Source organism: Pituophis catenifer, unplaced genomic scaffold (assembly GCF_029215685.1).
Source record: "Pituophis catenifer annectens isolate HBS135680 unplaced genomic scaffold, rPitCat1.0.hap2 SCAF_1, whole genome shotgun sequence".
NCBI lineage: Eukaryota > Metazoa > Chordata > Lepidosauria > Squamata > Colubridae > Pituophis > Pituophis catenifer.
Genome location: NW_027256881.1, coordinates 266,167,291 through 266,239,379, shown reverse-complemented (window position 1 = coordinate 266,239,379; position 72,089 = coordinate 266,167,291). Strand labels below are relative to the sequence as shown.

The window sequence follows — 72,089 nt, the reverse complement described above, 5'->3', positions numbered from 1 at the left end:
AGCTGGGGCAGAACAGGGATCAATGAAACCAAAACACTCTGAAGACTTTTTAAAAATTGTTTGAAGACTTCATATTTCAGGAAAACCCTCCACAACAAAGCTCTCATCATAATAGACAACTCCACATCAGTAGGAAGAAGGAAGGAAAACTGCCAAAATGCAATTAAATACCCACTGTCCAAAAGACCATTAGAAAGACTGCAATATGCAAAGAGTTTATTCATATAACTCCTTAACTAAGAAGGGACATCTTCAGATGGAAAGGGGTCTGGAGGCAGAGATAAAAAGGAAGAAAAGGAAGAAAATACACAATATACCAATCAGGACCTCATGGATCCTGGAGTCCTTGTACATATCCTTATTCAGTAGTCAGTTTCTTTCTCCCTCTTGTTTTCAGTTTGACTTTGCTGTAAATTAGAGTGGAAAACTTCTTCTCAGGACAGCTATTGGCAAGAGACACTGGAAGTTATAATAATCAACATCTAAAGGGCAACAGGTTCTTTAATATAAATGAACCACAGAGGAAATCATACATAATTCATAGGTCTTGAATAGACAGGGGATTAACATGAATTGCTGGAATATGCATTCTTTCTCCCCAGGACAGGTAATCCTTGACTTACAACCATTCGTTTAGTGATTGTTCGAAGTTACAAAGGCACTGAAAAAAAGTGACTTGTGACTGTTTTTCACCCTTATGACTGTTGCAGCATACCCAGAGTAATGTGATCAAAATTCAGATACTTGGCCACTGGTTCATATTTATGACGATTGCAATGTCCCAGAGTCATGTGATCACTTTTTGCCATCTTTGGACAAGCAAAATCAATGGGAAAGCCAGATTTACTTTAGAACTGTGTTACTAACTTAACAACTGCAGCGATTTACTTAACAACTGTGGCAAGAAGGGTCATAAAATGAAGCAAAACTCACTTAACAACTGTCATGCTTAGCAATAGAAATTTTGGGCTCAATTGTGGTCATAAGTCAAGAACTACTTCTAACATGGAGAGGACAAGATACAAGTATGGGTTTGTTTCCAGGTAGCAACTATATGTAGTCCTCTCTTAACAACGAATCACTTAGCAACCACTCAAAGTTATGATGGATCTCCCCAGAGCTACTTAACAATCCAGAGTTGCGACAATCACACACACAAACATACACACCGCAGTCATGTGATTGCATTTTGGGTGCTTGGCAACCAGTTATTATAACAATTAGGATTGTAGACTTGGTTACACACAATTGTTTAGAGGACTAACTTTTGCTACTCAGAACAAGTGAAAAAGGATTAGCAGGTATGTTGATTAACTGCTTGATCTGCCCTATAATAAGCGAGCCTGGCAACTGAAGATGATCAGGGCATCCTTCAGTACATTGATTCTAATACCATTCAAGTGGTTATTTTAGAAATAATTGCATTTGTATGTATTTTAAATGTCAAACCTTATTTTTACTATATAGATTACAAAGCACTGTAATCTATATAGGCTATGTCAATAAATAGACTGTGTAATTTATACATGACACCACTCATTCCTTCACTTATTTTAGTTCAGACTATGTATTAATTGAAAGACATGGCTGGCAATTATGTCTTTTCCCCTGTTTTTTAATGCAAAAATTGGAGCTGTCATTGCTATGGAAAACCGTAGGATTTGGGCTATTTGCAATGGATTATCCTTTGGCACCAAGAAGCACTTGTGTGAGTATGTGAGTGGGAGAGACTGTAGTGGAAGTAAAATGACATATTATGATGTACTAATTCTTGATATTAATTGATTTCCTGTAGTTACTTTTGGATTAAAAATGACTTGTTGAGTTATGCCTATATGATTTGAACCTAGGAATTTTAATTTTCCTGAGTTGGGAACAAAGTAGGGAGCTCCAGAAACTCACAGTAGTTTAATACAGCTGTATTAAAGTTTTAGCAAGCTTCCCCCAAAATAATAATAATGAAAAACCTTACAGTGAACTGGGAGGCATGGTGGCTCAGTGGTTAAGATGCTAGGCTTGTCAGCTGGAAAGCTGGCAGCCCAGGTATGAGACCAGAGTGCCCTGTGATGGGGTGTGTTCTGTCCACACCCCAGCTTCTGCCAACCTAGCAGTTCAAAGTAGATAAATAGGTTCCTCTATGGTGGGAACACTGTAACAACACTTCATGATGTCATGCTGGCCACATGACCACGGAAATATCTTTGGACAGCGCTGGCTCAATGGCCTTGAAACAGAACTGAGGTCTAGTCGGCAATGACTAGCAGAGTAAAATCTGCAAGGATTCTTTTACATTTTTTACAATGGACTAAGACAAAATAATGCAAACATGAATAACTGGAATGTGTGAATTGATATTAAATGGGGTAACAACAGAGCTAACCTAAACCTTCTTTAATAAACTTCATGTAAGAAAAACATCATGAAGTTTATTAAAGAAGGTTTAGGTTTAGGTTAGGCTATGGTGTTCCCAGTTGCAATGTATGGCTGTGAAAGTTGGACCATAAGAAAGGCTGAGCACCAAAGAATTGAGGCCTTTGAACTATGGTGCTGGAGAAGACTCCTGCGAGTCCCTTGGACGGCAAGGCGATCAAACCGGTCAGTCCTAGAGGGGATCAACCCTGACTGCTCTTTAGAAGGCCAGATCCTGAAGACGAAACTCAAATACTTTGATCATCTAATGATAAGGAAGGACTCACTGAAGAAGAGCCTAATGCTGGGAAAGATTGAGGGCAAAAGAAGAAGGGGATAACAGAGAACGAGGTGGCTGGATGGAGTCACTGAAGCAGTAGGCATGAGCTTAAATGGACTCCAGAGCAGGGGTCTCCAACTTTGGCAACTTTAAGACCTGTGGACTTCAACTCTCAGAGTTCCTCAGTCAGCAAAGCTGGGAGTTGAAGTCTACAAGTCTTAAAGTTGCCAAGGTTGGAGACCCCTGCTCCAGACGATGGTAGAGGACAGGAAGGCCTGGAGGAATATTGTCCATGGGATCGCGATGGGTTGAACACGATTTCGCAACTAACAACAACAACAAAAGAAAAACACCAGCTATGAAATAGCTCTAGGACATACCACAGTTGATCTAACACACTGACTATAGATTGCTAAGCATAGAGAAAAAACTAGCTCAACCTTTCCCAACCTGGTAGTTTCCAAATTTATTGAACTACACTTGCAATGACCCTTAGCTAGCATGTGCACTGGCACTTCCTGAATCTGTGTGGGTCTTGACTGAGTCTGTGTGGTCCAACACAGATAGAGGGCAGCAGATGAGGAAATATCATCTTAAATGCATCTGAGGATGCTTAATTGTTATCAATGTCTTGGCAAAGAGGAAGGCATGAAGAACCTGCCGTCTCATAACTGATGGCCCTTTCCCAAAGCATTGAAGGGGGGGAGATGGGGATCATTTTCTTTGGTGCACTGGCTTTGCTGGAGTAGCACTGTTATTCTCCCATGCACTTTGATTAAATCAAGCATCTTGTTAGACAAGACTGATGACAAGGCAGAGGCTGGCTGGACAATGGTGAGGTTTACCAATAAAAAAAGGAAGAATCTGCTGATCAGTTAGGAAAAGAGAGGACATGGCTTCTCTTGTGAGCCATTTGTGGTGGGGGGGAGAGGACTCTTTCTTTGTTCTGTCTCTTTCATCTAGGTGAAAACAATCCTTGCTGATAACATTTTGTTTGTCTCTTGAAAAGGGCCAAGAAAGTGATTGACACAACTACTGTGCAGATGTTTCCAATGAATACTTGGTATGTAGGCCTTTCTTTCTAGAAGGATAAGAAGGAATGAAATATTCACAATTGCCTTTGAAAATGCTATCAGCTCTTGCTCTCTAAGCAGTTTTCAAGAGCATTTCCTTGGCCAGAATGATGAATGGTATCCAGTCCCTGAAGAGTTATAGATAACCAGGGTGGGTGTTTTCAGGTGGTAGCTTTAATTTTCTGGAAACCTTGATAAACTTTGATAAACTTGTGGCAAGAAAGTGTGAGCTCCTGAATTATATAAAACTTTTCAATTAACAAGAAGCATAGCTACATAATATTTCCACATGAACAATTCCTAGTATTGCCATTCAGAAGATGGTGTGCTGTGATTCCCTTAATGGTTTGTGTTGTGTAAAGAAAAGACATGGAAGAAGTATGGGATGGATGGAGGATATTTTTGTCTAGTCTACATAATTCAATAAACAAACTGGGCAACCCCCCCTCATCTGAAAGGGTCCCTGGTTCTTAGAGCTGCTTTGAGAATCCAAATACAAAAATGTTTTTTAGCAATGAACCTATTTTTATCACAAGTCTAGCCAGATCTTGACTAATAGTAAAAAATTGGACCTAATTAGTATTTTTTTTAAAAAAAAGACAAAAAAACCCCTATAACTATGAGCTAAACTGAGAAATTAAAGAAGCATCCTGGGAGGCAATGGCAGACCATATAGGTATTATTGCTAAGAAAACTACATGAATATATTCATCCTAATAGCAATTATGCTTATTTTTGGGGGAAAGATTGAAGACCAAATCACTAAAAAATGGCTTTTCCAGATGTAACAAAATTATATTTTTATTCAAAAGCATAATTTCCGACAACTGGTTGCATGGAAATGTCAAATAACTCTATAATTTTTAAAGCGCCTATAAAGCAATTTAAATTGGAGAACTTGAAATTGTGGTGATCTTTTTTTCAGATCTATTCGTTTTCTGACAACAGGAATAGGAAAGGAGGTTTGTTCTCCTTTCCCCTCTTTCTCTTTGACCTCAAGGGTTGGAAAGTAACTATAGCAGCTGAAGTTCCATGTACATATTTTGAGAAAAAGATTGTTTAAGGTTCTTCTGGATTCAGGAGAACTCTTGACATCTCTGGAATACCTTTTAAGGCTACTGCTATCATAGAAAATATTAATGGTCAAAACATGTGGGGTCCTTGGTGCTCTATGAGCTTGGTTGTTTCCTTGCAGACATTTCATTACCTAACTAGGTAACAACATCAGCAGCTAGCAGTGATGTTACCTAGTTGGGTAATGCAACTCCCGCAAGAAAACAATCATGCTCGGAGAGAACTAAGGACCTCTCATTTCAACTCTGAACCAGAAATATTCTCTCCTATGGGCCAAATGTGTTTTGCAATGCCACACGTAAGCATTTATCCAATGATTCCTCAGTTGGTTTTCAGTAGCAGTTTGGATTACCAAGTTAAATTTGATTAAATGGCTAATTAAACAAGATATTTACAACCTTCAATCGGTGATCAGCACTGATTCATTATTTCATTAATTCAGTAACTGCAGAATGTACTTGTGCATTCTGTAATGATGTAATTAATGTTAGATTTATTGTCATAATCTATTTCTGTCCTTATACAATAACATACTGTGGAAAAATAACCTCTTTCTTTTGGCTGTTCTTTTCAGTTAATGTCTTACTTAAACAGTGGAAGTCATTTAAGAAGTAATCACATTCCTTGGAGGGATTTCTTTCTAGTAATCACACAAATCCAGCTCTCTAGCTTCTGACATAGTTTAGCAGGAGGTTTCTGCAGCAGGTTTGTGATTTAATGGAGAGCAGCTGCAGCAGAAAGGATTTTGACTCTCCTTTTAGTGGCATGCACTCAGGGAGATGTTCCAAAGTTGTTTTATATCATGTTACATAGCAACAAAATATAGAAAGGCCTGTCCTTCTCTTTTGGGACTTGGGCAGTTGGGAGACAATAAGAATTAGAATTACTAACAAGGAACTAACAACTAAGAAGGAATGACAACACTGGATACTAAATGATGAAAATCGTATCAATTTGATTGGAAGTGCATTAAGGATATGTTTAGTTAAAGCTAGGAAGAGGTTCAGAGCTCAATTCTCCACTTTCCATTCTCAGAGAAACAGAGAAAATAGCTAACACTTAACAACTACTCCTAAGCAGATTCTATTTATCAGCACTTTTGGAACAAGACATATCCTTTGGGAGGGACAGAAATTAAGAACATTCTACCCACCAGCATGAATTTACACAGCTGTAGAGTTATCCAACTTTTTTCTTTTTTGAAGAAGCAGCTTCTTTCCCTGGTAGAACATCCCTGCTGAGTTGGACAAGAGAATGGCCAGTTGGACCCAAAAGAGTTTCCCAGAGAACAATCCTTCAAATCATCCTGGGCAGGATAGAGTCAGTACAACCACAAGATGGCTCCTCTCTTTGCTGTTCTAGGTTTAAATCCCATGGTTCAGTTGGCTACCTGGTTTGTAGACTTAACTAGGCAGAGCAATAAATCTTGGCTTGCTAAGAAATCTTCTCAGGCATACTAGATCAAGGAGCAGTATTTCAGTATATTACTCAAGGGCAAGAAATCCTGGATGTAACAAAGTTTAGGCAATATAAAGCTATATTATATTCCTAAAAGTAACATTCAAATCCAAGTACCTATGTAAGTTAATGAAAATAGGGTCTGAGAGAGGCTGCTGTCCATCCAATTTTCAGTAAGGCTTCTACTCTGGATAGCTGAAATCTTTAACTCCATTATAGACCTCTAACTTTCCATTATAATAAGGAAATGGGTTTTGCAACTATTTCTATAGTTCCAATTCTGGTTAAAACGCAAAGCAGAGTAGTTAGTATGGAGACACAAGATGGCGCTCCTGTGGCAAAAAAATAAAATAAATCACAATGCTTTATTCAGTTTTCAAGTTTCTTATGATTTGAAGGACTGAATGAAGTTGCACAGAGCACAAGAGTTATATGATTCAGTTTCATAATCAGGATTGACTTATTGTGCTGGTTCTGGATTGTGTATTTATGATAATGCGGCAAAGAAAGAAAGCCTTTGATGTGCAAACTGCATTGAAGACATGACATAACCATTTTGTTGAGAAATGAAATTTAGGATTACGTCAAAATTTTAACAAGTGAATGCACACAGATTTAGAGTTATACAACCTTTTGCTTTTTGAAGAACCAGTTTCTTTCTCTAGTGCTAATTTCCATAAGATAATGGCCAGCCTGAACCTATGACATGTGAACAGATGCATCTAGAAAGCCAGAAGGAAGAGGTGATCCTAAATTCTGATCCCTGGAAAAGAATAGTGGAGTCCTAAAGAGAAATGTCTGCAATTTAAGGAGGCAATCTCAGGACCGATTTTACATAACTAAATATGTGAATAACTCAGGAAGAACCACGTGCAATTGGGAGGTGGAGAATCATAGAAATCAAAAACAAAATTAGGTTATGCTGGAATAAATCCAGCCTACTCTTAGGCAGAAGGAAATGATTGCCCAGGAAGCAACTTCGGGATTTTCTTCTTTGTCATGCAAAGGAGTAAGTTTGTTGTTATTATATTTTTATTTCCAGTATGGAAAGAAAGCACTTGTGAAATGTCAGAATACATTTGAGTGGCTTTGGATACTATTCATCTTGATTGAGGGGGCAGAAATCATTGTTGCTTTGCCTCAGGCAACAAAATCTTGGATTGCCAGGATCCTTAGGGGTAAAAGAAGAATAAGTAGCTTGATTTCCTAAAGCTTAAAGGATTGGGATATTATAGGAACTGTCATTAAGATATCTGACTTGATGTGACCATTTGTAATTTAGAAGGTTAGTAGACGAAGTCAAATATCCCACAGAACATAAGAGGAAATTTAAAATATATTTAAGGTCACATCGCTTTGTCCAATGACTTCTGATATTAGGATTCAGTATATTGTTTGGGATTGTATGAAATACTGTACATTATATATATATATATTTGTCTATGTAAATTTGTCTTTGTCTATGTCAATATATATATATATATATATATATATATATATATATATATATATATATATATATAAACATATATATATATATATATATAAACATATATATATATATATATATATATATATATATATATATATATATATATATATATATATATATATAAAGAATGTATAATAGCAGCTATGTTTGAAACCTGTATAAATAATCCAGCCATCCTTTTATTTCTTTGTTTTAAAAATTAAACACAAATATAAGAATTCTGCAAAGTCTAAGAGCTCATGTGGGCCAGTATTCTGTTTCCAAAGCAACCAAGAAGCCAGCTTGTTAGAAGCCCCTTTAAGTTAGACTTTGTGTTCCTCGGTAACTGCAAATTGTTAGTAACTTTTCATAACTTTCCTGAATTTTTTTAATCTCCTTTCAGGGATGGCTTTGACCCATCATTATAGAAATGAATTTCATTATTTTTATCTGAAGAAAATATAAGCTATTGTTTTTTTTTTTAAAAGATCTCTGCAATAAGTTCAGAATGGAATGTTTGTTTCATCTACAATTATTCATAAAGACTCATAGAATGATAGAATTGGAAAGGACTTTGGAGGACTTCTAATCCAACCTCCTGCTCAGGCAGGAGAGTTTACACCAGGAGTCCTCAAACTTGGCAGCTTTAAGACTTGTGGACTTCAACTCCCAGAATTCTCCAGCCAGCATAGTTTGAAGACCTCTGGTTTACACCATTTCAGAAAAATGGTTATCCAGTTTCTTTTTGAAAGCCTCCAGATGAATCTTATGTTGTTTTCAAGTTATCTGCTTATAATCTTCAGAATGAAGTGATTCATAAGCACACCCAGAGTTATCCTGAGGTAGATGGGTGGCCAATAAATCTTAGAAATAAAAGAAATAAAACATATGCAAATCCCCAATCCCAGCATCTTATATATAACCTTGTTAGAAGCAGGTTTAAGTGTGGTTTACCGACAACGGAAAATGATTCATGCATTTTGTTGTTCTGGATGAAACAATGATATTATTCCTCTACTCCTGAAGACCAAGAATGATGGCTACAGCTGATTTTATTTCAAGAAACGATTCTTTAATTAATTTAGAATAAAATGAGTCAGAGATGGTGAGCCCGATCTTCAAATTAGTTCATTTATTTAAACAGCCAATACTGTACTTTAAGTGAATGGAGTGTTATTCATTGCAATGCCATTTTTTTTGCAGTACAAATTACTTAACTTGCGTATTCCTCAAAGTAACACATAAGAGTAGAATATTGTTTCCATTTTAATATAGTGCTGCGGATCCACTAATTAAGCCCACAATAACTTCTCAGTGCTGCCTAGTGAATGTGGTATAATGTTGCTATTTAAACCCAATTCTTGCAAGTCCACCTTTTTTTCGGATGTATTGCTTCACCTATGCAAGACCAATGAATAGCAAAACTTCAAGGGATTTGTTTCAGTGGTTGTACAATGAGCTTCTATTGATGCTGTTCATTTAATAAACTTTTCAGAACTTTGAATAAACAAGAGATATGCCCACATCAAAGAGAACAAAACCCTGGTCTCTTAAAAGCAATTGACAAAGCAGGATGCTAGGCATTTGAAAACTGAATCACTTGCCTTTACATGTAGAGATAAAGCCTTAACCCCGAAATAAAAATGGAAGACCTATATTGAATGTTCATCTGATAAAATGATTGCAGGACAAAATAAATTATTTATTTGAAAGTATATTCAGTTATTTTGTTGTTATAACTTTTATACCATTTTTCAATTTCTAGAATAGGATACCCAAATAACAAACTGTCAGTACTATCAAAGAATGTCTTCATCAAACTAAAAAATTGATTGGGTATCAACTGGAACAGTAACAGAGTTAGAAGGCATCTTGGAGGTCATCTAGTCCAACCCTGGTCACACAAGAGACCTCTTCTGTTTCTGACAAATGGTGTCCAGTCTCTTCTTTGAAAGCCTCCAGTGATGGGGCATCCACAACTTCTGATGGCAATTTGTTCCACTGGTCAATTTTTCTCACTATTAGGAATTTTCTTCTTAGTTCTAGGTCAGAGGTGTCAAACTCACCAGATGCGTCACACGCTGGCCATGCCTACCCCCAGTTTAGCAAAGAGGAAAAAAGTCGCGATATGTCACGTGATGCCGTGACACCGCGAGTGTGACACCCCTGTTCTAGGTTGCTTCTTTCCTTGATTAATTTCCAACCATTGTTTCTTTCTGCCTTCAGGTGCTTTGGTGAATATGTTGGCCCCCTCTTCTTTGTGTCAGTCCTTCAAACTGCTATCTTTTCACTAGACTAGGTATACCCAGTTCCTGCAATCGTTCTTCATATGTTATAGCTTCTAGGCCTCTAATCATCTTCTCTGAACTCTTTCCAAAATCTCAACATCTTTTTTTTGTATTGGGCTGACTAAAACTGGATGCAGTATTCTAAATATGGTTCTACTAGGGAGTTTCAACCAGTCCATCTGGTTGGTAGCAGCTTTTTCTGCAATATCATTTCCTTTCAACTAAACGTTGATGTCCTCCACAAAACTATATTTCTGTGATATCTCAGTAATCAAATGGCTTGAAACTGGTTGCCTATTCTAACCGCTGCACGTAATATCACTTTAATTCTCAAAAGGATCACAGGAATGAAAAGACCGGGGAATCTTCTAGCTTTCTTGTAATAGTTTGGTTTATAAGGGAATTTAAAGCTGCTATTTTCAGTGGGCGAACATTCGTAAGCCTTTTAAGAACTGCGGCTTTAAACAAGAAATTTAAACAGGCTTTCGCACTGTGGGCAAAAGCAAGGGATGAGAATTATTCAGAGAGCTTTAAATTACACCAAGTTGTGACAGGCTACCTCTAAGTTACATGATTCAAAATACTTTTTCTATTCTGCCTTTTGTTTGGACTCTTTGATTTATTAACATAGGCTTCTTTTTGATCTGGCCATCGCTTGTCAGTCACTGATGTCCCACCCATGGAAGTTTGATTTCTTTTTCATCTCATGACATTGGCAGAGGACTCTTTAAAAGATAGAGGGAAAGGTTGGGGCTGTCATATAAAACCAGCATTGCTCAGCTTTCAATATCTCATTGAGCCTCTCACAGCTTTGATATTTTAAGTAGGTATCAAAATAAAGGAGCAGCAAGTGACTAGAAAGGTAATGCAGCATATTAGGCCTGCTAATGGCTCAGAATGTCCTAGGCAAACCTGTTGAAAGCAGGGGCCCCTTCCCATGAGTGCTATTTAATTTCGGTGTAAGGATTCCACCGGTGAGTTGAACCTGCTGTCTCTCTTCTTGGTTTAGCTTCTTTTGTTCTTGCTCAGTAAGTAAAATTTCATTATAACTTCAGTCACAGGCTGATTTTTTCCCCTTTTTTCATTTGCATCACTAGAGGGTACTATGTATGCATATCGTCTCCCCGTATCTCAGTGCTGTGCTCCCTTCTCCGCCTTCATAAGATGCAAGTGAAATTAAGATAAGGAAGAATGACATATTGTATTGCACAGCTTCTGCGCCCTGATTGTAATGCCCCTCTACATCTGTTGTCTCTTTGGTAATGATATACTAAGCAGGGAAAATCATTTAAAAAGCTAATTTCCTCATTGTAACATGAAACATACTCCACAGCCTGGGCTTCCTATGCAGAACAGGCAAAATTAGGCAATTCCTAGCCTCTACATTCAGCTACATACAAGGGATGTTGTGGTTCAGTTGCTAAGATGCTGAGCTTGTCGATCTAAAGGTCGGCAGTTCAGTGGTTTGAATCCCTAGTGCCGCCTAACGGGGTGAGCTCCCGTTACTTGTCCCAGCTTCTGCCAACCTAGCAGTTCGAAAACACGTAAAAAATGTTAGTAGAAAAATAGAGACCACCTTTGGTGGGGAGGTAACAGTGTTCTGTGCGCCTTTGGCATTAATCATGCTGGCCACATGACCATGGAGATGTCTTCGGACAGCACTGGCTCTTCAGCTTTGAAATGGAGATGAGCACCGCCCCCTAGAGTCGAGAACCACTAGCACATATGTGCGAGGGGAACCTTTACCTTACCTTTACATTCAGCTAAGGGGCCAATTCACCATGATTATACATTTTTTCACTTTATATACAGTATCAAAAAAATCTCAAAGAAAAAAGAGGAGCTTCTCAGCTTGAATGCAGGGCTTCAAGTGCATCAACACTCACCTACTGAAGATTTTTTTTTGAAAAGTTCTTCAAATACCTGCACTCACCACATCTGTCAACAATTTGCCTGTATCATTCAGATGTCCATTGGTGTCCATTTCTTAATAAAATTCACCATCCATGATTACATTTTCCCCCTCCAGGGTGATCTGGGCAGTGGTGGGTTGCTCCTGGTTCTGTCCGGTTCTTTAGAACCGGTAGTAAAAGCGACGGGAGGCTCCGCCCACCCGCCTGGACATCATAAATGATGATCTGTGCATGCGCAGAAGTGTGCGTGTTCCTGTTGTGAACCGGTAGTAAAGGTAAGTAGAACCCACCTTTGGATCTGTGGGTGTGGCTTGGTGGGCATGGCAGGGGAAGGATACTGTAAAATCTCCATTTCCTCCCCACTCCAGGGGAAGGTTATTGCAAAATCCCCATTTTCTCTTGATCAGCTGAGACTTGGGAGACCGAGAATAGATGGGGCGGAGCCAGTCAGAGGTGGTTATTTACCGGTTCTCCGAACTACTCAAAATTTCTGCTACCAGTTCTCCAGAACTGGTCAGAACCTGCTGAAACCCACCTCTGATACAAACAGCAATTGCTTTTTAAAAAATCTACTCCTCTTTAGTCAATCGTAAACTGAACAATTAAGGCATCTGCTAAATTATTGTAAAAATCCAATAAAGCAGAAAAAATTAAAATCTAAAGACACCTCACTGTAGCTCACTTAGAATCATAGGGCTGGAGGCCTTTTAGTCCAAAACCCTGCTCAAGCAGGAGACCCTACACCAACCCAAGCAAATAATTGTCCAGTCTATTTTTCAAAACCTCCACTGATGGAGTACCCCCATCTCCAAGAGGCAAGTTATTCCATGGATTAATTGTTCTCACTGTGAAGCAATTTCTCCTTACTTAGTAGAAGTAATTCTTTTTGACTATCCTCTGACCACATAGGTGAAAATAGGATATCTGGGTGTACTGTGGTGTGGGGAGAGTTTAGGTAGATGGATGTAGGTTTTCACTGGAGGTGCTGAATGCTAGGCAGAAAAGCCCCAGCAGTCAAGACCTGCCAACTTGTTCAGTTTGCTGTGGTCTTTTGATTCAAGCAAGGGAGCCGAGTTGGGGGACATTGTTTTGGAGGGAAGGGCAAGAGGTAACATCCTGATGGTAATAGAAAGAGAAAGGGGAAGCCAGTTCTTGTGTTTTGTACCAATGTACATTCCAGCACACTGTGCTGTATGTACCTCAGTCATCAGAGCTCCAGAGCTCCTCTTTTCTGGCTGTTGCCAGAAAATTAAAAATCATGTTTTTTTAAAAATGCTGAGATCTTGTTGGAATGAGGGGGGGGGGAGGTTCCTCTTTCAGAAATGTGGTCGTCAGAGTTCAGTGTGTGGCATTAGCCATGCATCCAGTGTAGGGGTGGTGGTTTGGTCAATTATCATCTGAGATACTCCAGTGACTTCTGGTGATGCTGCTTTGCAGGTCTGTAAAGCAAAGCAAAGATAAAATAAGATCATAAGCACAGTCATACCTCTCTACTGATCAACCAAATTGCCATTCCCAATTGGGATCACTAAATGAGAACTGCCTGTAGTTGACTGAAGGCTTCTATTTTGGATCAAGAAAGTTCACAAAAACACTTTCATGGTTAAATGCTTTCTGTAACATCTTTCTACATCAGTCCTAATTGAAAAAAGATAAAGCATATGTGATTGTACAAGAGAGTGTTTTTCGGGGTGTTGTGAGGACTGTTCTAGGAATCTGTTGTATAAAGTCACTCAGATTTGCTTTTGCATTAGAGTCTGGATGTTGAATTACTATGGAAGTGACTGAGGCATGGACTTGGTTGGTTATCTGGAAAAGGGTTGAACCTGTTAGTCCTAATGAAATGGACAGAATATTTGGGGTTGTGCATTTGATCACTCATTGTTTATACACATGTCCCTCTTGACTTATCATGTCCTATGTAGTGATGCATGCTTTTTTGAGGAAGAAGATGGCTTCATGGCTCTGAAAGAGGTGTATTCTGATAGCTGCTCAAGAAGCCATCACTAGATGGATGAGAAGATTGTTGGCTTGCAACTGAACAAGGAATTGGAGGAAACATAACATCTGTTATCTTTTTCAGACTGGATTATAGTACAGGCACTGGTTACTCTTGACAATGATCTTTGGTGGAACCAAGACGTGGCTGTAGTTCATTCATACTGGTTCACTTGGGTATCTCAGCAGCTTTTGTTGCTGTCAACCATGATATCATTTTGGAGTGAATTGTTGTTGTTAGTTGCGAAGTCGTGTCTGATCCATCGTGACCCCATGGGCAATGTTCCTCCAGGCCTTCCTGTCCTCTACCATCCTCCGGAGTCCACGCCGCCTGCTTCAGTGACTCCAGCCAGCTACCACATTCTCTGTCATCCCTTTCTACTTTTGCCCTCAATCTTTCCCAACATTAGGCTCTTCTCCAGTGAGTCCTTCCTTATCATTAGGTAGCCAAAGTATTTGAGTTTCATCTTCAGGATCTGGCCTTCTAAAGAGCAGTCAGGGTTGATCTCCTCTAGAACTGACCGGTTTGATCGCCTTGCAGTCCAAGGGACTCGCAGGAGTCTTCTCCAGCACCATAGTTCAAAGGCCTCAATTCTTTGGCGCTCAGCCTTTCTTATGGTCCAACTTTCACAGCCATACATTGCAACTGGGAAAACCATAGCCTTGACTATACACACTTTTGTTGGCAGGGTGATGTCTCTGCTTTTTAGTATGCTGTCTAGATTTGCCATAGCTTTCCTCCCCAGGAGCAAGCGCCTTTTAATTTCTTGGCTGCAGTCCCCATCTGTGGTGATCTTGGAGCCCAGGGAAATAAAATCTGTCACTTTTTGTACCTTTGGAGTGAATAGATAGCTTGAAAATAAAGAGGACTGTTTTGTAGTGATTTTTCTTCCTTTTTCAAGGCTGTTTCAATTGTGTTATGGGAGGCAGGTTTAGCCCAAGTCTTCTGTGTTGTGGAACGCCAAGGTTCTACTCTCTATCTATTCTTTCAAAATCTACATGAAACCCTTGGATGAAATTATCCATTAGCAGAGGGCAAGGTTTCATAAGTATGCTGACAATCTCCAGTTGTACATCACTACCCTGGGCTGACCAAGTACAATGCCAAAATTCTTTGACAGTGTCTGAAGGCTGTAAGGGTCTGGATGGAGAAGACAGGTTGTGTCTTATCTTGGTAAGATGGAATGGCCTCTTTATTTTGGAATGGGATCACACTTCCCAGGAAAGAGTTGGGGCTCACTTTGGGAGTCCTCTTGCAGTCATGGCTCTGCCCTCCAAATGGAACTATCTGACAAGCATTTGGATCTTACAGTTAGTCCAGATTTTAATGGCACAGGATGTTTTGGGCTCACCATTGTACTTCATTGAAACATTTCTTCTCAAATGTAATCCTTCTCAGATAGGATTATTGTAAAATGCTGTTTCCATGGTGGCTCCTATATAATAGTTTTTGAAGATAATCTGGAAATCTGCTAATGCTAGTATTAGTCTCCTTTATTGGTAAAAATGATATATATTTCAAAGGGAAACAGAAACATCTTATTGATGTTTTAAGAGATTTTAAAAATATTCCTTATGGTTATCAAGAGAAGTAAATGCAAACTATGAGCTTACAGAAATAATCATGATTTATCGGTAGTCCATTTCCTATCTGTAAAAGAATATTATCACAAGAGGTTGGTAAATTTATAAACAAGTACCATGACAAGAACATTTGTTTTTACCAAAGTCAAATCACATACTGTCTAATTATGTCTAAGGAGTAATGGCAGTAGAGTAATATCAAAATGATGGGATAGTGATAATCATAATTAATAACTGCTAGTAAGCATGTTCTTAATTCTCTAGGAAATTTACTTGTTGAATAAGAGCAAAATTAATCAGCTGTCAGCTTGCAGATGAACTGTTTGTTTTGTTGCAAACAAAAAATTATTGCTATCTCTCTTGCTCATCACTTTTTAATCTACTTTCTTTTTATAATCTATTAGAGTTTACACATTTATTATCATGTATATTAATTGTATATTAGTGTATCCCACTAGTAAAACATTTACTGGAATTTATTCTAATTGTACAAATCATTAACATGTTCAGTTTTATAGAAATTCAATGGGGAAGATTCAAATGCTCATATCATAAGAAATATAAAACAATTCCCAAAATATTTATTGTGTTCTTGAGCTATTATCCAAGTTAAGAAGATGCAGGTAACTATAGCAACATTAAACAACCCTAAGAAAATATTCAATGTCCCAAACAATCTCTTAATAATCATGCAAAATGTAATTTTGGATTTGAGAATGTTGATATTATAAATAATCTAGCTAAATGCCAATATGATTTAACTTTGAACCAAATGTTGAATGTTACATTATTGATAAAGATCAGATGCCTATATATTATTTTATAGTGTATTAGTTCATGATAGTCCAGAGTAGACCCTATTGAGTTTAATGAGACATATTCACATAATACTATTGAATTATCTAAGATCTTTTTTTCCTTTTTCTTAATTCTTAATGTCATCATACAAGTAGGTTTAAAACTCATATTCTTTTCTGCTTTAAACTTTATAAAACTATATGAAAAGAGAGGAAAAACAACAGTTAGTTTTTCTCCATTAGTTGCCTCAATGGCTAAATCAAGATTAGTTCTTTGCTATATTTGCCTCTGGTTTGTGAGAGAATTCTGCAGTCTTCACAAATCAATTATCTTCAAAGCTCCAAAATGAAAAGGAATGAACAGGGCAGTCTCAAGAGCATCCTTTGCGTTCTGGAGTTAACATTAGTTAAGTACTTTAAATGATCACTAATTAGAGCCTTCAGCAGGCACTTTAAGGACCACCCGTCTAAAACATCTGATTGTGAAAATAACTTATTGGGTGAAATAGCCCAAATTAACTCTTTGATATGGAGTTCTCAAATCCACATTTTTCTTTCTGCCTATGAGAATCTCTACAGCCCTGAGGCCTTTTTTAAAATCATTAATTACTGTTGTATTCTTTTGTGATATCCAAGGCAAGCGGGACTCTTAAAACAACCAATTATTGAATAGCATTTGTATTTAGAGTTCAGAAAAATGTGTGTATAGTATTTGTTCTGTCAGGATAAATTTGTGTAAACACAGGAGAATAAATGGGGTTTTTTAAGACAATATTTTCATTTTTCTTCATGCATTATTTTGATTGTTCATCTCTCAATAGAAGCATTTCAATTGCAATCGAAGGCAATAGGTTATTTTTCCCCATTCATCAAGTGCATTTAAAGAATTAGTCATAGTCCCTTCCTACACTTATGTCAGGTACGCAAATAATGATAAACATAGAGTTCACAGCTCCTTTTTCTGTATTGTTTTTCCTGTTGATCCTTGCCCACAGATGCATAAGAGTATTACTGGTTGTTTATTTTCAGTGAAAGATTCAAGTTTACTCTCCATACACAGCACACCTCTATTCTGTTCCCTGTAGCTACCTGTGATTATGAAAATTGAACTTTAAAAAAGCAAGACAGGAAGAAAATTGACTTGTTGGAGCTATAGTGCTGGAGAAGACTCCTGCATATTCCTTGGACATATGACTAACTAGCAAGTACTGGGGGAAGCATAATACTAGACATGTCACCGGAAGGCAAAATTATGAAACTGTGTTTTATTTATTTTGGCCATGTCGTGCAGGGAATTCACTGGAAAAAGCAATTATGTTTAGAAGTGGTAAAAGGAAAGTAGGCTGCCAAAGAACATGGTGGCTGGACATCATCAAAGCTAACACCAGCCAGAGCATAAAACAACTCAAAGAAGCAGTGCAAGATCTGAAGATGTAGAGAGTCTTGGCCCATAGAATCACCAAGAGTCACACATGACTGAATGGATGTCATCGTCATCATCATCACCACCACCACCATCATCATACATATCATGCTCTGGGTCAAAAATCATGAAGGTTTAAGGCTCTGGAGAAGAGAGGAATGGATAACTGCATAAAACAGAGGTGTTCATTACTAAAAGTAATAACTGTGATGAAGCAGAGCAAGAAAAGCAAAGAGGTTCCACTGAACTATACATTGTCCATATCTTTGTACTTTGAAAGTTGTATATCTACTGATATTCTCAAAAGAATGTATTTATTCATTAAATTTATTTGTCGACTATCTCGTTGTGGGGCTATTCTAGGCAAGTTACAATAATAGAAAGGAAGAAAAATTAAAGGAGTGTAAACAAACAGAAGTAAAATAATAGAACAATAAAATAAACAATCACAAAGTAACACAATGAGAATAAATGTGTCAAGGGCCGGGGAAAGCAGGAGATTCATGACTCATGACAGATGACGCATTTAACCTCTTCCTCAGCCCGGTCATTTCCTACAAAATGCATTAATATGATAACCAAAAAATATGGATGAGTGGAGAAAGTGGGGGAGGAGGAGTCTATCATCAATGTAGCAGCCACTTCCAGTGTGGAACTTCCCCATTTGATCTCTAGGCTAACCGGCAGAGTCAGGTCTTCAGACTTTTGTGGAAAGATAGGAGGGTGGGGGCAGATCTTACTCTAGAGTAGGGGTCAGCAACCTGTGGCTCTGGAGCCACATGTGGCTCTTTCATCCCTCTGCTGCAGCTCCCTATTACTCAAAATATGCATCACAACCACCAATGTGCAACACCCGCCAGCACGCGATTTATTGAACTTTTCAACCCCCGGTAGGCCAACCATGGATAAATCCAAGAAAAGAAAAGTTTCAGAAGAAAACAGACTGTTTAATTCAACTACATATGCTAGTTTTATGGCCGCTCAAGAAATAGTCAGGCACGGGAAGGGTTTTGTGGCTCCCGGTGTTTTCTTTTCTGTGGGAAACGGATCCAAATGGCTTTTTGAGTGTTTAAGGTTGCAGACCCCTGCTCTAGAGAATAGAATATTCCAAAGGGTGGACACTGTGGCAGAGAAGGCTTTTTTTCTAGATCCTGATAATCGGAGTCCTTTCACTGACTGAATCCAAAGTAAATCCCCTGTCGGCAAGAATAAGATGGGCTGGTCCTAGCAGGATGAGGCAATTCATCATAGCCTGGACCTATGCCATTAAGGGCTTTAAAGGTCATAACCAACACCTTGAACTGCCCTCAGAAGGAATGGCCTCAATCTCACTATACTTCAATAATATATTGGCCAATTACTGGTATCAACAAATGTGCATTCAGCTTTAAAAATCAAAATGACAGTGTAAAAGAGGCTGCCTAAAACTAAGGAAATGTCTTTCTTTCCCCTATGGTATTTTGATGATCATTACATGTTTTCTATAATGTCTTGGCTGTCGATATTACACAATCATAAAGCACAGATGAATGTTTATTAAATGCACTAGCCCGGAGAAAATCCTGTTATCAGACTGCAAGTAAATATCCCAAGAGGCTTATATTGTTTTCATTTATTAATATTTTTTACACCTTTAATGGCCATTTTTAAAGGAATAGAGAGAAATATTAAGCAATCAAAAAAAAAAGATTGAAATACTTTAATCTAAAATAAACAGGCAAAGGGGATAACAAAAATAGCTGTGTTAAATTACTAGTATTTATTTATTTATTTATTTATTTATTTATTTATTTATTTATTTATTTGGGATATTTATATGGCCACGTACTTGCTCACAGTGACTCTAGGTGGCTTACAAGCAGTAAGAATACAGTACAAAAAATAAAATAATTATTTAAATTATTATATAATAATATAATAAATTATAATAAAGAATAAAATAAAGAATAATCTAGAAGTTCGAAAGCACGTAAAAAATGCAAGTAGAAAAATAGGGACCACCTTTGGGGGGAATGTAACAGCGTTCCTTGCGCCTTTGGCATTTAGTCATGCCGGCCACATGACCACTGAGACATCTTCAGACAGTGCTGGCTCTTCGGCTTTGAAGCGGAGATGAGCACGGCCCCCTAGAGTCAGAAATGATTAGCACATATGTGTGAGGAGAACCTTTACTTTATTTTTTAGCAGAATAATTTTAACATAGCCAGAATCGTGCTTTTGACATGGTCTAGCACAATAAAATCCAATCATGGAAATATTCCATGTCAATGAATGTTAGAAATGAACATCATTGTGCCCAGAAAATATAAGAAGGGAGGGGAGAGAATCTCTGCAGCCATATTAAGAATGTGGGTTTATTATATGCTAAAATAGCAAGTCTTGAAATGAGTTGACAATCAATTCAAGAAAAAAAATGTGTATTTTCCAGTGCATTGTGCAATTCATGATATGATTCTTCAGTGAGAAAGAAATGCAAATATGTATAAAAGCAGACATGAGAATGCTAAGGTAATTTTTCATCAAGGGAACTCATTTTGGATCCTTTACACATGTTTCTTTACAAGTTTTTTCATTTTGGGATACTAGAATGCCAATCATGATTAATTGTTTCCTACCAAGGGTTGAGATGGAAGTTATAGTTTAAAACAATGAATGATCAAAGAATAGTATTTTTTTTACACAGATGATTCCATACAGATGTCACTTCAAAATGGCAGCAAACCTACAGTAATATACAGAAAATTGTTTTATATATGAAATGCAAAATAACTGATGCTGGGGTTCTTAACAAGGATTTTTAGGTTTTTTTATTTTTCACATATTATGATTTTCATTAAAGAGATCACGCATATAAAGTTAATTTTATCTCATAACAATTAAATAAGTTAATTTGAAAGCATATAAAATTATGTTCAAGCCCAATTAGCAAAATTCATAATTGAAAAATATTTTGAAGATTGATGTATATTTTTCTCCTGCTGTTGTAGGAATATTGTTATAATACTCAGATATTTGGATGCTAAAAACTAAACCCTAGATAAAGTGTATTTGAATATTAAGTAGTAATACTCAGAAGTAGCCAAACAAACAACATCCATACTAATTTGCATCACATAAAAGGTATTTAAAGACCAGTGTTCTGACAGACGAGCACAATTCAAAACACACTGACGATGTGTCCTCGAATGGTGATGAAATGTTTGCAATCAAATTGCCAAGCTTAGAGCTCAGACCACCAGCCTGAATCCTAGGTCTTATATACAGGTAGTCCTTGACTTACAGCCATTCATATAGTGACCATTCAAAGTTACAAAGCACTGAAAAAAGTGATTTATGACCATATTTCACATTTATGACTATAGCAAGGTAATGTGATCAAAATTCTGACACCTGGCAACTGGCGCGCATTTATGATGGCTGCAGTGTCCCGGGGTCATGTGATCATTTTTTGCAAGTTTCTGTCAAGAAAAGTCAATGGGAAAGCCAGATTCACTAACAACCATGTTACTAATTAACAACTGCAGTGATGCATAACAGTGCATATGGCAGGAAAGGTTGTAAAAAGGGGGAAAATTCATTTAATAACTGTCTTGCTTAGCAACAGACATTTTGGGCTTAATTGTGGTTATAAGTTGAGGACTACCTGTATGCAAAGCAGGTAATCTAATACACACATATACAGAAAAACAAGCTCACCTTTTCCAAGGATTTTATTTCAGTGCACAGTTATGGTTTAGGATCTAAGCAGAATCTGTGTCTTTTGGAAAAGAGTTAACACCTTGATCTTAAACATATTTACAAAATATAGAAGACCAAATTCCCACTTAGGTAGCTGAAAATCTCTTGGGAAGGAAATCTTATTTTTACAAATGAACTTTTTGTACTTTAGAACAGAAACAATTAAACCACAGTGTAATATTACTTTTTCCCAATGGGACAGAGCATTATTAACATGTTTCTCAATTAAACATAAGGAAAGTGGGGGGGAAAAGGAGGAGGAGAGAAGGAGGAAAAACAACAATGGATCCATGATCAAGGTTGAATCTTGAAATGAATTCAGCTGCAGTACTAAATCCACCAATGATTATTTACAATGGGATTAATTTCATTCATGTTGAGGAATACCTATTATGTTTCCGTGGTTTATGCCCAATTACCTAGTCACCCAATTAGAAGGAATTTATTTTCTGCTATGCTTACAGCTCCATCAAGTGCCAAAATAGTTTTAATATTTTGAGTTTCTTTGAATCAGCATTGTCTATAAGTTGCTTTCTCTTCTCTCTGTCAAAGGAAGGCTTGATTAATGTCCTTGTTTTAGCACCCATGTTGCTTCCTGGCACTCTGGGTCAAGGGAAGGGTTAACAATTTCTATCTCGATCTTGATCTTTGCTGAAATGGTGTGTATGGGAATGAAATGGTTGCCAATTTGTTTGTAATGCATTCTGACTGTACGGGAGTTCTTTTTTCCCCTGACAGGCAGGTGAGATCAAAGTGGGGCAGGACAAAAGGGGCTCAGCAGTGATTTGTCAGGGGACGAAAGGCAGTCTTGTCTGGGAAAGTGGCTGTAGCCCAGAACGAACCTTCAGATCAGTAACACACCAAAGAAATCGTGGCATGAGAAAAAGTACAGCAGAAAAGGTTCAAAGGTCAGTTTTATTTGGTTTAGATGGTTGGTGCCTCCCTTTTAAACCACGGACCAAGAGGGGAAAAGAACAGGCTAATAATCGTTGTTATTGTCCATGGCAGAGGGGGTAAAAACCCGCTCTTTTGTACATGCTGTTCAGAGATTGTCTATAATTAAAATGCTGTTGTTCAACCAGAGGTCTCCTTCTCTAAATCTTTGTTCCTTTAAATAATACACAATATTGTCAGTTCTTCAGCGGTATAGCTTATACAAATCAGGATTATTTTCAAGCCTCAGATTTGCTGCTCGGTACGTTTGTGTTTCACACAGAAAATTGCTCCTCTTAGTTTATAGAAGTTATTTGGGAAATAACATAGTTCTTTGGTAAATATGCCTTTGAAAGGCTATTAATAACTTGGGAAAAGTGAGGTGAACCTGACTCAAAGTTCTCTTGCAATCTCTACAGCAGCTTCCAAGTTCTGAGCAGCAGAAAACTACATCAATGTAAAACCAACTGTCTCTGTTGATAGTTCCTAACCTGCCCCTTTTTTGCTTCTGTTCTTTCTCCCAGACAATAATCTGACTTCCTTCCAAGGCAAAAATAACAGATTGTAGATCCCTGAGATTGTCTGTGAGGGAAATATTACTTCATACGTCTTGAGAACTGGTTCAATTATGGATGGCAGAAGCCTGCCTCAATTATAGGATCATAGGAACTTCATAAGTGGAATGAAGTGGAAACAAACAAACCAAACAAACAAACAAATAGAGATGTTGCCGGGACATGCTTGTGCCATGTTAATGGTAGTGCATAAGGCATTTGAAGTCATACGCATCAGTTTGACTGGGCGATATTGCTAACAAGAAATCTGTTGAAACTTCTGATCCAATTTTAAAACCCAGCCAGGATGTGTTATGTCAATCTAACTGGGAAGCTCCCAGTGCAAGGTTTATGTCACGGGGAAAATATCTCTAGCAAACAGTGGAAATAGTATAAGTTGCTTCTGGTTCCTGCTGAAAATTAAAACCCCCTCAATAAAAAGGAGTCCAGGAGTCTCCCAGATTGCATGTATTGAGGTGTGTAGCAATTCCATGAAGAACTGAGTGACTGATTCCAATTCCTTTCATTTTTATACTCCATTAAGATCACAGAGTATTATGGTCAGAAAAGGAAATACCCATTCGCAAGTCACTGAAAAAGAAGGTAGAATTTGATGCTAGCAGCATAATGACAATATGACATTCAGTACAAACTCTTTCCGATGATTGTAGGGAAAACATCCAAGCATGTTCTCAGTCCCTTTACCCCTAGTAGCAGCATGAAGTATTTGTATTTGCTTCTGTGCAAAAGTGTAATGTTTTGCATCTGAATACAGGTTGTCCCTGACTTACAACCACAATTGAGGCCAAAAGTTTTGTTGCTAAGTGAGGACCCGGATTGTGGGGGTAATAAGCCAGCTTTGTATAGAACAATACCGCTTAGGGGGGGCCAAAAGCCCTAATAAGCAGGTATATACATAAAAGTATGCAGGCTATTGCTATATGCATTGTAAGCCGCCCTGAGTCTATGGAGAAGGGTGGCATATAAATTGGACTAATAAATAAATAAATATTTGTTAAGTGAATTTTGCCCCATTTTATGACTTTTTGTGCCACAGTCAGTGGTGGGATTCAAATTATTTAACAACTGTTTTGGTGATTGTGTGCTTCGTGCTGAAAATGGAGCATTTAGAAACTCAGCTGCTTACCTTCCAAGTCAGCAATGGGAAGTAGAACAGTGAAGAGGGGAAAATCAGCTGGGCCACACTATTAAGATGAGCTAGAAAGCAGGAAATAAAGGACAGGATAGGGCGGGGGCAGGTGGGCGGGAGCCAGCTGATCGTCGGAGCTACCGGTTCTGGCCACAGTTGTTAAGTGAATTACTGCAGTTGTTAAGTTACTAAACATGGCTGTTTAATGAATTTGGCCTCCCCATTAACTTTGCTTGTAAGAAGATTACACAAGGTGATTGCATGACCCTGGGACACTGCAACTGTCATAAATACGAGTCAGTTGCCAAACATCACAATTTTGATCACATTACCAAGGGGGTGCTGCAAGGGTCATAAGTGTGAAAAACGGTCATAGGTCATATTTTTCAGTGCAATCACTAAATGAATTGTTGTAAATTGGGGACTACATGTATGTGCATTCCAACTCTCCCATTCCTATCTTGTATCTGTATGTTCCTGGTTATATGAGCAGTGGGAAGCATAAAAATAATAGTCCTCCCAGCATACCAACTGACCTGGATGACTGAGAATCTCCATAGACATTTGGTCTTGTTTTTATATGTTCACACTGCAGCCACCATCAGATTGCCAGCCTCTTAATAAGACAGCCAGAATAAGACTTTAGGGTTTCTGGCATGAAAGTAGTGTTTTCCCTCTTACTGTAACCAATATTTCCCATGAGGACATATCTAAGGGACATGGAAGAAGATCCTTCAAGAATCAGTGCTCTGTTGAGCTTCAGCTGGCCTAGACGTTCTGATGCAAGGTTGCCCTCCTGTCCCATCGCTGCAACTCCATGGTCATTTTGGCTTTGGCTGTGGCTGTGAGAAAGAAGAGACAACTCATGAAGTACAACATATTTCTGCTTTCATAGCGGGGAGGGGAGGCAGAGATGGGAATACTGTATCAATCCCATGAGAAGAAAAATTAGGAAATGGCTCTTCAGGCAAAATACATGTTCAACAACTCATCCTCCCATATCTTAGGTAGTGCCTAAGCAGCAAGGGGGTTGGCTGGTTCTACCATGGAAATGCTGGCTGTAAAGCCACTTGGAAGACCTGCTTCCTTTGCTTCCATCAAACTTTGGGTAACCAAGAGTGGATTTCCTCTCATTTTTTCCCCTCTGCTTCTTTTATAACAAGTGGCAGGAGAAGCAGAAGAGAGAGAGAAGTGGGTGAAGGAGAGAATTGGCCAGGAAAGCTTCTTTGGGGCCAGTTCTTTGATCATATGAAGTGACCAATCTGTGGGATAGGAAGATTGATGGCATAGGACCCATGGATCTTTTGATGCTAGTTACTGGCACATTAGGAGGCATTCCTCACCCCTTCTCCTTCTTCTGGGTTCTCAGTGCAAACTGAATTATAGTTCCCGATAGCCTGGCACACTTTTATCCTGATTCCCATATTGGAATCCCCACATTTTAGTGTGACCATGCGCACAAGCCCTTTGCACTGCACTCAACTCCTAGGGACTACAAGGACACATGGGTGCACTTTTCTTGGCAGCCCTATGGTTTGCTATTGCCAAGTTCTGGGATGTTATTTGGTTTGCCAATATATATTTATCATTAGATCATTAGATAGAACCTTATACTCTCTATTATTATTTTTTTTTTTTAATTTGATTTATATGCCGCCCTTCTCCGGAGACTCAGGGCGGCTTACAATGCTTTAAGCAATAGCCTTCATTCTTTTGTATATTTTATACAAAGTCAGCTTATTGCCCCCACAAACTGGGTCCTCATTTCACCTACCTTAGAAAGGATGGAAGGCTGAGTCAACCTTGAGCCTTGGAGAGATTCAAACCAGCAGAAATTGCAATTATTAGCCTTCCAGTTGCTAACCAAACACACCTTATCATGATCAGAGACAAATTACCAGATGCCGAGACAGCACAGCGATTTTTTTTTTGTTTCTAATAATCTGAAAAGATAAGATCCATCTGAGCAATTTATACCTCTTGTTGTTGTTGTTAGTTGCGGCCCCATGGACAACGTTCCTCCAGGCCTTCCTGTCCTCTACCATCCTCTGGAGTTCGTTTAAGCTCACACCTACTGCTTCAGTGACTCCATCCAGCCACCTCATTCTCTGTTGTCCTATTCTTCTTTCGCCCTGAATCTTTCCCAGCATTAGGCTCTTCTCCAGTGAGTCCTTCCTTCTCATTAGCTGGCCAAAGTATTTTATACCTCTACTCACACACAATGTAATAAAAGAACTATAGAACTGGGTTTCATCAGCATTATGATGATATCTGATTCCAATGTCTGGTCCAATATCTGACCTTGCCCAATGGTTCATGTAGATGTTAAACAGAAGTGAAGAGTGTGGAACCTTGCAGCACACCACAAGTGAGGGACCAACCCACAAAAGGATGGAATATCTCCCTGCCTGTTGATACTGATGGAAACTGAGAAAGGAGGCCATTATCATAAAATGGTGCTTCCCACTCCCAACACCAAAAGGTAGTGGAAAAGAACACTGGTCAATGGGAATGAAGGCTGCTGAGAGATCAAGCAGTACCAGGATCGATGCAGTACCCTCATCCTGTCTCTGATACAGTTGATCAACAAGTGTGATCAGTGCTGTTTCTATTTTAAAGTCCAGCCTGAAACTCAACTCAGACAAGTCCACCTTTCTTTAAAAAGGTAATGTGGAGTTTGAAAGTAATTGCCAGGAGTGTTGGGTCCAGCAATAACTTCCTGAGTAGGGAGGTGCACCATAGACACCTTCAAGACCAGGGAGACTATCCCTTGTTCGAAGTACTTGATACCCCTCCCACATGGGTCCAATCAGAGGTCATCTCCCAGGTGGCTCTCCATTCAGGAGACACTTAGACCTAACAAATGATTGGAGAACTGTGTCCATTTCTTTATGGATTACAGACTCAAACTTGCTCCAGATAGCCCTACCTCAAACAATAAGATCTGTCCAGTTGAAATCCAACATACGAGGCAAGATATTTTAATGTATTTTCCCACAGACAAATATTTTGATAATTGTGCACAATATTCTCTAGGATTGTGAACATTTCAAAGATGCTTTAAAAGAAATTTCTCAGCCCTGGACAGAGCACATCATAGCAGCCCAACTCTCTACAATGTCATACGAGCCTACGAGCATTCGTAGGAGCATTCAAACACTTGCAAGTGGAATGATGGATAATTTTTCAAAGTCAGTGTATGTGAATGCCAGAATGCAAAATCACCCTTTGAAGGAGGTGGGAGATGACAAAAGTCGTTCAGTGTAGTTGCATCAAGAACCTCCTAACTTTTAGGAGCTCCAAGATCACCGCAGATGGGGACTGCAGCCAAGAAATTAAAAGGCGCTTGCTCCTGGGGAGGAAAGCTATGGCAAATCTAGACAGCATACTAAAAAGCAGAGACATCACCCTGCCAGCAAAAGTGCTTATAGTCAAGGCTATGGTTTTCCCAGTTGCAATGTATGGCTGTGAAAGTTGGACCATAAGAAAGGCTGAGCGCCAAAGAATTGAGGCCTTTGAACTATGGTGCTGGAGAAGGCTCCTATGAGTCCCTTGGACTGCAAGGTGATCAAACCGGTCAGTCCTAGAGGAGATCAACCCTGACTGCTCTTTAGAAGGCCGGATCCTGAAGATGAAACTCAAATACTTTGGCCACCTAATGAGAAGGAAGGACTCACTGGAGAAGAGCCTAATGCTGGAAAAGATTGGGGGCAAAAGTAGAAGGGGACGACAGAGAACGAGGTGGCTGGATGGAATCACTGAAGCAGTGGCGTGAGCTTAAATAGACTCCGGGGGATGGTGGAGGACAGGAAGGCCTGGAGGAACGTTGTCCATGGGGTCCCGATGGGTTGGACACAACTTTGCAACTAACAACAACAAACAACTTTTAGGAAGCAGGTGAGTCCTACTCGGCAGGAAGGAAGGTTTTAGAAGGGAGGGGCACCAGTTTTGCTCCCGAAGAGGACACCCTTAAGCCATGCCTTTCTCAAGCGCTTCTTTCTCACCACGTGCTGCCGAGAACATAGGACATAGAATAATAGTTGGAAGGGACCTCAGAGGTCTTCTAGTCCAACTCCCTGCTCGAGCTGGAGACACTATATTATTTCAGACAATTAGTTGTCCCATCTTTTTTTGAAAGCTTCTAGTGATGGAGCACCCATTGTGCGCTTTAAATAGCAAGGGGCGGCTGCGGATCGGCCTATTTTTCCCCGCCTCCGGCTCCGAAAACCGCGGAGGTTTTAAGCCAGGGCTCCGCTCGCCTCTGCCTCCGTTTTGCGTCCCTTGTAAAGTATTCGTGGAGACGGTTTTTGTGGGCGAGCTGTAGCCACACAACCCACGAAACGACGAACCCACGAAAGTCCTTTGTCCACGTTCAGGGAATCGAGAAACCGCGATCCTAGGGAGGAATAAAATACGGGCTGCTTGTTTCTCGTCTGAACAGTCGCGCTGGAAACGCGATGCGCTGGACTTTTCGGGGCAGGCAGCTGGGGGGGGGGTTCACGTGTTTATTCTGTTGGAGGTGGGGGGGGTCGGTCTTGGCTGGGCATGATGGGGACTGCAGGGAAGGCGCCGGGGGTGAGAAGCAGAATTCAAGACCGCGCCAGGAAGTCGAAGCGGTTGAACTGAAGCGTTTTAATTGAATTAGCACCACCCGGTCATCAAGGCAACCCCACGCGTCTCGCCATGGTCCTCCGCAGCGCTGCTTTCGGATAAACGCCTCCGATGGACTTCAGGGAGCTGTTGCCGTTCTTGGTCATTTCCTTTGCCCCTTTGAAGATCTACTGTACATCGGGGTGCCCCAACCTTGATAACTTTAAGACTTGTAGACTTCAACTCCCAGAATTCCCCATGGCTGGCTGGGGAATTCTGGGAGTTGGTCCACAGCAGTCTTAAAGTTGCCAAACTCGGACACCCCAGCTGTCCATCCTCTGGCTGTCCCTACACTTCAAGGAGCATTCCCTAACCGGGAGCTCTCCCGAAGGGTGTGTGTGTGTGTGGGGGGGGGGGGGAATGTCGGTGCACATAGTCCCCAGCAGAGGGGCAATTTAAGAGCGAGGCAGCCACAGGGCGCCAAGAGGGACCAAACGGTTTTAACTCGAGCCGTCACCCTTTGCGGAGTTATTCCTTAAGAAATTGAAGCCCCCAATGAAGCAAATCCGGTTTGACCTCTTCGGAGGAAAGGTGTTACCTGCACTAATCACTCTTCCAGGTTAACAAAGGACCTCAGTTTCATGTAATTGAAGAGAGTCGACTTCCAAGTTTTCACATTTAGAATAAAGTTTGCCTGGGTATCACGAGAGAAGATGGCAGGGGAAGAATCCGCAAGGTGTGATTAGAAAAGTTTGCGATCAATTTAAAAACGGAGGGCGGGGGCGGGGTTCAAAGGGGCCGCCGTTGATGCCATTTTGACTTTTTTTTTTAAACCACATCCCTGGGAGATTTTGAAGACTCTTCTTCAGGAATGGTGTGGAGCTTCCCCTGATATTGGCCCTACTGGCTGAGGTCCATGATGGTAGGAGTCCAAAAATTGTGATTATCGTGCTCCCCATCCTTGCTCTAAGTGCTTTTTTCTTTTTTAAAATATCAATACCGTCTGTAAGAAGACCAAGAACACATTTGAAATAAATTAATAGACCTTCGATTCAGAGGCTCAGCCTGCGCGTAGCCGCCGCCTCGTCTTCCTCCGTCCGCTCCATTAAGTAACAGACTCAAAAGTGCCCTTTGATTATTACTTTGGGGCCACGACGAGAAGAGCCCTAGTCCATAATCAACAGTATTTCCAGAAGGGACCGCTCGACCACATCTGAGGTCCCACCCTCGGTTCCAAGACGACCACATCAAAGTGCCCCGTTGATGTTGTTTTAAGTCCGCCAGACAACTTACCACGTGCAAAAGGGAGACTTTAAGGGTTGTGTTTGTTTATTTGTTTTTTTGAGTGGGTGTACAGAAATAAACCGGTCTAATTGGGGCAAGAGCCAATTTGAAAACTAAGGGCTGTTCCGACCGGGTTAGCCTAGGTGACTAAGGGGTCCAGGACGGCGAACTCTGCACTCTTTCCTCCAAAATCATTTCTAGGGTGGACGGCTGGGGTGGGGGTTGGGGTTGGGGGTTCAGGAACCGGAATGAGCCAGGAGCTGCACGCCTCCCTTGTAAGGCTGCCCAGCTAAGGATTGATTGTATTGGGAAGCCCGGCTCGGTTCGAGGCTGAAAAGTTAGAGGGGCGACGATTGTTAAGTAGGGAAACTGATGACAATGCGCTTAAGAGACGCGCCGTCGGAGTCCCATTTACATTATAGCAATAGGGAGCTTTTTCACCCACCGTCCATGGCAGCTTTCTCCCAACTCCGTTGAAAAACCTTGGACTGCAAAGCTCGTCATCCTGAGTCACGTTTTGCACTAAGGCTTTCTGTTCATTTGAGAACCAAAGGTGGCATAGAAGTGGATTCGGAGTGGTGATTGGGAGGGGGGGAGGCGGGGCAAGAAACTTTTGCGAGGCGAAAATGATCTGCTGCCCGTTTCTCACCGGGATCCGTGCGATTGAGTTTCCACGCCACACTGGCGAGATCCGTATATTTAAAGATGGGAGGAGGCGGAGGGGGGGTGAAGGAGGGGTGTTTAGACAATGCCTTTTGAATGCGCTTTCCCAACCTTTCAAAAACATCGTTGATAGCGGCCCTGCCAGCTCTAGTAACCAGATACGACTGCTATCCGTTTTACATCCCAGTTTTTCTGAGAGAGAAAGAAGATATTTGTTGGTGTTTCTCTCTGTGTGTTGTGTTTCTCCGAGCCAGTTTTTGAACCAATGGGAAAGACATTTTTTAAAATGTTGTTATCTTTAAGTAGAATTACACACCAATACATGTGTATATATATCTATAAATCTTTCCATAATAAAAAAATATTTTTAAAAAACGGTTACCCAAGGGCTTATCAAACTGGCCACTCCCTAAGATCAAAATTTTCAGCGAAATATTGTGTGTATGCGTGAGAGAGAGAGAGAGAGAGAGAGAGAGAGAAAGAGAAAGAGAGGGGGGAGAATGGGAGAGGAGGAGAGTAAATATATATGTACTGCCTGGACTTCTATATTTAAATTTTGTATTTGGATTATTTTAGATTCTCCCAAGAAGCAAAGTTTTTAAGACTCCTTCAGAGTATGCACTCTCTTTATATGTATGCAGTACTTTAATGTCTTGAATGTCCTTACTTTTAATATAGGTATGCATGTATTTCAAGGCATTATTAATGGAGAAAACTAAATTGGCTGGGGAAATCATCCACCTCCTCAGCTGTTTATAATAGACACCTACTTCAAAGTAATGCCCGCTGTATTTGGTGCTTCTTTCTAGATAAATGAGTATAGGATTAGGAGTGCAGGGGCATTTTCGAATATATTGGGACAAATACTGATTAGGGATCATTTGGAGAAAATTGGTTAATTATCAGTGGTTATTGTTCTAGATTCAACATATTAATGGCTTAAAATCGTAATTTTCTTTCTAGATGTGTATGAGGGATTTAAGTGTTAACAAGCAAACCTTAAAGATGACTCTTTTACAGTGAGTTAGGTAAAAGATTAAATCGAATGCAACATCAAAATCCATCAAATTACAGCTGTGTAACATCTCTGTGTGTATCTCCCTAGCAAAATGATTTAAAAAGTGGCTAAAATTGTAGAGCTTGAAGTAGTTTTTTTCTGCAATTCAAGATAAAAGGAAACGATTTGAATCACCCAAAGCGATCTGCCTAGTGAAGTCTTCAAATGTGGGTGTTTGGTTGTTTTGTTTTTCTATCCGCCTCCCGAGCTGGCAGACAAAACCTCTTTCTTGTGCTTTCTTTTTCGTTTCAAAAGTATATTTTTAAAAGCTCCTTGTACATCACTCATCCGCATCACTCATCCGACACACTGGGCGAGCGAGGCAACGAGAAGGGGGTCACGTCCGGCCCCCAGCCCCGAAATGTCTCCTCTCCTTGAAGGTACCTAACGTCGAGGAGACGCCTCTGGTCCTGGGTCTGGAGGGGGGCGTTTGTTTCGTTTGTCTTTAGAAACGGGTCCAAGGAAGAGGAAACAAATCAACCCTGGGCTGCTGCGGTGTGGGAGGCTGAACGGGGGGGGGAGGGTGAGTGGGCGACACGGGTATCTGCCACAGGCAGACCATCACCTGGCCCACGTGGGCGCGCGTTCCGCGTGAAACCCAGATGAAGTGCAAACACGTCCAGATCGACAGAGGGGTTTTCTTCCCCGTAACTCGGCTGCAGAGCAATTATTTGCTGCCGAACGCCTTTTCTCTTTACTCACTGTCGAATTTCCACCCCACCCCACGTCTCTCTGGGGAATTTAGGTCCCCCCCCCCCCCGCTTGCCCGCCTTCAGTTTCCTCTTCTTCCCTCTCAGGCTCTTCTCGCCCTCTTTCTCTCTCTCTCTCTTTCTCTCTCTCCCTTTCTCTCGCTCTCATTCACGAGTTTTGGAGACCGGTACCCCGGTCGCAGCTTCTCCTCCTAATTCCAAGAGTTTGAGACTTCCTCGGGCGTCTTTCAATTCACTCAGATCTAAAACAGATTTGGGTCTTCGGGTGGGGGGGGGAGGAGGAGGAGGAGGAGGAGGAAGAGGAGGGGAACGAAATCGACGCTGATTGAAACAAATAAACAAACAAACAGCCTCCCCCGCTTGAACCCCCCGCGCTCCCAGCGAAAGCCGCAGCCACCAAGGACGACTAGCCCAGTCAGTCGTTCCCCACCGGATCCGGTAAGCCTGTGCAACTTCGGCGGGCTGCCTCCTCTCCAGCTCAGACTTCTTGAATGGGTCCGGCGGGGCTGTCCTCCGCTCCAAGTTGAGCGCCGCCTCGGCCATCATGCACAATGGTGACAACCTGGCTCGTCCTGCTGAGTCTCTTGCAGGCGCTGGGCTTCCTCGGGCTGGCGGCCGTCGAGCTGCCTCCGCCGTCTCCTGCCTGTGCCCGAGAAGGAGAAGCGTGCGACCCGCGTTGGCGCAGAGATGCCGGCGGCCGCGGCGGCGTTTACGAGCATCTCGGCGGAGCGCCTCGGCGGAGGAAGCTCTACTGCGCCACTAAGTACCACCTTCAGATCCATGCCAACGGCAAAATCAACGGCACCTTGGAGAAGAACAGCGTCTTCAGTGAGTACCTCGGGGTGGCTTCTCTCTCCCGTCCCCCCGCAGTTGGCCGCTAGTTTTAGCCCCTTTGCTCTCCCTCTTGAATCGAAGCCCCCCGGTGCTTCGTTGGCCCTGATTTCCGAGGAAGCAGCATTTCTGTCCTCCTCCAATGCCAGGGCTGAAACGCTGTTCATTTATTTGACGAGAGAGAGAGAGAGAGAGAGAGAGAGAGAGAGAGAGAGAGAGAGAGAGAGAGAGAGAGAATGAAAGAAAGAAAGAAACAAAGAGAAAGAAAGAAAGAGAGAGAGAGAGAAAGAAAAAGAAAAAGAAAAAGAAAAAGAAAGAGAAAGAAAGAGAAAGAAAGAGAAAGAAAGAAAAAGAAAGAAAAAAGAGATAGAAAAAGAGAAAGAAAAAGAAAAAGAAAGAAAGAGAAAGAAAGAAAAAGAGAAGAGAAAGAGAAAGAAAGAAAGAAAGAAAGAAAGAAAGAAAGAAAGAAAGAAAGAAAAAAAAGAGAAAGTGAGTAAGTGAGAGAGAGAGAGAGAGAGAAATTTTTCTCGCCTCTCTGTTCAGGATGCTCAAGATGCTTTGCAGTCCGCTTGTAGAAAAGTTCGCATCGCTGGATTAGCTATGTAGAAAAGTCTGTTCAGGCCCTGAGGAACGCAAAGCGGATCAGGTCTGTCGGTTAAGAATTGATGAGAGATGCCAGCCAAGACCGTGGCTTAGCCTAAAGCCAGACCGAAGCCACAACAAACATTCCGAACTTGCCTACCTCCATCCATACCAAAGGCGACCCCTGGGCAAGATCTAGAATGGGTGATTTAAGTAGAGGTGATGCCTTTGCAGTCAGGAAGTTTTACTGGGGTTGGGAGAGGAAAATTCTTCCCAGTGTTTCAATTCCGCTTAAGCATTACTGGGGAGAAACAACTGGGAAAGAAATCCTTGGAATAAAGGAACAAATATACAAAGACCCCAAAATCCAGGAAATATATTCCCATCAGGAAATGTATAACAGTTCAGATGTTAGCCTTCTTGATACCCAAGGCAAAAAGGTCAAGAGAATATGTGTCATGACAGTCAGACCTCCAATTGGCCTACCAGACAGTCAAGAATCTCCCAAACATGACTGTCAGCACTTAAGAGATCCTTTTCCTGACAGCAGAGAAGATGCTGTTTCATTTTCACTATATTAACATTGTTTCTTACTTCTGGAGCAACTAAAAAAAGCTTCTAAGTTACAAGGCTGTTTGTGAACTGGTACAATATAGATTCTCCTATTACCTCCCCAATGAAGCAGACCCTAGGCTGTTAGGAGCACAGAATACACCAGAGACTTGAAATAACACAGTTTTGCTTGGAAGTTAGTCTTAGAATTAATACTATTTACCCCCAAATTTTCAACCATTGTAGAATACCCTGGGAAAGAGTTCGATTCCATTCACAATTGTGTCTGAGATTGTGAGTCTTAGTAGCTTCTGAGTTATCTTCCTCTATTTCTACTTCTCACTTGGTATAGCGAATATTTTGTGGACACTTAGGATATAAAGTAAAATAGTATTTGTGGAATGTAGGTATGAAAGAAAGAATCTGTCACCGGATCACAATTTTAACTAGCCTGGTAACATCTAACATCTTGGACCCAATCTCCAATCAACATGGAAATTGTGATGTAACATTATCTGGAGGGCATCAGGTTGGAGATAGCTTGGCTGTTGTATTGGGGATAAAAGAAGCTTCTCTCTTGCTATTGGATGATGAGAATAGAAGAATAGAAATGATTTGGTGTAACCAGTATATATTACACACAGAGATCCCTGGCTATTCCTTCAGATGCTTGGCTAGAATGCTTGAAGTACAAAGAAAAGGAGGTTCAGGTCTTCTTGAAATAGAATATTGTTCCGTTTGCAGAACTGGCAAGTAGAGTCCACTGGGCTTCCTCGTGATATGCCCTTTCTTTTTGTCCTTGTTCTTAGAAATCTTTGCACTGCACCTCAGCACCTTTGCTTTGCCTGCTACCCTTTCCCACTCTCTAAGGATGCAGTTCTGCAGTTGGAAGCCTCAGTTTAAAAAAAAAAAAAACTTGTACTCTGAAATTTGCAAAAGACCAGGATAAGTGAGTGGCTGTGACTTGGTTTCTCTGTCCAGAAGGTGTGATTTCCCATGGCTCTTTAAGACTTTAGATCCCTTCTTCCCTTTATGACACAAAGCTGGATATGTGGGGGTGGAGGGTCAGGGTAACTATCCCAAAAGATGTGTAAATAACACATCAAGATGACTTTCACACTTCAGTCTGTTCATCTCATCCTGGTGTTTGGTTTTCTGTTCCCTCCTTTCCTCCCATTAATCTTGTTTTGTTTGTCTTGGCAAAGTTTGGGTATTTAGGGCAGAGGAAATTATGCCCTGTTTAAGGAAATAGCACTTAACCAGTGACAGATCAGTTGAAAAAAACATTGTTCTCCTTTGCAAGGTAGACATGGCATTCAGAAATCAGATTGATTGCACACATCATTCATATCCTGATGCGTTGGCACCCAAGAATACCAGGCATGTATGTATGATAGGCACCAAGGCAGATTTTGCTATCATTTCTAGCAGAGCTTCTTATGTAGATGTCACCTATCAGTGAAGTATCATTGAGGGCATGATCTAGCCAAAGTTTAATTTTCTTTTTTATTATGAATTAAAACCAATTGGAATAGAAAGTGTTGAATGTTCCCTTAACTGTTCCAAATGATGAAATATAAGGGTCTGTACATGCATCCAGCTTTTAGGTGCATTAGATGGATATTACCCTTAGGCTGAACAAAGATGCTATGAGAGGAGACAATAATACAGCTTTCTATGGTTGACCTTGTAAAAAGCGTCCTTGCTGGGACAGATCTAAATTGAAATGACTTACAATGAAGGAAAGCACTTTCCCCAAACATTCATTAGGCCAAATCTCATGTGCAATATAGGATTCTCTATTATATCCCGACTCTGTTGATATATGCAAGCTGCAGTTAAGACTGTGCCTTGAAAGGGAATGTTAAAGTTTTAACTTAAGCCTTTAAGAGGTAGAACCGCTAAATCTTCATCTGGACACTTCCACTTGATCTGTAAGAAAAAGGATCTCCTTTGCTAAACTGTTTTCAGTTACAGAGATGAAGGAGAAAAGAGAGATTAGGAGCTATCTCTGGATCTTCTGTGGCCCTTATGGATGAATTCACCAATGTAACCATCAGTGTCTACAGTCTTAAGTGGAGCTTACCTACTTGAAAGAACCCTGATGGCTCAAACAATAGCTCTATTAACACTTTCAACATAATAAGTTTAAATATTGGCAGTCTACATATATGGCTTAAAATGCTGGTGACCAATAGCTGGTTGGTCCAAGCTGACAGTCAGTTTCCACCATTAATATCACCCTTTTCTGCAGTCATTTGTATTAAAATACAAATATCTTGATTTTAATTCACCTATTCCCACTTTGTTGTACTTGGTAAATCTAAGATGACCCTCCTATTAAAAAGATAAATTCTTAGGGACAAAACTTATTTTTCATTTCATCTGGAGTTCTGCATAAAAATGATCACTTAGAGGACTAAATAAATAGGCACTAAATGTTCATATTTAAGTTGTTGATGACTGAGACAGTGATAGCCACATGATGGGGTTAGTAGTTCCCAGAGATGGGTTTCAACAGGTTCTGACCAGTTCTGGAGAACCGGTAGTGGAAATTTTTAGTAGTTCAGAGAACCGGTAAATACAACCTCTGACTGGCCCCGTCCCCATCTATTCTTTGCCTCCCAATTCCCAGCTGATTGGGAGGAAGTGAGGATTTTGCAGTAACCTTCCCCTGGAGCGGGTAAGGAATGGAGATTTTACAGTATCCTTCCCCTGCCATGCCCACCAAGCCACAACCACAGAACCGGTAGTAAAAATTTTTGAAACCCACCACTGGTAGTTCCCCTTTCTATGGTATGCATTAATCATTGCTAAATGTTTAACAATGGAAATAGTCAAAATCCTACACTGTGCTTGTTTAACAGGGAGCAAGATGAAGTTCATGGTTTTCCATTGGTTTCAATCATGGAACAATCTGATTTACATACTTTTGTTTCTTGGTGTAACATTGTGTGAACATAGGCACCCACAAAATGTCTGAATTTAAGGCCTTTCTATCCCTGATAGTACTCTATTGCCATAGCTTTGCCAATAGAGTTATTCCAGTAGCAGAGATACAATTTCTATTAAATCCTAAACCATCCTAACCAGTATAATTTGAAGATTATATTCTGAGAGTTGTATGGATGTATGTGCTGTTGCTAACACAATTTTAAAGTACTAACAGAATTTTAAGACTTCAGGATTTAAAATGTTGAGTACATGGGATAGTATCAGTGATAGTGAATTGCTGAAATAGCTGGTGGCATAGTCTGAAAGGTAAATAATAAATCTCTTCATGTATCATTTCTATGCTATTATTTGATTTTTCTCAAATGTTTAATTATTCCACATACAATTAAAGATTCCCTCCCCAAGAAATACCTATAAATGTAATATATGCATTTTACCGGGATGTAAAAACATGTCTCCTCTTGTGACTTTTTTGAAATGACTTTTTTTAAAAAAATTATGTAGTGTTCTGTGGGCCTTAGACTGAGTCTTTTTTTGTCCCTGTCTCCCTCCATGTCACCCTGTGTGATATTATTAACAACCCAAATTAATCCTCTGCATGGTATAGCAGAGCTGGCTGGAGAATTCTGGGAGTTGAAGTCCACAAGTCTTAAAGCTGTCAAGTTGGAGGACCCCTGATATAGTCATTTTCATGGAAAGTTATGGACCATAGTCTCCTGTGCTGATCCAGTGCCAGATACATATTTCTCAAATTTCAAGTCTAAAGCAGAAAGAAAGAGAGAGACAATCCCAACTTTCATTCCTAAGGGAAGACTAGAACCTGGATCTCCCCATTCTGGTCCACCACCTTAATATTGGTTCCTCTATGTACGAGTGTGATATGTATGTATGTGGATGTAGGTGTGTGTAAGCATGAGCACTAGTTAGAGAGCAAGGATTGCCTATACCTCTGTAAATGCTGTATCTGCATTCCAGACTTTTTGTTATTCAATATAATGCTCAGAACGGTCCTTTGATAAATAATATATGCAATTTTTCTTGGTTCTTTCATGGATTAAAAAAGTTCCTTTCTCTGAATTGGAGGTTAGACAAGCCACTTTGTCCTTTCCCCAAGGATACATTGACTTCTAACTGACTAACCCCCTTCATTGTCCATCCAAGCTCTTAGATGTGGCAGCCTCTTGTCTTCCTCCATTTTGCCCTCCAGAAACCTCAATAAGGGTATTGTCCCCAAATGGGCAGCTTTGTGGTTTGTTTCAGTAAGTCAAGGACTCTTGGACCTCTAAGAAAGGCATTAAAGGGGATTTAAAGTTTTTATAGACATATAGGATTAGGTGAACCTCTAGTTCAATGTCAGAGCCTTTCTTTCTTTCTTTTTCTTTTTCTTTTTGAAACAGTTCAATCTCAATCAAATAGCTGTGGATTTACTAGTAAGGGTTTATTTCTAACAATTCCCATCTTATCGTCTGGAGTGTTGTCATTTTCAATCATCTGGAATTGATTATGAATGTACAGTACAAGTAAATGCTGGTATGTTGTGTGGTGGTGTTACTAAGCACAATGATTTCCACATGGAAAGATAGTTTAATATTGCTAGTTTAAGAGTCAAGGGAAAAAAATGGATCCAAATTTCTGCTCAGTTCAAGTGTCAGTCAATAATACATCATTTTCATTTTTTTCTTGTAGTAAAATGGGAGGATGTTTCAACTCTATTGGAGAGACAGTTGGAATAAAAGAGACTTTGCATAAAGAAATACCAATTCTGAAGATACTGATTACATCAAATGTTGGTCAAATGGTATTCCGAAGGCTAGGCTACCTTATCATTTGAGTGGTGGGAAACGTTTCACAAAAATAAACAAAAACTTAGAACTTGTTCAATATGAAGCAAAAAAAAAAAATAGTCCAATGAAATCCAATGGGCTCATTACTGAATAAAGGTTAAGGATTTCCCTCTGATTTCCTTGACATGTAGTATTTAAAGTTTCTAAAATTTGTAAAAGAACAACAATACCAATACACAATGAAATGATACGTCTGTGAGTCGTCTAAATAGATCTTACATTTTGCTTTTAGGTATTCTGGAAATAACCGCAGTGGACATTGGGATTGTTGCTATCAAAGGCTGTTTTTCGGGCAGATACCTGGCCATGAACAAAAGAGGTCGACTTTATGCTTCAGTAAGTACTATTTAAAACAGAGGCATCTTAACTATGGCAAGCCGGCTAAAGCATCCACCAAGTAGAGTGCCCATCATTTTCAATGGGGATTTAAACTCCATTGTAGTCAAAAGGGCAGAAATACTAGGTGCCTATGGAGGGACATTTGTAAAGAACAAAAATATGTGCTTTGGTTTTATTTTGGGGATTAAGCAGCCAATACTTAGAATCTTTTAGCTGAAACATGACTGCAAGCATGAGGCACACTCATTCACTTTTCATGTGTGCAGCAGGATAGGAATTCAAATAATCCTACTTACACATTAAAAACAAAACATTTATGTTTTGAGGACCTCTGGTTTTGGGATTGTAAACAACTGATTCAGGTAAGGAGATCATCGAGGAATTGTAGAACTGATGATGTGACAAGGAAACTTTTCAAAAAAGGAGAGGAAACTCTGCATAGGAGACCCATTTGCAAAAAAACTTTTTAGAGCACATAAAACTGGGATCGAATGGCAGAGATGTGGATCCAGAGGTACTTGCAGGTTGAATGAATGTGTCACTCATTCTGCAAATCCCTGGATTGCAAAGATATTGCTGTGAAGTCACTGAGAATCTACTCTTCACTATTCCATAATAAGATTAATATAGAATATTGTTTAACATGCAAGCAGAGCAGGAGCATTTTCTGTCATAAACCGTGCATAATTTGTGCCTTGGATATTCAATTGTTTTCCCTCTTTTCATCCCTGTCTTAAAAAAAAAAGAAATATAGGAACAATAGCTTCAGTTAAGGTGATTGGGAGAAAATATTATTTATTTATTTACTATGTAGACTTATATTCTACAGTAGCACAGCACTAGAATATTTTTATTGCTCCCTTTGACACTGGCATCAGGTAGCTTTCCTTTCCAGGTGAGATGTTAAAATTGAGAGATGAACTACTTAAAGCCATCGTCAATTAGTTACTGGAGATCAACTCAAAGTAGTGAAATAATTGATCTGTTCAAATACTGTTACCTCACAATCCACATAATCTTAGCAGAAAATAGCTTTTAGAAGCATGTGGTGAATAAGCAACAGGAGTTCTCTAAATAGTTAATATGGAATAAAAGAATCAGTTCCTTTTGTTTTTTTAAAAGTGAAAATTAAGAGTCCAGTTTTATTAATAAGTCATAATTTCTATAAAGAATATAAAGAATTCTATTCTATAAAGTATTATACAGTATTTAAGCATTAAAAATTGTAGAAAGCGAGCAATATGTTCTTAACTGAAATATCCAGGAGCCATTGCCAGACAAAAGGGGGCTAAAGCATTTTTTAAACTCACAAGATAGCATTTGGAAGCAACTCATGCAGAAGCCCCCCTAATTCACTGATGTATAAGGAGGAGGAAGAGGTAAGTACAACCAGACTTTTAATGATTCTATTATTACAAGTAGTCCTTGCTTACTGACTGCCTTGTTTAGTGATTGTTCAAAGTTATGACTAGTGGAAAAAACAGCTTTGGGACCAATCCTTGCATCTGTGGCTTTGTGATTGCCATCTGGGTGTTTGGAAACCAGCATGCATTTATGACTGTCGCTGGAATGGCTAACTCGGTGTGGCCAGCTCAGCATGGCCAGCTTGGCATGGCCAGCTTGCTACTACCAAGTTACCTCTGCCAAATCACCACTGCCAAGTTGTCGCAGGACAACTCAACATAGCCAATTCACCATAAGGAGAACTCGCTACAGGGAGGTGGAGGGAAAGCCAGGTGGTCAGGCAAGTGGGTAGTCAGAGCACAGAGTGGAGGTGGTGGCTGGGAACTTCCAATTTTCACACACACCCCTTATTGCTGCTGCCACCATGGGCTGTTTGGTGATGGTGGCGGTATTTGGTCTGTTCAATGTTAGCAGCAGTGGGCAGGGACGGTGATGGGGAGATGGTGGTGAGTCAGTGTGTCTCATTTTCACACCCATCTCTGCCACTGCCATGCCAAGTTCCCATTCAGCATGGTGGTGGTGGCAGCAGGGTGATAATGGGAAGACCCCGGCTGCCGGCAGCTGCTCTGTGCTCTGCCCACCTGTTCATTCATCCACCTGCCTCACTCTTCCTCCTTGGGAAGCCCCTGGCTGCCACCTCCACTCTATGCTCTGCCTGTTCACTCACCTGCCTGGCTCTCTCTCTGGCTGCCCATGACATCTTTGTGGTGAATTGGCCATGTTGAGTTGTCCTGCAACAACTTGGCAGCGGTGATTTGGCAGAGGTGACTTGGTGGTGCTGAGCTGGCCATGCCAGGTTGTCCTAGACCTGACTGTTGCAGCCTCCTGAAATCATGTGTTTGCCATTTGCAAGTTTCAAAATTGGCTTCCAACAAGCATAATTAAGGGATAACATCAGTGATGGGTTGCCCCCGGTTCTGATTGGTTCTATAGAACCGGTAGTAAAACCAGCTCCGCCCACTAATCCTGACATCATCAGAAGCAATCTGCACACGTGATCCCGTCGCAAACCGGTAGTAAAGGTAAGTAGAACCCACCCCTGGATAACATGGAAGAGAACTTGCAAGTCACAGCCATATGACCAGGGGTGAAATCCAGCAGGTTCTGACAGGTTCGGGAGAACCGGTAGCAGAAATTCTGAGCAGTTTGGAGAACCAGTAGTGGAAATTTTGAGTAGTTCAGAGAACTGGCTGGCCCCAGAGTGGGGTGGGAATGGAGATTTTTCAATATCCTTCCCCCTGGAGTGGGGTGGGAATGGAGATTTTGCAGTATCCTTCCCCTGTCACACCCACCAAGCCACACCATGCCCACCAAGCCACGCCCACAGAACCGGTAGTAAAGAAATTTGGATTTCACCACTGCATATGATGTCTTCCTTAATGACTGTGGTGATATGTTTAATGGCAGAAATAGAAGTTTCTTCATAAGTCTGGTACAGTCGTGTGATTTTTCTGCCTAGCAACCACAGTTCTTAGTGGTTGACAGAATTGTCAGTTCCAGTTGTGATTGGTAAGTGAAGACTACCTATATATCTCAAAGTTTTAGTTTTCCTGTGGAGTTAATTTTCTGATCTGGTGACAAAATATCTTACATGACACCTAATTAAAATTTCTGGTGAAGAAATATCTTACATGACACCTAACTGATGCTCACTGAGTGTTGGCATCACAGCAGAGAGGAGGCTGGTTGTCAATTCCTGTCATTCCATATAATTTATAGTTTGCCAGCTTTTGTTATGAAAGAACTAGCCTTCATTAAGGTACAAGGAAAAGGATTCTACTCATCAGACAAAAGATAGTAAGCAAAATTTCCCCTCCAAAACTTACATTGTAATATTATTATTTTTTTAAAAAAAGAACATTTTTTGGCCTAAGCATCATGACTGTGTGAACTAACTGCTTGTGTGAACTCTTCCACACAACTCCAAACACAGAAGAAAGTTTTGTACGGGTTTATACATGCAAGTCTTTACAATATAGGCAACTGGCCTGGACATGGGAATATTTTTTTTGGAAATACTGACACAATTGTGACTTTTAGGAACACAGGTAAACTCAGGGCTTCTTGACTTATCAGTATAACCCAGGGTTTCTCAGCCTCAGCAACTTTAAGATGTGTGGACTTCAACTCCCAGTATTCCTCAGCCAGCATTGAGGATGAGAAATACTGGTAAAGCTGTTCCTGAATACTGGAATAGGATTCTATTTCTAGATTTTATAGAACTATTGCAGAAATGAGGCCTCTGGCAGCAAGATCTATTTATAAATATCTGCTGCTGGGGTCTCTAGATTCTAGGTCTTTTCCTCTTGCCTTCTAAACCCATTAGATTTCCATGGCTTTGAGATTTGAGATTTCCATGGCTTTGAGATTTGCCTGGCTAGGTGGCTCAGTGGCTAAGACACTGAGCTTGTCGGTCAGAAAGGTCAGAAGTTTGGCAGTTCGAATCCCTGGTATAGGTCTCCTGCGTGAGCAGGTGGGTTGGAATAGATGACCTCCAAGGTCCCTTCCAATTCTGTTACTGTTACGTTATGAGATTGGGAAGCATCTGCTTATTGCTTATATAAAAATTAGGAATTGCTGGGTCTTAATTCCTTATGCCATCTCCCTTCTGATTTTCTCCTTTGCTTTTCAAGATATCGTATGATTTGATGCGGATTCCATTCTGATTCTGCTTGGGTAGAGAGGATTGTAATCTTTTTATTTCTATTTCTTTTTTGAAGCTTTCCTGGTGGCTCTCTTCTCCTAACGGAGGGGTCTGCAACCTTAAACACCCAAAGAGCCATCTGGACCCATTTCCCACAGAAAAGAAAACACCGGGAGTCAGAAAACCGTGCCTGACTATTTCTTGAATGGCCACAAAACTAGCATATGTAGTTGAATTAAACGTTCTGTTTTCTTCTGAAACCTTTCTTTTCTTGGATTTATCCATGGTTGGCCATGGTTGGCCTACCGGGGGTTGAAAAGCTCAATAAATTGCATGCCGGCGGGTGTCGCACATTGGCGACATTGGCGGTTGTGATGCATATTTTGAGTAACAGGGAGCCATAGCAGAGGGATGAAAGAGCCACATGCGACTCCAGAGCCGCAGGTTGCTGACCCCTGTCCTAATGGAAGTATTAGGAAGGACAATTCTCCATCTCTTCTTCAGTGGGAATAGATGAGGTCTCCCTTCCTGGTCTCTCAACCTTTTCTTCTCTTGGACAATGTTTAATTTTCTTTTTCTTCATCAGGAACTTCTCACACTAGGAATTCTCCCTCTCTTCTTAAAATGGGGGCGCTTTTTGCATTTTCTTTCATTAGTTGTAAGAAATATCTCCCATGCTGTCTGCAATCAGCTCCCGTTTCACTTCAGAATCAAAAATCTTGTCAATATTGATTAGCTAATCAGGAAACCTGAGTGTATAAAAATGAAAATCTCAAAGGAGATGTGATTTGCATCTATAATGTCTTTCCAATTAATCAAAATATTCTAGTCTGGTTTTCCCATGCCATAAACCCAAAATATATGTTGCCTTGAATTCCTCCTCCTCCTTGTATCCTTGTATTAGGATATTATTATTGGAATTGGAATTGGAATTATTATTCCAGTACCAGGAGAGAATGGTGGAAATCATGATTTATTTTCAGCTGGTGGAAAAATGGAAGCTGCAGACAAAAGGCTATGGGATTGATTTGTGAAATTTCAGGGAATGGTCTAACAAACCTGGCCTTCCATTACTTAGAGGATTGTGTGGAGGGAAGAAATCTGTGAGAAAACCAGATATTGTGTCCAACAGCCATGGAGGGAGCTGTTGGGTGTTGCTAATCAGCAGAATACTTCTGGAGACCTTGACTTGATCTGGTTGATCCTTAAGACACTAAGTGATTTGAAGTTCCTGAAGAGAATGGGTAGCATAATTCCCCAACCTTTGCGGACTGATGGGAGGGAGGCAGGGATGGTTCTGCATGGTGGAAGTCAAGCTAGCGCGTGCGTACACAGCTTCATTTGTGCCAGCATCAGGCATGCATGCCTGCCCTATGCACTTGCCTGTTGCTCGGGCAAGTGGAGAAGTACATGCGTGTGTGTGCTTGCCCCCCCTTTCGGTGGCCCAGTTTCAAAAGCCCAGTGGTGGACTGTGGCCCACTAATATGGATGATAGCTGTATCACAAACACAGCTGTAATAGATGGCGTAAATCATCAACATTTGAGTGGAGGCATGAACTGAATTATTATAAGAAAATTCAGCATAGGTAAAAGTCAACCCAGTTGTCTCAGTGATTTACACAACAATCACAAAGATTATTATCTTTGCTTTACCACTGTGAAGGATGGAATAGTTTTATTTCCTATATACTCTAATTGAAATAAAGCTTTCCCAAAAAAATGCAGAGTGGATTCTAAGTCTTTTTCAGAAGTAAGATTATTCTCATGGTTTCAGAAAACTTGAAGATATCTAAAGGATGGAATATGGACACAGTATGGAATAAAATAAGTTGTTTAGAGAAGTAATCAAGTACCACCAGATTATATAAACCCTGGTAGATTAGTTATATAACCCAAAGAAACTCTTTTCCAGGATCCTTGAAAAGAGGAAAAGGGCAGTGACAGTCCATCCAGAAGGGACAATTACTGTGGGACAGTTTTCCCTATTCCCAAGAAAAATGGAGGAAGGAGAACAGGGCTTCTGTTGAAGATCATCTGAGTGTGCACCTGTATTCTTATTGTATATGGAGCTGATGTCAGGGAAGTAATTTCTGTTCTTATCCCAAGAGTTTTGGAAAGCATGGCAAATCTATGGTAAATGTTGGCAAAGAACCAAGCAGCTGGATCCATCTTAATCCTTGGATCCATCTTAATTCCTTTCAAAGAAATAGTAGCCCAAAGAGTCCAATAGAGACAATAGTAGCCCAAGAGTCCAATAAAGACAGTTCAAAGGGACACTTACCATAACTGTTTTAGTATAGGGACTCTAATAAGAAAGATATTGAAGAACTGCTTGAACTTGATCAAATAGAGATGGATCCTGCAAGTAAATCAACAAACACTCCAGATAGCTAGAGGAAAAACACCCATGAAAAAATGTTTGCTAAATTGTACAAAGACTAATAGGGCAGTGTCTAAATAAAAAAGCATTACTTTTGATAACAAGAATCCAAGGCAGTTAAATATTATTTCATTCAAATCACATTTTGAGTTCCCCAAATCCAGTTTGGTAATAATTAATGTCTTACACAGCCATTCCAAGGGTTCAGAAATGGGGTGGGGTGGGGGGAATAGTGATCCATAATGGTTACAAAGTTTGAAAACTTGTAATCATAGATGACAGGTAGGGGGTAGCATTCTTAACAAGAAAAGAACATTAGTCTTGGGGGAGCAGTGGATAAAGCCCTTCTATAAATTCTCATCAATGTGTCCTTTTAGATAGATCAATTCTGGACAATTGGGACATTACAGAAAATGTGTGCTCCAGGAAGGTAGTTGAAAGTGCAATCACAAAACTGACCTGGCACAGAGTTTATATGCTTTCTCCTTTCCACACTTATCAGCATTTGCAAATTTATCAGGCAAGGAAGAAAGAAGCTTCTAATATGGGTTGGCCAGCGAAGGAGAGACTGAAGGCTGAGTTATGCATGCTGATGAATGTTGGGAAGGGAGAATTGGAAAAAAGGAGAACAAGGAGTTCTAGTTCTAGGAAGGAGAAAACTAGGGAGGAGAAAAGGCCTCAGGAATAGGGGTGAAACGCTACTGGTTCGGACCGGTTCAACCGAACCGGTAGCGATGGCAGTGGGTGATTCGGAGAACCGGTAGCGACAGCAGCGCAAGGCTCTGCCCATCTGCCTGGTTGTCGTTACTTCCTGGTTTTAACCAGGAAGTAACCTGTTTTTTACCCTCTGGGCATGCACAGAAGGGTTTGTGCATGCACAAAGGGTCCACGCGTGCATGTGACACACATGTGACACGCGGCACATGCACTTCCGAACTGGTAGGGAAGGTAAGTAGATTTCACCCCTGCTCAGGAAGTATAAGTGAAGAAAGCCTCCATGTCTAACTCTAGATCAGTAAGAGATCCATGACAACTGAACCACATGAAGCTCTCCATTCCAGATCAGTCTTATTCCATTTAGCAAGTGGTCAAAATATGTCCAGCATAAGTTGTGGCAGTAGAAATTAATTTGTTGTAGTGATTAAACGATGGACAGTCACCAGAAGTCCCAGGTTCTAGTCAGCCCCCAGGCATGAAATCTCACTTTGTGACTTTGCTGCTTCCAAATCCAATCTACCTTGCAGGCATAACGGGAAGAGGCAGCAGCTGAACTCCTGAAGGAAAATTAGGATATAAATTTAATAAATAAAATAAATAAACAAACAAGCAAGCAAATAAGTTTATAAGTCACCTGATAAGGGAGATGGGTGGCATAAAAATTTAATACATAATAAAATATTTTTTTAAAAAAAAATTGCTTATATCACTGCAAACATTGTTTTAACAGAGGCCTTGGTATTGGAAGCCCTAAAACAATATATTTTGGAAAGATTAGAGCATCAGTTTGAGGTCTAATTAGCACAATTAAGAAACTGTTGGATAAATGTGACGGGGTACATCAACACCAGTGGCGGGTTTCAAAATATTTAAACTACTGGTTCTGTGGGTGTGGCTTGGTGGGCGTGGCAGGAGGATAGTATAAAATCTCCATTTCCACCCCACTCCAGGGGAAGGATACTGTAAAATCTCCATTCCCTCCCCAATCCAAGAGAAGGTTACTGCAAAATCCCCATTTCCTCTCAATCAGCTGGGACTTGGGAGGCAGAGAATAGATGAGGGCGGGGCCAGTCAGAAATTTTTACTACCGGTTCTCCGAACTACCCAAAATTTCTGCTACCGGTTCTCCAGAACTGGTCAGAACCTGCTGAAACCCACCTCTGATCAACACATTCTTATTTTGTCTGAAATTGTCAATGTAGAAATACATTGCTCAAATCAGATTAGACTCTTGCTTAGAATCCTCATAGAATCCCTTTTCCTGACATCACATCACATCACAAATGGTAAAATAAATAATAAATGACTGTATGGGAAATTATGTTATCTGCTCTTCTAAACTTATCTGTGTTAGTGGTCTGCTTATGCAGTACAATTTCAAGCATGAGATTTGCAGCCTTGATTTTACAGGCAAATTTACTCCATCTGCTGGGCTGATTGAGAATTCCCTACAACTTAAAAAAAACAAAAACAAAAAACACATCATTCCAGAATAGTAGCAATTCTATTTAGAAATGCAGAGAATTTAGAACTGCAAAATTCAGGAATGAAATATGTGGAGACTGGAAATGAAATGAAGAAATGTATCTATGAAAAATTGGCACAAAGAGAGTTTCATAGATAGCTCGCGTCTAGATTTTAACTATTTAACTCTATACTGCTACTGTTCTTGGTTTTCAGAGAATGGAAGTAAGGTTAAAAAAATGTGTTCGTTTGTTTACAATATCCAGTAGTTTTTTTTTTTTTTTAACAATATTCAGTATTAGAACTTTTACTTTGGCTAAGTAATGAAATCCTTTGCTTCATTTCTGAAATGAAGGCTGGCAATTAGAATGCATGGAATTTCCAACGTATCTCCAAGATATCAGTTTAAAGAAAAGTGAACTAAGCTATTAATAGTATAGGAAAAAATATCATCACCACATGTAACTAGCGATTACCCAATCACTTCTTTTTTTTTTAAAAAAAATACCTTATTTAGGAAATTGGCAAAAAGCCCACCAATTTTCCTTACCAATAAAACCACCTATTTCAACAAAATTTAGAAATAGAATATGTAATTAATTTCTGCAAATATCGTTGTGGGCCATGTCTATTGCAGTTATAGATTGCCCTGGGAGAAAAGGATGATCTGGACCCCTTTCAATCATGGTTCAGATATAGGTGTGAGACAAAGAGAGTATTAGTTGCTCTAAGGGATGGCAATTGGTGAGAGATGGATGAGACTCTGTTCTTATCAGCCCTCTCAGCAGCCTTCAGTACCACTGACCATTGTACCCTTCTGGACTTCCTGCAAGTATTCAGTACAGGAGGCACTATTTTGCAAATGTTCTATTCCAGGGGTGTCAAACTCGTGTTGTCATGGTGGCATCATGTGACGTATTGAGACTTTTTCCCCCTTTGCTAAACCGGGTGTGGGCGTGGCCAGTGCATGACGCATCTGGCCCACAGACCGCGAGTTTGATAGCCCTGTTCTATTCCTTCCTTAGTAGTGGTTTGCTTGCTGCTGATGGTAGAGACTGAGCCAGTGGCCACCCCTTTGCCTCATGGTTTAGTTCTTTCTCCAGCAAGAACTACTTACTAGACAGAACAACTGTCTGACGTCACTGGGAGAGATCACCAATCAGTTTGGGGTGTGATATCATTTAGTATGCTACCCTGGGCAAGACTGAAGATGCTGGTGATATCTTGTCCCAGTGCCCGGATCTGGATGGGACAGAACAGGTTAAATTTGAATTAAACTTGACTGAGTTGCTGTCTATGCATTGTGGTTCTCTGTCAGCACCTAGAGACAATACCTGTTGTCTCTAGATGAGGAAGCATTGCTTCTGAAGGAGCAAGTCCATGACTTAGGGTTCTTTCTGCATTTATGGCTATTGCTGATTAGGCAGGTGGAGGCCAGAGGCCTTGATCAATGGTGATTGGTTCACTTGTTGCAGTGCAACCTGAAGTGGGAGCTACATTTCACTGAAGTGCCATAGTGAAGAGGGATCTACAATAATTCATGCCCTGTTCATCATCCACTTAGATTACTGTAATATATTATAGTTGAGACAACTTGCCTTAGCCAACTCGCAGTGGGACAACTCACTGCAGGACTGTATCAACCAATGAAGTTAATTAATTTTGATGGAACTGAGGCTAATAATCATAATCACAATCATAATCATAATCATATAAAGAAATTCAATCCAAAAATTTAGGAGTAACAATAACTTTGAGGAAAACCAATGATAAAAGTAATTGAATGAAATGATTAATCATTAATAATAACGATTAATTGAATTATCCGATGGCGAGTTGTCCTTCAGCAAGTTAGCCCCAGCGAATTGTTCTAGACCCCCTTTGGGACTGGCTCAGAAGATTTTCTGAAGAGAACAATTAAATGCAGTGGCCACCTATTAGGTAGCACACATTACAAGGAATGGATTACACCTGTATTTTGGGTCCTCCATAGGCTTCCAGTACCCTTCCAGGTGCATTTCAAAGTGCTGATTTTGACCAATATGATTTGGCATCAAGTTATTTTTAAGGCTACATCAGTGGTGAAATGTAAAATTTGTTACTACTGGTTCTGGCTTTGGGGGGGGGGGTGTAATGTGACTGGGTGGGTGTGGCCAACTTTAAAAAAAAACTTTTAAACCATTTTTTCAGCAGAAGAGGTTGTAAAAAAAATGCTTTTAAAAGCTTCTGACAATCCCAGCTGAGTTGCCTGATTGGCAGAGGCTTTTTTTTTCTTTTAAAAGCCTCTGACGATCCCAGCTGAGCCGCGGGATCACAAGAGGCTTTTTTTTTTTTACTTTTAAAAGCATTTTTTTGGCTGAACAGGTTGTACAAAAAATGCTTTTTTAAAAAAATAGCCTCTGATGATTGCGCGGCTCAGCTGGGCATGGGTAGGGGAGCAGGGATGTTTGCGACTAGTTCTCTGAACCACCCGCCGTCATCACTATTGGATCGGGTGATCCAGTCTGAACCGGGAGCATTTTACCCCTGGGCTACATTCTCCAATTGTAATAGCGCAGTTCATTCAGTTATCCTGGGAGAACATATTGGTGGGCCCCCAATTCTATGAAGTAAGTTGGGTGTTGGAGAGTTGAAGCATGAAGGGTTGTCCTTTTCATTGGCAGAGCCTATTTTCCAGAACAGCCTCCCAGCTGAGATTAGACTACAGGTAGTCCTCAACGTATGACCAAAATTGAGCCCAAAATTTATGTGGTTCAGCAAGCAATTTGTTAAGTGAGTTTTGCCCCATTTTATGACTTTTCTTGCCACATTTGTTAAGCGAATCACTACAGTTGTTGAATTAGTAACACTGTTGTTAAGTGAATCTGCTTTCCCAATTGACTTTGCCTGTCGGAAGATTGCGAAAGGAAATCACATGACCCCAGGACACTGCAACCGTCATAAATGTGAGTCAGTTGCCCAAACATCCAAATGTCAATCACATGATCATGGGGCTACTGCAACAGTCATAAGTGTGGCCATAAGTCACTTTTTTCAGTGCAGTTGTAACTTCAAATGGTCAGTAAGTGAACTATTGTAAGTTGAGGACTACCTGTAGTTTCTTGGTTGGTTGTTTTGGAAGAGGTTGAAACACATATTTTCAAAGATATTTTGTGGGCTTAGTGGCTACCATTTGAGCTTCTGTCTGTGCTCATTTGGTTTTCCTTATGATATTGTTTTTATAGGTGTTTATTTAATTATTCTGGAAATTATGCTCTGTATACTTGTCTGTTAACCACCAGAGGTCCTAGTAAATTATGGTGGTTTACAAGTCAAATTCGGGTTGCAGGAGGAAGAGAAATATATTCTGTCAAAGTGGTATTCTCTGGTAGCATCAGGCACTACTTTTCATTCTATGTTTGGCAGGCAAAATATGATCAATCATGGGATTAATCAAGAATAGACTGTAATAAACTTTTTTGCTTTTATCATCTCATAGTCACTGTAATCATTACATGGAGAAAGGCAAGAAGGTAAAGACTAGTGTTCTTTGCTTTGTTTGATATATATAAGAACAGGAGATGTCATTGGATACAGGGGTGGGCTTCTTTTAGCAAGGGGTTCTCTACCCGGTTGCTGGGTGGGTGTGGCCATGGTGGGTGTGGCCTAGTCAGCCTCCTGCACCACGGTGGGGGGGCATTTTTGCCCTACCCGGGCTCCGGAGGTTTTCCTTGAGCCTCCAGGAGGGTGAAAATGGCCGCCCCAGGCTCCGAAGGCCCTCTGGAGGCCGGAAATGGGCCTGTTTCCAGCCTTCCCAAACTTCCGATAGGCCCGTTTTTTGCCCTCCCCAAGCCTCCACACGCACCCTGCACTTACCTGCATCCAAAATGGGTCGCATGGGGACTCCTGGGAGGGGTGGGGTGGGCGGGGCCAGCCAGGAGTGGGATTTGGGGGTTCTCCAAACTGCACAGAATCTTAGCTAGAGGTTCTCCTGAACCCCTGTGAACCCCCAGCAGCCCACCCCTGATTGGATATCAAAATTCCTTTATAAATAAATGGAAGTCGCTTGTGTTCATAAGAACAAATGCGGTGAGCTTTGTATCTTGCAGTTGTTCGTGCTGGGTTTTTTTTTTTTACTGATGGTTTCTGTCCTTACTTTTCAGGAAACCTACAATGCAGAATGCGAGTTTGTGGAAAGGATCCATGAGTTGGGCTACAACACCTATGCATCCCGCTTATATCGGACTGTACCCAATGGCACTAGCAGCAAACGCAAAGCTAGTGCGGAGAGACTCTGGTATGTCTCCATCAATGGGAAAGGACGACCCAGGAGGAGCTTCAAAACCCGTAGGACCCAGAAATCATCTCTCTTTTTGCCTAGGGTGTTGGATAACAAAGACCATGATATGCTCCAACTATTCCATACAAATGCTAAGTACAGAGAAAGCCTATTGAAGCCACTAAATAAGAACCAGAGAAGAAGGAGAGGACAGTAGGAAGCATTCTGCAAGTGGGGAAAATATGATGGATCCGAAGACAAAAAAAAAAGTTATTGTTCCTTGGATATTGTTGGCTAAATCATATGAACTCAATAACAAATGATTCCATGTAAACACACACACACACAAATATACTTGCTAATAGATGGTTTAGATGTGTATCCAATTGCTAAGGATATATAATAAATTAAAGCATGCTTGCATGTACGTTATCATGATGAAATAATGAGTTTGAGTATTCCTTGTCAGTTTCTTAATTTTTTTTATGCCCTGGGAGCATTTCAGCCTAGTCCATAACAGGCCTGTCACTTTGTTCTAATAAGCTTTTAATTAATTATGTTTCGGCAAAGCTACCTGTGAGAAGACAGTTATTTTAGGGGAAAAAAACCTTTCCTTTCTCCATCAAAACAGGCTAGACGCTCTAGTGAGATGTTTACTCTTTGTATTTTTCATTTATTAAAAATAATACTTTAAAGTATGTTGCCCAGTTAATTTGGGAATGTCTACTAACTAAGTATTTTTAAAGTAATTTCACATATCTTATTAATCGTTAAAGTTGGAACTTTGGATATTAGATGAAAATATTACATGTTCTTTTCTTTCCCAATTATAAACAATTAGAGAAAGATCTGCTTTATTATGTATACTCGTTTTCATTTCTTTTCTTCATTTTACTGAACAGTAAGGTATCAAATACCATATACTGCTCTTTATACTAATATAAGATGTTAAGCGGAGAAAGTTTTTGAAATTACAAGAGACAATTACCAAGAGACAATTACCAAGATCTTGGGTGTTTTTTAAAAGGATGTTTTGTTTGACCAAAATTTGTACATAAATTTTCCTTACTTAAGAAAGTATAGAAAATATTTCTTTCAAAACATATTGCTTCAGCAGAACAAGTAAACAAAATAATTAAACACATTGAATTGAATCCAGATTTTTTTTCTCCTGATAAGTAGGTGTGAGTTTTGCTACAACTTTCTGGAAATATGTGGAAATTATTCTGATGGAAGGAGAGAAGGTATTCATAAAAATAATCGCTATGGCCCTTTCCATAGGTGGCCCCCTCATAAATTTTCAAATTCTACTGGTGACACGTGATATTTTTAATATGGGATTGTATATGGAATGAAAGCAAATCAAACATTAGTCTCTGTGAATTTTATTTTTGTACTATTGAATCTGCTGTAATACCTTTTATGAAAGTTTTCTTTCCTCCATAGCATCATTTAAAATGTTTTGGGACTTCAGATACCGAGTTATTATGTTATGATTATTTTCTCAGGAAATTAATTTATTTGACATATTAAACACATACAAATAATGTTGAAATCCTCTGAATTATCAACATTGGTTAGGTTGTTCATGCTGTCTTCACATAAAAATGGCTAAAATAATGCATGCAAGTAGCATTACTAAGAAGCAGACGTGACAATAGTTTTCAATAATATCAATGACAAATATTTTGTTTAATGCTGATAATATACTTAACAGCGTAAGGATCTACTGGTATTATTGATGCCTCGTCTATTTTCCATAGAACTGCTGCAAAAGATTTCTCACATTAGATGGGGGTTTTAGAAAAGAGCCCTTCCCTAAAGTGAAAAAAAATGTAACCCAACTCACACCATAAAATACACTGATTATTTCATATAATCCACCCCCCCACCCCAATGTATGGAAAGTATGAAGCAATGGCAAGAAGCAGGATTTTGACATAGAACCTTCTAAATCTAACTAGATTGCTGTTTTCCACTGCGGTAAACCATTTTCTCTTGCCAACAGTCAACTAAGATTCAGTTGCCAATCTAGTTGTCTTCTCTACATCTAGATGTATGTGAGAAGAAGGAATGTTGCTGTTTTGCTTCAGGAACTGAAATTTCTTTCCCTAGCCCTGGGAACTTGGTGCTGATGACATAGCCACATGTATTTGGCATAAAGAAGCATCTAGGAAACATAGCTCTTAGATCATAGATCATCTGAATTGTCTGATCCAATACAACCTGAAGTACTATCAGGATACCACAATTGAAAAATACAATTCAGTTCAAAAACAACACTGATAAATTTTCAATTCAAAATGACAGCGATAAATTTGAGTTACAGTCCATACTCGCTGATCATTGTCCTGCTTTTAACTGAGTTGATGCTAATAATATAATTCAAGGCCTATTAAACTATATAGTTATATATAAACTAAAAATTAAAAAAAACCCTATCAAGTTCTTTTAAAAAGGAATCAGTAGGAAGACAGAGATTTTGTGAGTGAGATGGGCAGTTTTAAAGTCTGATTAATACAAATATTTTAATACTGAAATATAAATTAATATTTTCTCCCACTGTGTTTGGGACAAGCTGCCTTTCTCGAAAGGCCAGAGAATATTATTGTGGCTTTGCCTGCGCAGGCAAAGCCTGATCCCTACCAAATGGGTTCTGAGTTGTTGTTTTCTGTGCCTGGACAAGTAAGAAAATGTGAATTTTTGGCTTAGTTGTAACATGTGATAATTTAACCATCTATTCCAGAGGTGGGTTTCAGCAGGTTCTGACCAGTTCTGAGAACCGGTAGCAGAAATTTTGAGTAGTTCGGAGAACCAGTAGTAAAAATTCTGACTGGCCCCGCCCCCATCTATTCTCTGCCTCCCAAGTCCCAGCTGATTGGAAGGAAATTGGGATTTTGCAGTATCCTTCCCCTGGAGTGGGGTGGGAATAGGGATTTTATAGTATCCTTCCCCTGCCACTAAGCCATGCCCACCAAGCCATGCCCACCAAGACATGCCACACCCACCAAGCCACACCCACAGAACCGGTAGTAAAAAAATTTGAAACCCACCACTGATCTATTCATATGAACTGGACCAAACTGGGTAGATAACACTACTAGCTAAATGGCAAATGATTATAAAGTTGTGGTGTCCCATGTTAGAATGAAGTATTGCAGACTAACTCACTGCTCACTGCCAGGAGTTTGATCCTGGATAGCATTCAAGGTTGACTTAGCCTTCCTTCCTTCCTTCCTTCCTTCCGAGATCAATAAAATAAAGACCCAGATTGTTGGGGACAATATGCTGACTGTAAACTGCTTACAGAAGGCTGTAAAGCACTATGAAGCGGTATATAAATCTATTATATTATTAACATTTTCAGCATTCCTTCCCTGGGAAACTGTAGCTTCCAATGTTTCTGCTGTAATTAGATTCCAGTATAGAGTAATGCCTGCCTCAGTTTCAGCCACAATGTTTAACAGCATTCACAGCTTGAATGTAACTCCAATGCTGTCTCAAAAGATTGGTATCTGTTGGATCTAATATATAGTCAAAGACAGACATTAAAGAAAGTTGATTAAACAATGAACTTTCACTAGATCTAGCAACTTTGTCAGAAGGAACTTGAAAACTGAGACTAAAATGTTACCAATCTTTACGTGAACGTCAGGTTCTCATTGCTACCTGAATTGTCTGATTTCAGAAGTAGTGTGGTTGCAAAGAAATATAGCCATAACAAAACAAAATTAGATTGGATTTAAGAAGGAAGCAATTTTATGCTTTCCACTCCACCCATGTGTTTCCTCTGCCTTTCTTTTCTTTTCTTTTTCCCACTAGTAAAATCCTTTCTAAATAGAAAGAAGTATGCTTTTTTTCAAAAAAAAAAAAAAGGAAAAGAAAGAAAAGCTATTTTAAATAGGCCTTTGAAGATTTCAGTAAAGCTCAAGTTCAAATGTCTCCTGTTTCCTTTTGGAAGATCTGAAGGATTTGGGAAGGTGAACAAGCAAAGCTATAATTAAAGAACAGTTGATGTTAGCCATCCCCTCCTGGTAGCATTCTAAAGCTGCCTCCAAATATAGATGGCAAAAGAAAACTTCATCCCATTTTAGTTTTGCAATAGTTCAGATGCCTCTACGAGAGAGCAGGAAGAAAGCTCTTCACAAACCTTGAGTGCTTGAAGGGGTGGGCTTCAAAAACTTTAGCAAGGGGTTCTCTGCTTGGTTGCTGGGTGGGCGTGGCCTAGTTGGCCTCCTGCACCATGGTGTGGGGGGGCATTTTTGCCCTTACTGGGCTCCGGAGGCTTTTCTCAAGCCTCCAGGAGGGCGAAAATGGCCTCCCCAGGCTCCGGAGGCCCTCTGGAAGCCGGAAATGGGCCTGTTTCCAGCCTTCCCAAACTTATATGTACCCATTTAAAATTGTTATTAGAACACATAGTGAAAAAGAGTGTGGAACCTTCTTGGAACTGCTGAAAGTAGTTACAACACAGTCCTTTGAGCAGTTCCAAGAAGGTTTAACACCCATTTGCACTATTCAGATGACCCTGAGGGCACAGATAAACCTCCAAGTGGCCTCAATGACTCTCAGAGAGAGTGCTAAAGACCAGATGACTGCAAGAAATATAAATCCTTCCATTCTTCACCATTTGGTCAGAATGGACCAGAAGCTTCTTGGATGAAAAGTGAAACATCTTCAAGGAAAAAACAAAGAAGTCTAGTTGCCTTTTGAAAAGTTTCCAGTATGAGTTTAAAATATCCTAGCAGCAGTTATCCTATTTACATTTTGTATATTTTAGAGGAATGTAAGAATATAAGAAACAAATAACAACAACAAAAATCAGCTGGCTGGAAAGAAAAGTTGATGTTTATAATTTGTTTCATTCTATGTTGAGTTTTACAATGTTTCACCAAATAGGGGTCATCATTTACAGCATATAGAACAATATGCTATTAAAATATTGGATAATTCCTTTTCTGGTTTCTCTCTTTCCAATGAGGAAGTCTGCAGAGCTTTTTAAAAATAGTGATGAAAAGATTTTATTTTATTTTATTTTTATTCTTGGGACTAGATAAGAATGGATATATTTAATGTTACAAGACTGGAAGAAACATGAAACAAAGTAATCTATAATACCAACTGTTGGACATTATTGATAATTATTTCATAGAGATATCCAAAATGGGGAAAATTTGCTTAAATATTTGCACTGTGACAGGTAATACTTGTGGCTATTTGTTGGATTAGATCATCTGTCCATATACCTTATGAGCAAAGTAGCTTGCTAAAAAGCAAGACAGTTCTTTAAATGATAATACTTCAAATTCAGCATACATAAATCAACAACTAGAGAAACATACATTTCCATAATGAGGTCGATCCTGAATTAGGTGATAGAACATGGGGAAAGGAATCAGTAACCTCCATTTTCCAGAAATGTGTTCAACAATCATAAGATTGTAATATTCAACTGAGATGGTGGAGACATAGTGATAAAATACTGGTTGAAATTTGTATGAGTAATTTGTCTATGTTAACAGTACAGATAGATATCCCAAATGATAAATATTAAAATATTGTATAGCCCATACAAATCCCAAAGTTTCACATTCAGTCAAAATACCTCTGTTCAGGAGAAGGCATACTTAATAGGCTTCTTTGATCCTTCTTCCTCAATCTGTAACAAAACGTCATCAAGACTGGCATTAAGCACAACAAATGTTGGTACCTTTATATTATAATAAGCCAAATTTTACATTGCTTAATTAATGTATATTTAAATGCATCGTTTTAAAGGCAATTATTGCAAATTTGACCAAGCAATTCCTTTTTTGGATTAGTAAGCATAGGGGTTTTGAAATATCTCCATAATTAGCAATAGTAATAACAATAGCACTTAGACTTATATACCGCTTCACAGTGCTTTACAGTCCTCTCTAAATGGTTTACAGAGTCAGCATATTGCCCCCAACAATCTGGGTCCTCATTTTACTGACCTTGGAAGGATGGAAGGCTGAGTCAAGCTTGAGCCAGTGAGAATCAAACTGTTGGCATTCAGCAGAAACAGCCTGCTATACTGCATTATAGAACATAGCAGCAATATACACGCATATATAAAACCTGTATTAAGTAAGGTGTGTTACAAAAGTCGTCAAATTGTAAGATTCTGGTACTAACTCTTTCTGCCAAAACTCTCTGTAATATATAGGATTAAGTATGTATGTGGTACGGATGTGGTATGTAAATATGTATTTAGTATTAAGTATGTGGACAACAAATAAAGTCAGAATAAATCTAATAAATCAATCAATCTAATATAGCAAATATCTATGCACCTTGCATAGGATGCTGAATATTATCTGTTTTTCACACAGGATGGTGCTCCTACACCACACCTTTTTACTGCCCTTAGATTGATATAAAGATGGATTTAATCAGAGTCTTGTTTTGGTACAAACAACATGGCAGATACTCAACTGGTACCTTCATTTATTAGTTCTACAGTGCTATTCTACTATCTACACTTTCTCTAACTCAGCATTCATAGCCTCTGCTGTGGTATACGGTATACATTTCAGCTTCTGTGCAACAGGCACAATGCCCACATCTATTGTAACTTTGTGAGAATATTCAGGAATTTGCCCAAGCTTTTTAAACAATAAGCTTTACTGTTCCATCACTTGATCCATTTGACTCTGAGAACGAGCAGTGGCGCTTGTAATATGATTCACAGAGTCTCCTTTCTGAAGAATATAAAAGGCAAAAATAGCTTTTTGGCCAAATAATAACTCTAGAATACCTTTGATAACATATCTAAAACCATCAACCACATTATTGTTCCAAACTAGTTGTGCTGTGAAGTAACCCAAGCACACAGGTGGGTGAGAGTAATTAAAACCCAGAGTGATTGGATGGCAAAAAAATAATTAATATCTTGCTTAAAATACTGCATAATAATGTTTTCTGCAAATAAAATTCTGCACACAACCAGCTTCATCACCACCTCTAATTACTTTTCATTAATACTCACAATTTATTTATTTTTCTTCAGGACTGACAAAATAAACACTTTTACCTTCCGTTTCCTAACAAATGTTGTTACTTGCTCCCTGCAAGTTTTATGACCAAGTTATAAAATGTATCTCTCTGGCTTTTTTTCAAATCAAATGACCAATTTCTTTTTCAACTTAAACAGATTGCGTTAAGCACAACATATTCTCTTCAACATCACAACAGTTCACAACAATAACAAGGAATTTCTGCCTGTAACAGATTTTCATTCCCAGACACTGACTACAATTTTTTCAGTGTTATCACTACTCTTTGTTGGTGAATCCAATTAATGGAAATAGCCACAAAGATGCTACCCATTGATGCCTTCAAGCAGCTTTCATCTTGAGCATTTTCATATTATTTGACCATAGTAACTACTTTATTGCAGTGGTGAAATCCAAATTGTTTTACTACTGGTTCTGTCGGCGTGGCTTGGTGGGCGTGGTATGTACTACTGGCTTGGTGGGCGTGGCTTGGTAGGCGTGGCAGGGGAAGGATACTGCAAAATCTCCATTCCCACCCCACTCCAGGGGAAGGATACTGCAAAATCCTCATTCCTTCCCCACTCCTGGGGGAAGGATATTGCAAAATCTTCATTCCCACCCTGGGGCCAGCCAGACGTGGTATTTGCTGGTTCTCTGAACTACTCAAAATTTCCGCTACCGGTTCCCCAGAACCTGTTAGAACCTGCTGGATTTCACCTTTGCTTTATTGGGTGACAAATCTTCCTGCTGGAAATATTTATCACACAGCATTTTATTTTTCCACCACATGATCTCAGATTACATCAGCTTCTAAGTCACCCTATTCCTATGAATCTAATTCCTTAGGTTCATTAGAGGCTGGTATTCTATGTTTATTCAAACAGCTGCAGTTTGTGAAAATTTACTTTTTTCTACTAAAATGCTAAAAGAAACAGAAGAAGCTTCCAAGTAGTTCAGTGTAATTCAGTAGTATGGCTCTTTGATTAGCATCTTCTTCCTTGTCTACCTTATGTTTCTATGGTCCCCTTCTGATCAAACAATCAGTCAACGCCTGTTTCTTGGCTCTATATTATCTATATGCTCCATGAGGGCAGGAAGATGCAAGGAGCTTTAGCTATTCTGGGTAAGTTAAGGTACACATAATAGCATACTGTATATAGCCGTTATGGCCAACCTATGGCATGTGTGCCAGAGGTGGCATGCAGCGCCCTCTCTCATGGCTCGTAAGCCTTCACCCCAGTTCAGCTTCGCCGCGTATGAGTGTGTGCCTCCTGCTGGCAAGCTTGTCTTTGGGTCTTTACCGCGCATGCATGGGGTGGGGGGTAAGTGCGGGGGCATGCGTATGTGTGGGGTGTGTGAGGAGGATGCACATGTGCATGCGCATGTGTGGGGGGTGGGGCATGTGTGTGGGAGGCATGTGCGGGGGAACGTGCATGCACAGGGGGCAGGGGGATGTGCATGCACATGCACAGGGGGCAGGGCACATGCGCAGAGGCCGTGCACGCATTGCATTTTGGGGGTTTGGGCACAAACGCATGTATTCGCGCATGTACATCCACGCTTTGGGCACTCGGTCCAGAAAAGGTTACCATCACTGGTATATAGTTATTCAGTTTCTCATCAGACCTTTCAGGGAAGTCTTCCAATATCTATTCTGGGTCTAAAAAGTGGGAGCAAATCTGACAAACCTTTTTTTCCTCAACTCCTGTCCGTCTAATGAAAGAGATCACATCAAATACGCCTACCCCCAAATATTATGCATATGACAATTATCTATACAAAGGAGATTTTGCACATATTGCTGTGTACATAAAAGATTCCACATAAGAAATGGTACAGATGAAACAGAATTGTTGTGGTGAGGACTCCTTTTGTGTGTATAATGTATATGCAAAGATATTTTCTACACAGAAATTCACACTGCACATGGAAAGGACAACACCTGCAAATCTTTCTGAACAGATGTTGGAATACATACACACACAGACACCCCTACACACCCACAAACACTCTCTCTCTCACACACACAGAAGCCTACACAGGCATTAAAATGAGACGAAAAAATCTAATTTTTATGGAATGATCTTAAAAGTAGTGCCAAAAAAAAAAAAAAAGGAATGTGATCACCTGGAATATTAGAAAGCATGAACTGCTGCTTAAAAGTGTAATGCAATTCTAGCAGCCGAAAATCCAAGCTGACAATACAGCTAAATCGCTTTGACTGCAGTGAGGGGAAGGTGTAATTATGCACCACTGAATTCAAAGAAATGCCGACTGTTTCCAAGAATGGGTGACTGGAAGAATAATGGATAGTTTTGATTTTCAACAGAAAAATGTGGATACCCAAACTGGTAGAGACCTTCCCCAAGATATGGGGATAGTCTACATCAATTACAATTAAATCCCATCAATTATGGGAGGCCAAAGGATAGGCATAATCAATCTAATTCTATGCCAAGAATTTGCATTAATGTTTTGCATTTCACCACAATGAAATTTTCTTAAATGAACCTTCTTATAAGCTGATCCTACAAGTCACTCAGTATTGTGTTTAAATTGAAGGCAATTAAAGCTGACTTTTCTCTCTTTTAAATCCTGCTGTGAAATGCAGTCATATTCTAGTTTGGGAGGGGAAAGAACTATAAACTTTATAAAAGAGGATTTATTTTGAAGCAGTATTGCTGAAGCAGAAGAACTGGAATATACAAAGTCGAATAGTTAAATAGCTCAGCACATGACTAGATGAAAATTAATAGAGCATCCTTAAAACTAGAGTAATATCAGAGAGCAGCTAAGAAAATCATATACAGTAGTGGCCAAAATTGTGGAAACCTTTTGGGAAAAGTGTATTTTCTAAAACTAGTTAATAATACCACTTTTTTTTTGAGCGGTACCATAAAATTATATATCAATGGAAAGATAATTTAATCAAGAATGTAATGCAATAACTTTTATGAAGGATTTGCTATTAGAATAGCAGTTACAGTATAAAGAAGGAAAGTGAAACACGTAGAAAAAATTAGATATACAAAAATTATCACCATAGAAAAAACTAGATATACAAAAATTATCACCATGTCAGTTAATACTTAGTTGGGTAACCTTTATGAATTACGGCCTTACAATGTTTTCCCTTGGAGTGAACCAAGTCTTTTAGTTCTGCAGCTGTTATAATGTGAAACCAAGATTGAATGATTGCTTCTATTAACTGGATTTTATTACTGTGTCACTTCTGACTAACAAGTTTCTTTAGTCGGCTCCATAGATTTTCAATTGGATTAAGGTCTGGGCTATTCCCAGGCTATTCCAGCAGTGGAATATGATTATCTTGAAACTCTAAAAAAAAAAGTGGTGTTATTAGCCATCAAACCTCAAAAATATACTTTTCCCAAAAGTTTCCACAATTTTGGCCACTATTGTATTTTGGTGTGTGTATGTATTTATGCACATATGTCCAATTGACAATAAGATTTTCAACAATAAAACTGTTTTTATTAGACAGATAATTTTTAGATATAAATATGTGTAATTAAGCAAAGCAATAGCATCAGCAATAACCTTGCATCATATAATTCTATTCCATCTGTTGGCCATCGGTTAATCAGCAAACACTAAGAAGAATATTTAATGGACGAGTGTGTTATATTGGATACTCCGGAGGTATACTACACGGAGAAGTACCAATACTTTATTAAGTATAAGAATTGGTTTACATAAATCAATATTCATAGATTATGAATTCTACATCATTCCATCATTCCATTTATTCAAAATACTCAGTGACACATGGTGATCAACATTAAATCATCATATTAATAAAAGTATTTTCCTTTAAGAAGGGTATTGATCACAAGAAGACTGCTAAAACAATGTCATCTTTATCTAAAAGTGCAAGAGAACCAACCTAACTTCTTTGAAGAGGAAAAGTAAAGGAGAAGAGATCATGGCATTTTATTGATGACAAGCTGAACATGAGTAAGCAATATGAAATTGCTTGAAAAAGAACTAGTGTAAGTTTATGCAGCTTTAATAAAACCGTATTTCCAAAACAGAAAGTGTCTGAAGTGCAATAATCATTCCTGTGTCATGTATAATGTATACACTAAATGTAAAATATGTATAATATGCTAAGGAACTCAGCAAAGATAAGAGTTATATTACAAACCTCACTTGACTTAAAGAAAGGAAAGGGCGTGAACATGTATTTCAAGCAGAAAAGGTGTTAGACAACACAGAAGAGGGCAGAGGCAAGGTTTCTGCTGTTTTAGAAAGCAAAACAAAATAAAATGGGATTAGGTTACAAAGGTATAATAGATTCCATTTAAACATTATTTTAAAACTCTTTGACTTAGAAGATGATGGGTTGTTCCTTCTGTCGACATTGAGCATGACAGCTATCTGCGGTGTAAGCACTAGCCCTGGAGTTTCTCAACTTGTTATGTCCAGGTGGATCTTACCTGTCCATTGGCTTTACCATCTGGAAATGATGGCAGCTGAAGTTCCAGCATATTTAGGACTCCCTAGGTTGGAGAAGCCTAGCCTGCATAATCAGTTCTATTTTTGTGTTTGGAGTCCTGCCAGTGTAATTGGCTAGGCTAGTCAGTTGGCTAAGGATTTGGCTAAAGATTTAATGAGAAAGGTTATGCAATGAGTCAATGCTGAGAGCTTTAATTATGGCATCTCCAGTGGACTATAATTAGTGCATGAATACCGTTTTTCATCTTTGGTAGTCATTTTTTTTTTGAGATAGATTTCAGGAATGAGTACAGTCTTTTACCATATGCCTCTGCTTATGTATAAGCATTTGGCTGAGCAGTTTTTCCAATTCAGAGGCTAAAGGGGATGGAATTTATTTTGTAATTCAGAATAAAGGTTTAGGAGAGTGATTACAGAAGGAGTGAGTGGCCCTGACTTTTTTTTACATTCCTCCACTATTCCTGTTCTCAGAAGGACAAATCATACTGTCCTAATATTGGGGGTATCAGGATTGGCCTTTTCCCCATAATTCAAGCACTGGATTTAGGATAAAAATACTGTTGTCAAACCCAACCCAACCCAACCCAACCCAACCCAACCCAACCCAACCCAACCAAAATATTTATTGTCATTTTTTCTATGGGCACAGTGGCACACATTAAAAATGATATTTTGTTATCTGCTATCAAAAGTGTATGCATACATAACACACGTACAGATATGCTATATCCATACATATGTATATACATACACCTTGACATATAAATACATACAAATATCAATCCCTGTCCATCTTGAATACATAGCAGAAAGAGGAAGCCTGAGAGTTCACAAGGTTGATACTGTATGAAACAAAACTGTGGCTGAATTATGGACATTATTATGGACATAGACTAGCAAAGATACACTGTTGTCACGTAGAACACAACATGCTCTATTAATATTAATGTATGTATAATCTTTTGCATACAATATCTCCATGAAGTTTCTAAGAAACTCACTGTACTTTATTTTACAGAAGTCTCTGGTGCATTGTTCATGACTAAAAAAATCTTATTACCTGGACTTTAGGCATCCTCGACTTATGACCACAACAGGGACTATCTGTAGCCAAAATTCATCGTTAAGCAGTGTGGTTGCAAAGTGAAGCATCATGTGACAGCATCTGACTTTATTATCTTTCTTTGCCATGGTTGTTAAGTGAATCACCATGGGCACTAAAGGAGAAATCATGTGGCAGTAACCTGCAATCTTCCAATGCCATTCTCCATTGACTTTGCTTGTGAGAAGCCAGCTGGGAAGGTCACAAATGGTGATCATGTGACCATGGGATGCTGCAGCTGTTATAAATGCACAGCGGTTGCCAAGTGCCCGAATCACGATCATGTGACATGGGGACACTGCAACAACCGTGTGATATATAAATCACCTTTTCAGTGCTGTCATAGCTTTCAACGTTTGCTAAATGAATGGTTATTCAGCAAGGACTACCTGTAATTAAAGAAGTAACTTCTGATTTTCTTTGCAGCAATTACAAATAAATTACCTCTCCTCCCTCTGAAAGATTTCATTACAGAGATTCTTTTTATCCCATTTTCAACCCTTTTTTTCAATTAGCAAATCCAGAAATCTCCATTTTACTTTTTTTCATTTTTTTTTTCAGTTTCAGCAAAAAGTCCATAGATCTTTTATTGTTTTATCTCTGATCAGACAGATCAATTTTGTCATTTCTGCTATTTTTTTTACAATCCATCCCTCCACTGAGGGTATTTCATTATTTCTCCATCAAGCTAGTAATCCAGTTATGACCATCTAAATAGACCTATTCTCTATTTCTGGAATATATTTGATCACATGCCACTTTTGTTGATGTCTGTGATGTATTTCTTACAGTTCTCTCCACCTATTTTGACATCACAGATTTATTTTCAGCATGGGGCTTGGCTTGGCTTGGCTTGGCTTTGAGCAATGAAATTCTGTACACAAAGATTAATATATAGCCTCTGAGTGAAGGGAAGGCTGTGATCCAAATCAAGAGTTTTGTTGACACCATAATCCTTAGGAGTGCACAACTGGAACATTTCATTAGCAACAGGCGGATGGCTCGCTCTTGATTTATGACCATGGTAGTCAATCAAGAGTCCATGTTCTATGCTACTAATGATAACTAGAAAATTTCCAACTGAAAAAATTAATTATTTTATGCAACACAGTGCTACTTTTATGGATTTTAAAACAAATGCCAGACTGTAGGCATCTAAGAACTTTCAATTGCTCTAAATGAGACACATTCTAAAAAAAGGATTTAGCATCTCAACCCACTTAGACTACCTGCTTGCTAAATGATTGTTCCAGGGGTGAAATGCTCCAGGATCAGACTGGATCACCCGATCCAGCAGCGATTTTTCCGTGTGGTTTGGTGATCTGGTAGCGATAGCCACCCGGCTGTCATTACTTTCTGGTTTTAACCAAGAAGTATTTTTTTTACCTTCTGCGCATGCGCTTCTGAACCGGTAAGGAAGGTAAGTAGATTTCACCCCTGGACTGTTCCCATTACAACATAGATGTTCTAAGGATTTTTTTCTGATATCCAGAAAATTAGCAGACCATATGTTTTTTTTATGTTTGTTTATCATATCATGACTTAATCACACTATCATAGATAAAATGTCTGGGTTTATATGCATTTTCCCCTCCAAAAGACAAAAAGGAAGGAAGGAAGGAAGGAAGGAAGGAAGGAAGGAAGGAAGGAAGGAAGGAAGGAAGGAAGGAAGGAAATATAATTTTCTGGCTTCCTTATAATTTTGTGTCACTCTTCACTTTTCTTTCTTTGGTTTCTTTTATACAAGATTTTCACATTCATTTCCTAGAAATAATATAGCATCTCTGCTTGAGAATTAAACAAGTTTTTCAAGAAAACGTTTCTGATAACCAGACACTATTCTGGAGAATAACATAACTCCCCCCTCTGATTTGTCAGTCTGTTGGTGGTTTTAGTTCAGTGTTGCCTATTCTGAAAACAGGCCTCCAGCTTCTTTTAACATAATATGTAGGAAACTGGTCTTGTAGCCTTCCGAATGTAAAGAAATATTTGCAATATTTCTGCCAGTGTAAAGAAATACTCACACTGTTTGAGAGATCTTTATTTCCATTTTGTCTGAATATGTAAACGTGAGAGAAAAGTGCAATTAGTAGACATTATTTTGTTCGCGAGATAATAATAAAAACGATTAGCCACTGCAGTATATCCAACAGCCACCAACTGTCTTAGAGCTATGTAACAATCCTCATTCTCTCCTCTTCCACAGAGCAATCTGCCATCATTCCCCTCTGACCTAAAGTTCTCTAGATTGTTTCCAATCCTGCATTGCTCAACTCACTGAGCCAATAGTATTTAGAGTATTTTGGGATAGTGACTCACCAGCCAGCTATGAAACCTCCTTAAGGGGCTTGTGGAAGTCTTGGTGTTAGCAAGCCTCCCTTTTGGCCACAGCTGTAACCCCCAAGCCTTACATGCATTTGAGATCTTCCTGCCTCCGCTCATTTTTTAAAAAAATATTTTTTTCATTGAAGAAGTTTTTCAACAGAATAAAACAGTATAAATTTTGAATTCAAGAATAAAAAAGTAATATGAAATAAAGAAAAAAGTAACAAGAAATAAAGAATAAAGTAATAAGAAATGAAAACCACTAGAAGCAGAAGAAAGGAAAAGAAAAAAATTATAAAGAGGCAGTTGGGAGTGATTAAAGGTTCGTTTCAGTGGTGAAATCCAATTTTTTTTACTACCGGTTCTGTGGGTGTGGCTTGGGATGTGGTGTGCCTTGGTGGGCATGGCAGGGGAAGGATACTGGAAAATCTCCATTCCCACCCCACTCCAGGGCAGGATACTGCAAAATCTCCATTCCCTCCCCATTCCAGGGGAAGGATACTGCAAAAATCCCCATTCCCTCTTGACTCCTGGGGGAAGGATACTGCAAAAATCCCCATTCTTTCCCCACTCCTGGGGGAAGGATATTGCAAAATCTCCATTCCCTCCCCACTCTGGGGCCAGCCAGAGGTGGTATTTGCCGGTTCTCCGAACTGCTCAAAATTTCTGCTACCGGTTCTCCAGAACCTGTCAGAACCTGCTGGATTTCACCCCTGGTTCATTTATATTTTGCCTTCTCTAAGGTTACATCGTAATTCCTTTCTTTCCATAAACTACCTTGCTAATCTTTAAATTTATAAATCAGAACCTCGCTTTTTTCTCTTTTCAGTAAAAAGCCCATAATGGGTTTCCAGTCACTAATAAATGTAGCTATTCATTTTTCTCTAATCAAGCAAGTTAACTTTGCCACCTCTACTACGTCTGTCACCTTCTTCAACCATTCTGCCGTTGCGAGTATTTCCATTTTTGCACATAGAATAGTTTTGCAGCAGCATACCTTGCATACTCTTTGAAGGGGGGGGGGAAGAATGTTGCTTCTGTCATTTCATAATATGGAGAGTCTCTAGAACCCCTCCTTTCCCTTCATCTCCACTGCAGGACATTCATCGTTGTTGATTTTGCTTAATTCGAAGTCAGATGAAGTTATTTGGTGTCATGATTTTGTCCTGCAAAATGTTGGCCAATCCCTGAAACTTTGGTATATTTCACAATTTGATATATATCCCTTCTACGCCATTGTCTCAGTCATTTAGAAAATGCTGAATAGCATTGCGAAAGAAGGAGTCCTAGGGACCTTAATTGATACCTTTCTTCAGATTGGTGGGAACCAGGGGCGGGTTCTACTTACCTTTACTACCAGTTCGCAATGGGAGCGCTTCTGCACATGTGCAGATCACCAAATGTAACATCAGGGTGGGTGGGCAGAGCCTCCCGCTCTTTTTGCTACCGGTTCTCAAGAACTGGACAGAACCGGGAGCAACCCGCCACTGGTGGGAACCCATTTATAACCCTCCCCCTCTCTCCCTCTCCCCCTCTCCCTCCCTCCCTCCCTCCCTCCCTCCCTCCCTCCCTCCCTCCCTCCCTCTCTCTCTCTCTCTCTCTCCCCCCCCTCTCTCTCTCTAAGTGGGGAAGTATTCTGTAATCAGTTGCAACCACTTGGAAATCCACCAGATCATAGCACTCAATCCTCAACTACTTGTCTTGTCCACAAGGCTATCATGAACTTGATAGACCCTTTACTGAGTTCAAGCAATCCCTTATGTCTCCTAAACTTGGGTACTTTATTTCTATGGTCTTATGATGTAAGGTAGTTACATATTCTCCTTGTTCCCCATTATTATTGCCATCCCCTTTATAATAGATTAAAGAACTTCTTGATTCTTGCTTTGGACATACACCCTAAATACCATTTTATAATACCATTCCCTCTTAGCCTCATCTCAGTCTGAGCCTATTATTGTTGTTGTTGTTGTTGTTGTTGTTGTTGTTGTTGTTGTTAATCTTTGGTGAGATTCACAGCCTTTGAGGCTGGTTAATAGCTCAGCAGCTCGAATCCTAACCAAGGACCTAGGAACTGTTAAGGTATCATCAGAGGATGTAAGCTGTTCCAAGTAGGGTGGTTTTTTGTAGAGTCAAAATGTTCAAGTCTGGTAAATTTAGAATTTCTAAATAGCGGGGTAGCCATTATTATTATTATTATTATTTATTGGTTAATCTTTAGTGAGATTCACAGCCTTTGAGGCTGGTTAATAGCTCAGCAGCTCAAATCCTAACCAAGGACCTAGGAACTGTTAAGGTATCGTCAGAGGATGTAAGCTGTTCCGAGTAAGGTGGTTTTTTGTAGAGTCAAAATGTTCAAGTCCGGCAAATTTAGAATTTCTAAATAGCAGGGTAGCCCTTTGGGTATTGCTCCGAGGGCTCCAATTACAATCGGGACAACACACGATTTCTTTTTCCACAGTCGCTCAACTTCAATTTGTAAGTGCCGGTACTTTGTGATTTTTTCTTGCTGCTTATCTTCAATTCGTGCATCACCAGGTATTGCAATGTCAATGAACCATACTTTTTTTTTTCTTTTCAACTATTGTTATGTCAGGTGTGTTGTGGACCAAGTGCCTGTCAGTCTGAATCCTAAAGTCCCACAAGATCTTGAGTTTCTCATTCTCTAAAACTTTCTCAACCTGATGTTCCCAGTGGTTTTTGCTGTACTCAAATCCAAACTTCTGGCACAATTTCCAGTGAATGATTTTAGCAACACGGTCATGGCGTTGTAGGTAGTCAGTTTGTGAAATTTTGCTGCACCCACTGATCAGGTGGTCGACTGTCTCATCTTTCTCATTGCAGAGGCGGCATTTGCTGTTGGTGGTAACATGTTGAATTTTTGCCTTCATACAGTTTATTATTATTATTATTATTATTCATATTTCTATGCCGCCCACTCTCCGAAGACTCTGGGCGGCTTACACCAAAGACAGTATACTAAATAGCATATTGCCCCCAACAATCTGGGTCCTCATTTTACCCACCTCTGAAGGATGGAAGGCTGAGTCAACCCTGAGCCGGTGAGATTTGATCCGCTGATCTGCTGAACTAGCAGTCAGCTGAAGTAGCTGCAGTACTGCACTCTAACCACTGCGCCACCTCGGCTCTGAGCCTTAGACCTCATGAACCCATCAATACAAGCCCAAAATAGAGTTTGTTTTTCTCCTTAATGATCAGCTTCTGTCCATTTCTTGCATATCTCCTTTTATCACTATGCATCCATTCAGGCCTTTCAATAAACTGATGCCAATGTATTGGCCACCGTTCATTTGAGTTAATTAAAATCTACCTTCCTGAATGTCAAGATACAATGTGTCAATTTATAGGAAGATGAATGTCCTATAGACTACTTGTGCATTTTTAACTTTATCTGCAAAATACGCTCCCCCCCCACTTTTCTATACTCAAAATTTCTTCCTACAACTTCTAAATATACATGACATACAGGCACAAGATGTGAAGTGTTTATATGGGTAGGGTTTGTATGCAGATTGTAGTTGATAGATTACATCCTATGCCACATCACGGCAATTTGGGAAACATGATTGATTAAATTTTCCATGCATATGAATGATGAGAAATTTCTTCAGCTAATGTATTATGAATATGGCCATGGGTAATATAATGTATAGGAATCTGTGGATCCTCCCCTGTGCTATCCATGTTTCCTTTTGATTTTCTACTCCATATAACTAACATAGACTGACCAATGATCAGTTAGGGTCAATCAATATACAATGTACCCCAAATTCCTTGACCAACCAGAAGTGGGAAGGTAGGGTGCATAGTGTTCTAAAAAAATGTGTAAAGGTACAGCAAGCACACTCAGGTTTCTGAGGAACTCCACTGTTGAACAGAGATCCTGTTCCTCCCACTGCATTTACTTTCATTGGCAATCTCCAGTTCTCTAGTTAGCTAGGCATCTTTGTATGAGCATTAAACTCCTGCAAAAAATATTCTGTTCCACCCTTTTTTCACGAATGCCTATTTATGGTGAAGAATGCAGTTAAAATGAAAATGTGTTAATTTTGAAACTGGATGTTATTATATGAGGACCCAGATTATTGGGGGCAATATGCTGACTCTGTAAACTGCTTAGAGAGTGCTGTAAAAGCACTATGAAGCGGTATATAAGTCTAACTGCTATGCTATAGGATAATATTTTGAGATATTAGTATATGCTCCTCAAAATGAAATAATTTAGTGATGCAATTGCTTTGTTGCAAATTACTTATGTTGCTGAGCTATCTTTAAAACAGAAGGAAAGCTCACAGCTTGTCATTTGATGGAGCAAAGGATATTCTGTTGGGAAGCATTGCTAGTAAAGTCCAGAAAGATATGGTTACGAGGGAAGAATCCCTTGGGATTCAGTTACCTTACAGGAATTCTACATGGGAGTATTATTACACAGGAATCTGCCATGTCCAATATTCCACAAGGGAGTAATAGAAGATTTTTAGAATGAAATTCTAGAGTATCTTGTTTTATAGGATCTGGAAGAGAAGGAACAAAGAAAAATGTCCCCACAATGAAAGAAAGCAGACACTATTTTATGAAGATGGAAGGGATTCCAAATATTTAATATCAATTCTGACAAAAAAAATAAAATAAATAGCTACCTATTGTTCAAGATCCATAAGTAGCATGACC

At 39.7% G+C, this 72,089-nt stretch overlaps 1 protein-coding gene across 1 annotated transcript; it reads left to right on the top strand.

Annotated features, from left to right (window-relative positions):
• Positions 1-32,998: 32,998 nt before the first annotated feature.
• On the top strand, positions 32,999-52,695 carry FGF3 (fibroblast growth factor 3). Its single transcript, XM_070957564.1, has 3 exons — positions 32,999-33,275; positions 39,444-39,547; positions 52,363-52,695. Exons 1-3 carry the CDS (start codon positions 32,999-33,001, stop codon positions 52,693-52,695), a joined length of 714 nt encoding a protein of 237 aa, XP_070813665.1.
• Positions 52,696-72,089: the final 19,394 nt, after the last annotated feature.

Bases quoted from the DNA above. Each gene is read 5' to 3' on its own strand.
- FGF3 (XM_070957564.1), top strand. From the start codon at position 32,999: ATGGTGACAACCTGGCTCGTCCTGCTGAGTCTCTTGCAGGCGCTGGGC. The intron at 33,276-39,443 runs GTGAGTACCTCG...TTTTGCTTTTAG, and splicing joins GGAGAAGAACAGCGTCTTCA to GTATTCTGGAAATAACCGCA. The intron at 39,548-52,362 runs GTAAGTACTATT...CTTACTTTTCAG, and splicing joins GAGGTCGACTTTATGCTTCA to GAAACCTACAATGCAGAATG.